Source organism: Centroberyx gerrardi, chromosome 7 (assembly GCF_048128805.1).
Source record: "Centroberyx gerrardi isolate f3 chromosome 7, fCenGer3.hap1.cur.20231027, whole genome shotgun sequence".
Classification (NCBI taxonomy): Eukaryota; Metazoa; Chordata; class Actinopteri; order Beryciformes; family Berycidae; genus Centroberyx; species Centroberyx gerrardi.
In genome coordinates this window covers 27819809-27891322 of record NC_136003.1, presented here as the reverse complement: position 1 = coordinate 27891322, position 71514 = coordinate 27819809, and the positions used below count along the sequence as shown (strand labels likewise).

Sequence of the window (71514 nt, the reverse complement as noted above, 5' to 3'; positions counted from 1 at the left end):
ATGATTACTGTTCATTTACCAGATTGGCTGACTTTTACCTGATTTTGAGTCTTGTATTCAGAGTCAACAGGGCTTTGATTACACCACATTAAGCAACCTCCTTGGTAGAATACAGTATTATGTACACACAAAGTCAACCAGACTAATAAAAGGAAATGTCCTGAAACCAAGCAGAAAGAAAAACACACGGTCAATTCCATTTTGGATTACAGATTTGAATGATTGATATCTTCTGGTTACTGCTTGTTTGGTTTGGTTGGTCTCACAAAAACGACTAAAAACAGTCAGTTGTTTGACATTGAAACGGCACGGTGGAAATTAAGGGTGTGGAGGTCGGGGGGGCGGATGGGCGCATACATTTACCTTTACCTTTAAGTTTTCTAGTGCGAGTGAAGTTTTCATTTCCAGCAAACATTTTTCTAAGATAATCATGACCAAAACTTTAGCCTAACTTTTAGTTGCCTAGACTTAATCGGTAGCTAAACTTTTCACGTGACAATCATGTGAAAATTGTGTGCAATTCATGCTGCTGTCACATCATCCAGTTTGTGGTGGTGAAATATAATCTTCACATTATCTCCACAACGTGTAATCTGCGTTTCAGAGGTCGCGCTCATTTCACAAAATCTTGTGTTGCATACATAAACTAAACAGCATCTACACATTATACAAGGGCCCATTTTCTTATTTACCACTGTTGAAGACACTGAATAACATGCCACTTCATCTCTGGTCAAGAGTCTTACCAAGTGCCAGAAAAGTGTCCGTATCTCTCAAGATTGAGTGAAGAAATATGCATGTGGAATTAAAGGGACTGATTTTCAAATCTAGGATACAACAAGCAACAATGAATGGGCCGATGTTATTACATTTCAAAAAAGACCTCTCCTCTCTGAACCGCCAACTACAGTCTACACACAAAAAAATGCACGTTTGCACAAGCAAAACTCATCCCGTGCCTCTCATTCAGAACGGTATTTGAGGGCCAACCGTATTCCTCTCAAAATATTTGTACAGTTCAGTCTGCTAGTGATTGTGTATACACCCTCACTTTGGAGAATCTGTGTGCTACTGACAGTGGGGAATAGCGTTGCAAAGCTAAAACAAACTGCAACATGTGGAATCATCCCACGTAAGAACCGTGGCACCAGACCCATCCAGACAGCTTGAATGGCAAGCTCTGTGAGAATCCAGTCTGAGGTTGAATTCCTTCCAGTATTTGTGAGACGGCTTAATAACTGTAGAATTAAACTAATTACAAACACAAAGTAATGGCGGCAGAGGAGATACATGCCAGGCTCAGAAACCCTGAGAGTCTGGACCTAGGCCTATCTCCTGATTCCAAAAACATGCTAGCAAAATAACTGTATTAAATTGAGTGTAGATTGAATAATTTATGTACACAAGTCTCATTTTGTTAACTCAGTCTTGTTTGTGGATGCAGTAGGCTCCGGTACATTGCTGAGCCAACGTTGTGAATACAATCCACCCCACGTCATTTGGCTATGACAGAATAATAACGTGGCGATACGATTCTTGTCTGTAACAGACACTAACACAAAAATGCCGATGTGCAGTGCAGTCGATTAAGATGTATTTTTCCAGGAAAAACTGAAAGAGACAGAATTTCTGTTGCCATGGCTGCAGCCATTAAACACTTTCAATTCCCCCGGTATGTGTGGATTCAAGGGCAAAGCCGTAATGAACAGTGGCATTAATGATACTGCAAGATGTGCTCTTGCCACAGCCCATATTACTGCAGTTAACTGGGTTTGTAATGGGGTAGTTTTTCAGGCACGTGTCTGAAAGAGGAGAGGCAGACGAAGAGCAGGATTCAATCATATCTAAGTGCATTACTGGAAAGCGGGGAGAGGATATGCAGTCATTACTGGTCATTACTGCTGTCATAAAGAGATCAGGTCAGGCAAGGTGGAGGGGAGCTTCATCTGTCATTCTTCAGATTGTTTTTTTTAAACCACAAAGTCGAGTTTAATGATCTTTGAATAGTTTAGAAACACAAATATGCAAGTCGCTTGAAATTGTGACGTTGCACTCTCGCTTTTCAACATAAAGAATCGTGAGCCCGCAATTGCTAAATTAAAAAGGGGGTTTCACCAACATTCTCAGAGCAGCATATAGTTATCCACATGAATTATATCTATTACCACTGACAGTGTGGAGTGAACAGCAGTGGAATGATAATAACAGTAATGCTGTCGCAGCCATTGTGTGTCCTCCCCCACTCTCAGTTTGTTTGTGAAACAAGAGGGTACGAGGGTGGCTGGCCTTTGATTCTGAGAATCAGTAAATCAGTCTGTAGGCTACAATGAGACATCTCATTTGAGCTATTTGTGTATTTTTGGTTTATTGGTCCCTAAATGCCCCCTATCCATCTCTGACCAGCACAGCATTTTTTTTTACTAGGGAATACACTGTTGAGAAGTTTATAGAATAGCACTTAAGTTCACAGACGGGTTTACTGCTGGCTCCGTGCGCTTGGTGTGAAATAACAAACATTTCTCTTAAAACTGTTTCACTGCTAAAAGAAAGTGAGGGGCTACTGAAAAACAAATAGTGATGGAGACACAGAGAATCTGATCTACAGACTTTAAAACACTTTTCCTTCTTAGGTGTCTCCACACTGCACAGTGTCAGTCTTGATTGATTGACTAACTTGATTTGATAATTACAATGCAACATGCAATATGTTTATCTCAAGCCAGAGACCAAAATAGCATGTAGGGACAAAATGTTAGAGGATTAAAAAAAGGCACAAAAACTGATGCAACAATACAGTGTGAAACAGTTACAGTCCATAAGCAGGTATACATGACGGCATAAGGACGACACTCCATTATACATCCATTTTGGATTGGAAACTAATTATGGGTGAGGGAAAATCAATCAATGCAAAAGAAAATTAATGATCATTGGTCAAACTGTCATAAAGATATGGCCAGTTTTGTGATAGGCCACATCCTTTGTCAAGATCATCGGTTAATGACGGGCCGGCTATACTGTCCAGTTGATTGGACATTTATGTCAAGATATGTAAAAAATTGAAAAATATATATATATATATATTGAGGGATCTTCATGGGGGAAATCCATCCTAGAGGATGTTAATGACAATATGTAAAGTTTCATAATTATGGGACTCTCTGTGTAGCACTTGCTCTTTTAATCTTTTCAAATGTGACCCTCAGTTACAGCGCCCTCTTCAGGCCAGCTGTGGTAAGGTAATGAATTCAGTCGAAATTAGACTAGATTGCTGCTAAATAAAACCTGTTCTAAAAACCCCAAATCGATTATCGCAATTCTACTCTTGTAAACACCAGAAACCCATTTCCAGATGGAAATGGGTGTATTTTACATCTTCTATCACCACTCAAGCACCAGTTCTCAGCTTGGTTTCCCTTTTTGTGTGTGTCAAAATTACACTCAGGATATTAGCAGACACTCTACCACCAGCACTACTCTCTTAGGAGTTGCTGCCATGACACATGCCTTTGTCATTTCAGTAATGAGAGTTAAATACCAGCCTAAGAAAACTCAATGCGTTTGTCACCATTCATCTACCTGCTTTGACATGTCGGCATCAATGGGCCAATTACATCATCAAGGTAATTCAGAGATTAAAGACAGAGGAATAAATGAGAATTTCCTCGACCCTCCTTGTGGCTACAGGAAAATAAGATTATCCTTTATTTAGTAAAGTCACGTCAGGTTCACAAGAAGTAAAAATGGTAAATCTTGCATTGTTTTAGTACAGGTCTAGTATGGTTTTACTATCATTTAGCTTAATCCAAACAATCATTGACAGTAAAACTGTGCTCCAACAAAAGCACTTGAATGGTGCCGGTGCAAATCATGCTATTTATCATTCCTTGGTAAACACATCTTTGCATTACATGCATTTTTAACAGACACCCTTATTTTCTGCGTGCTTTACACCCTCTGCCACTTATTCATGCACTTAGTGTATCGGCGCACTCCTGCATTTACGTGCTCTGCAGCTGTGGTTGAGTGAAAAAATAAAAAGAAAGAAAATCATCTCTTCTTCTGCTGGAGGGGTAATGACATAATATGAGGTATGGGATCCCAGAGGAGTTTCATTTAATGGAATTTATAGAAAGAGCCAGAGTGATAAATCAGCACAGCACCCAATCAGTAATCACACTAAATGCTTGCAATCAGACATTTAGCAACAGGTAAATATTTAGAGAAGATCATGGAGAAAATGAACTGACATTTCCAGGATAGTGGAAGCACAGTGCGGCACTCGCTCTGCTGCTCGGCTCCCATCCTGAGCAGGAGAGCGTGCATGCCCCCTTTTGGCTCGCTGGAAAAAGAAGAGCCGTCCTCCTGTGACAGAGAGCGCCAATCTGACAAAAGCCGAGAGAGAAAATACAGATTCTGCTTCTCGGTATCCAAAACGAAATGCTTCACCTACTTTATGTTCAGCCGTTCATGCTGCTTTGTTTCAAGTTGCTTGGCTGACTGCAGGTCTGGCCTGCTGATTACAGTGATAGACATGGAGGAATCTGGCGCTGGCTGCCAGAAACCACAGAAGGAAAGGAGAGGACCCTGAGTCTGCCGTCGGTCTGCGCCGGTAGGGAGAGGTAAACACAAGTAGTCCCTCCTTGGTATGCAGGGGCTTATGTTGGCCCGAAGAGGAGCTGGGATCCAGAGGAGGTGCCAGTCTGTGGGCCGCGCAGCAGAAAACACAATTATTTTTAATGAATGCAAAGAAACACCAAGGAAAACAAATACCTGGCATTAAGCTAGCGCCAAAGCCTTACAGTCTGTGTAATACAGCCTACGAGAACTACTCTTATGCAATCAAATCCATACTAGCACAGACAAGCAGCAGAGCTTAGCCTTTTAAATTTAGAAGTGCATTCACTGTAAGCTGAAAAAGTGGAGGTCTTAATTGCAGTGTATTTCTCTCTCTTTTTTTGGCAGCAACTCACAGTCCCACAGCGGTTTTTGCACTGCTCTCCCCCTTTCCTCTCAAGATAACATAAAGTTCAAGAGCCTTATATAGGCAGCTATATGAAGGCCAAAGCTTCAGAGGGTTCAGACTAGTAGGTAGTTCATAAAGTCAAAATAAAGATCACGTCTCCTCTGGCATCTGCACTGACCTTCACGCCTGACCCAGTTCTTAAAAATACCTTTCACAAAATACCTTTTTATTTTTAACATTCTACTGTTATATTTGCCAGGCCTCAAGTAACGCAAACACTTCTTTTTTGTTTTACTTTGTTAAAAAGAGCCACCGATTCACACATATATTTTCCCCCGCTGTGCTTGTTGAACGAGGAACTGCTTGCAGAAAGATTGATGGATGAAAATCAAACATTATCTTAAACGGCTTCCCCCCCGATCCAAAATGCAGAAATAGCCCCGGCCTGCCATCCCGGTGATTTCCGAGCTCCGTGGCGGGAGAGGAGAGCGGCTGAGACAATATTCTGTCTCCCTGTGTTTGTAAGGAGGCCATTCATTACCAGGAACAAAATACTGGCACTGTGAAAGAGACTGCGTTCACCAGGAATACACAGAGTTTATTTGCTATTCTCGACGAGCACACTTTTAAAAAAGAAAAAAGGCAAATAGCAAATGTTTGGAGGTTAAGCTCTCCCCACTCAGCTAAAATATCCTTTGAGGCGTTAGAGGATTAGGATGGCCACCATAAAAGAATTGTAAAGCACAGTTGGATTCCTGTGGTGATATACTACTGCATTCAATATTTCTCAAAAGGTACAAACTGAGTGAACACAGCAAGAAGCCCATAAGTGGAAATCCATAACGTTTAAATGCCAAACGTTTTAAAAAATCACTATAAAAACCACAAAATGACCCTGTTGTATTTTCAGAAATTGACTCATAGATCATCTTTAAGTTAAGACAACTTGCTCTTACATAGGAAACTGACAATTTGAGTAACTCCTGAAGCACAGTGCAGTTGTTTTGAGGAATTATCATTCATTAAGATTCGATTGCCTCGAAATGCTTAGGATTTGGTAGATTTACTAGGCTAAACTGAACACTGGCAAGAGAAATCCAGCTGCACTAATACTGCTGATGTTGACAAGAACCAGTACAACACTGGTTGACTGCAGTGAAAACCGCACCTTGTTTGATATTATATAACTTTAAGAGCCCTTGTAGGTGGAGATGTAGCTAGACAGATATCAGAACAACATTATCAACCGATATTGGTCTAAACTTTTCCATCAGCCTAAATTACTGTTTATCATCAATAGATATCATACTATATACTTATAGAATATGATAAATCCATTACAAAAAGTAGCCTATTATGGGAGATTTTAAGATGTAGACACCATGAAGCTTGTGGTTCAGATGTAAGAAAAAAAAATGTTTATTTTGAGCAACAAGAGGAAATGGCGAGGGCTTTTATTCATGCTGTGACACAAAAAAAAAAGGTCTGGCATGTAAATCAGTAATCTGTAATTTTGTTCTCCATATATTGATATGTGAAAAAAAACAACATATCAATCAGGTATCTGGGCTCAGGGTGAGCCTTCATGTGAGTCTGCATGCATAATAGGCTAGAAGGCCTTCCACCAACACACAGTTGATTTGCACAGCAGAGTGTAAAAAAATAAATGAAAAAGAAACACATAAAAAGCCTATTCAGGATCAAGGATTCCCCTGAGTGCACCGATATCTATAATTGTAATCTATTAAAAATCACTAAAAAAACGACGTTGAAAAATAGGCTTCCAAGCAGAGCCATTATTTTGTTACCTCTGGCAGACAGCAAGGCACCTGGGAAATCTGAGCTGACGTTTAGGGGGAGCAGGAGTCCAGCAGAAAAACTATATCACTTTCTTAAGCTAATTAGCCCTGTATATTACCAATCAAAAGAACCCCACTCTAAAATACAATGGCCAGCCAAGAAATATATTTGTCTTCCATTTGTGAAAGACTGGCAGTGGAAAGACTCCAGGACCGAATATTATTCACCCAAGACATTCCAGGGGATAAAATGTTGCATTAAAATAGGATCTAAGCGTCTGACTTTTGTCATTACTACCACTGCTATTCCCAAACAAACTGGATGAGGCCTTTTGTGAGACAGGATTTCACCATTTCTGATTAATTTAGTTAGTTAATGGTTTGATGAAGGTTTGAAATGATGTTGTGATATTGTTATTTGAGTGAGAGTTTGACTTTTTATACTGTGTCATTAATAACTTAATTGTGTTTTTTGCATACTAACCTAGATCAAGCCTGCGGACCACGATGTTATCCAAACAAAGTTTCGATTTCGAACAAACTTACAAAGTGAATTACTGAACGCCGCATGAATTGAGTGAGCAGATACGGGGTCATAGGGTTCCTGAACATCTCCCATTTCAAAATGTAATCTTTTTTCCAGATTTAAATTTCATGGTTGGATATAAAACTTTTGGTCAGAGTTCAATATGACACAAGTGGCTGGGCAGTATAATCACCGCCAAGCCATTTCGCTCTATAGCTGAACATTATTCTTCACAACAACAAATATCACAATATATAAAATAACAATAGGTCTGCAATTACATATAGTATGTAGGCCTAGTCGTCTGTGTATTGGAACTACACAACTATGTCTTTCTATACTTTTCCAGACTTTCTGTGCAATTCCCAAACTTTGTACAGTTTGTGTTTGGTGTTGTCCAAAATAGATATACTGCACTTACTAGTCAATAAGCTAGACAGTCAATGTACAACCTAGACCACCAGAGGGGGGAAAAGGATCAAGTAAAGGATCCGCCTTAGTCAGAGAGTGATGGTTTGGTGAAAATGCATACTTGTAGAGTAATACAGCAGTTAAAAATGCAAGGCCTTGATGCACAGAAAGATCAGGGGAAAGCCTTCCCTTGAGAAAATGGATATAAAAAAAAAACACAGAGGAGTTATCCATGAGAATTGCAGCCTGGAAAAAAGTTCATACTCTGACTCTAACTGGTTTCTTTTGGATTGCTTCCCCATTATTTGTGCTCTTAAAAAGGAAGTGGAAAGTACTGTTTATGGTCACAGGATTTGTTTTTGTTGTGCGTCTCCAAGGTCAAACCTGAATGAGGCAAAAGCGTCCTCATGTAGTCTACTTCTTCTTCATGGAATGCACTGCTAAATGATTTAAAGCTGGACAAGCTGTTCTCTCTTGCTGAGTGTAAACTGTTAATGAATGATCTTGTGACTGTCATTGCTTTTAGTCAACAATTTAATAGGTTTGGCCCATGAACTGCTTGCTGGTTTGATACTGGACTAATGCCTATTTGAGAACAGATAATTTTACTTTGTTCTCTCTTCTGTGTGACTTTGTATTTTTGCTTTTGCACAGTGTTTGCCACTTTGACATTTGTTTTGATGCTGCTTTCTTGGCCAGGTCTCCCTTGAAAAACAGATTATTGATCTCAATAGGACTCACCTGGTTAAATAAAGGTTGAATGACAAAATAAAACACTAGTTATAGTTCTTTTTTAGAGAGGTGCCATGATAAAGACGATTACAGGTGGACTACCCCAAATACTTTTGAATGTAAGGACGGACAGATAGATGACGCCTCGCTGATAAAGGAATGGAGTCAGTGCAAAGACCCAGTCAGTCCCTTAGAGTTCAGGGTTGGCTGTGAATAGATGGTGGTGGTGGTGGTGGGGTAAGATAGAAAACAGCCCACCAAATTATCACTATACCACCACTGAAGTGACCTCATAGGAAGCCACCACCATCTTCTTCCCTCAGGAAACATCTGGGCCCACGCTCCAGTTCCACAACTTGTCGGCAGAGATGGGGCAGGGGTGAAGGCACAGCCAGGCTGGGTGGGGGACAATGGTCCCCGGTCTGGTCTCACTCTGAACTATGTGGTAGAGTGGCAATAGAAAGGAGTATGGGGGCAACAAAGGAAATGACCCTCCAATTCATTGTTTCCACTGAGAGCTCCTCCGAGGCAGTGAGAATAGGGCTTATTTAAAGACATTGAATATTGGCACAAAACACTGGATATCGATATCAGTACTGGCATCACTGAGGTTCACCTGCTCAGAGAGAGACCTCAGCAGCTCAGCTCTCTGCTAACTGTAGCAGATGTAATTCATTTCTCTATCTGGATGCCATAGAAAAGAAGACATAACTGAGCCATTCCTCCTTCTAAAGTGATGAACTTATTTTGGTATGGCATACCTTAGCCTAAGTGAGTCCAAATTTAATCTTAGGCTAGTTTTTATGATTACAATAGAGAGCATTCAGGACCAATGTTCTTTCTAAGCTGATGGTTTGGTGAATTATTGACCATTATTATCATTGCTCCACTTTCCCCTAGAAACTTAGTGGCAGCTTTGAACGTTTTGGTGGTAAATGATATTAGCTAGCTAGACGCAGGGACGTTGCTAGCTTATGTAGCTAGCTCATGTTCTGTGTTTGGATTGGAAGAGCTCTTTACTCACCTCAGTCATTTCCCCGGGCCTTGCACGAACCACTGTGTTCATTGTTCTGCTATTGAAATTCTCCAAGTAAAATTTCCTTACTTTAGCTCAGTTGCTATCTGCTGACTTTAAAGAAAAGACGTGTGCGCATGAGAGGCGATTCCTACAGCAATTACGTTTCACGTCAGTTACCACCAGAGGGCGCTCGACTGGCGCCATGGCAACGTGCTAACTTGTCAACGCCCCCCAGATGCAAACTTGCCCGGATGTGTCCTTAGCTAGGCTAACACTCACTATAAAGCTAGCATATCCCGGTATAAAGGCAGTGTAATGTTTATGGCTTATAACGCATGTGATGTTTATGTTGTTATTTGATGGTGTTTTATTTTGTCCACGGGGTTGTTGTTGTTGTTGTTGTGGTATGGACGCTCTCTCTTGGTATTGTGTTTTGAGAAAAAGGACTGAGAGATTATCGGAGCCTCGTGATAGCTGCAACAGTGGGGAAAGCAACGCGTATTAAATCTACTAGAGTCGATTAAGTTCACTAAAGAAGTTATAACGTTACTACTCAGTTGTGTCAGTGTTTTATTCAGAAACTTTACAGGCAGCAGCCCAACGAAAACAAAATTCATATCTGCTAACCTATCTGTTGTCCAAAAAGTGAATCAAGCTGTAACCAAATAAACCTGTTTGCAGCCTATTTTTTTGTGTCTAACATTAGCATTGTCGTCCATTTTGCTTAATCAAGCTAACTCATGCTAACTCATAACCAACATCCTTTTGTCTTTCAGATGAGCTAACTTACTTAAAACCTGTGCCAGACAGCTCCACAACTAGCTGCCTATACACTCACACATGTCTTACAGAAAGCTACTCACTGCTTGCAAAAATGTAGTTGGCTATTTCCTAACAGTCTTACAGAACAAGTTTCTCTAGCTGTTTCCTAATCTGTTTTTATATCTTCCGGATGAGTTAGTCAAGTTCCTGCCAAAAAACTCTATGGGCAGCAGCCTACCACAAGCAAATATCCTCTAACTTTATCCTCGTCTTCCGGACAGGTTGCTAATGCTGCAGCCTAGCAAATATAAATATATATCATGATAGCCTATGTCTGTCTCATAGACAGATTAATCAAAATCAAAACCTAATACACCTGCCTTCCAGGTAAGTTAATAGGAAATACTCCTGCAAGACAACTCTATAACTATCAGCCGAGCAACAATATGCCTCATGTCATGTTAGTCTTCACACCTGATTTCCTCTACATGATACAAGGGGGTGTGTTTTATAGTTGGTGACATGAAATGGTAACATGATTCGGTTTTTTTTTCACTTCACAGTAAAAACTCCTGTCAATCAAATCTACAGCTAGCAGCCAAGTAAAACCAATTAACATATCCCACAACAAGGTGTACCTGAATGCACAGCAGCCAAGTGCTGGCTGGGAACATGTTTGGGTGCGCTCGTCTTTCTTTCTAATGATTTGGGGGAGGAGTTAGCAAGAAGACAACTCTGAAGGCTTATAAACTCTTTGACCCTGGGATACACTGACATTCACAAATGCCAGGATGTGTGGCTTTGAGTATCATTTTAATTATAGTGTATTATAGTATAAGTAGTGTAATAGTGTATTATTGCTTAACTGACCAGGTTGAATCGTACATTAGTAAATGCAAAATGAGATCCTTTATTGTGTGATGGCAAAAATGCAAAATACAACCATTTTCTTATAGAAAATACATGTGAATTACAGAGCTGATTCTCAAATGAAAATGTATTCAACTCTATTACACAGTAATAAAGACTTTTCATGACCAGAGTAAATCCATATTCACCTGAAACGACAGGAGCACAGACGTACTGAAGTTGGTTGTCAGAAAATACAGCCGAAATCCTACACATTTCTATCTCAAAATTTGATCATAAATGCATAATGGAGTATCCGTAATGAAACAGGATATTGTATCATAACATGACTCTTGCATAAGTAATTGACCCTTTCGAAAGGAATCATAGTTACAGCCATCCAGCAGATTGTATAGTGTGCGGTCAAGGATCCCCTCGAAAGCACTTGATTATAACAAATAAAGTATGAATTCCAGTGAATTTCAGTGGACAATGGAGAGATTTCAGTGTACAACCATACACATAATAAATCAAATTATATTCAATCCATTACATATTTAAAACATATTTAAGGGGGAAAAAAATCTATAATTTAATGTTCAGTCATTCTAGGAATTTGCAGGGTGTTCCAGCCAAATAAACAGGTCCTAGCAGGTTATTGCAAGAAGCTGCAATTTTGACCTATCACAGTTCTTTATTCACCACATAAAGCCCGTCTCTTCTTTAAAATAATAAAACACTGACAAACTGCCTCGCAATTTGTCAGGAGTCAGTGCAGACGGGAAAAAAAACACATTTACTCCAAATTATCTCCCCAAAACAAAAGACAATACAGTATTTGTTGATACAGCACAATGGAACAATATTGGTTTCATACCAGCCTGTTAATGAGGGCAGCCTGCCATGCACATGCCCCAGTCAGCAGCATGCTACAACAACAAGTAGCAGCCCACACCATGCCACTTCACCTACTAGCATCACAATCAGTCATATCAACATCCCAATGCCTCCCCAAAAAATAAAAAACTAGAACTTATTGAAGGAAGGGTCAATAGTAGCCCTTGTGCATATGAGGCGATGTCCCATCAGTCACATTCATTTCTTCTGGCAGAAGTTTTTGTAATTGCCGCAGGCCTTCTGCATGTCTGTTAAGAAACCTGGAACCCCGCTCTGTTGAGAACATGAGGAACGTCTGCATCAGTGAGCGTCACGGACAGATATGCAGAGAAGACACACCCAGGAGGGGCAACAACTACAACAACGACAAAGAGAGGAACTATTGACATCACCCTGCAACACATCTGCTAGCAATAACTGTGGAAAGCCGTAAAAAAAAAAAAAAAAGGCAGTGGATGTAGCGCTCTTAGGCCTGTGAGTGAACCCATTTAACACCCTCTTTTAAAGCCCTCATCAAGGATCTCTTTGAGAAGGTCAACTATGAACATGTGCGCATTTTTGAAGATTATGACCTGCTGGCGGGGGAATAGTTTCTTCACAACTTCCACATGCCACTGTAACTTAAAATATCTGTTTTGCTCCAATGTTTACACTGAATGCAAACCTAAATCATTTACAGCTTCGTGAAATATTAAAAACGCATGTTTAGATGTCGCGGTAAGCCTTTGTTTAAGAGCTTGGTCGAATGTACAGATTCCATTTAAAGGCCCATCCTGTAATTGGAATATACAGTAGTGCCACAATTTTTTAGCATGGGTGACCCCAGTGGGAATTGAACCCATAACCCTGGCAGTGTTAGTGCCATGCTCTACCCATTGAACTACAGAACCATGACAACACAAGGACTAACAGTATGTGGCAGCAAAACATGAACCTTACAAAGACGCTATGTGCAACATTGCTACATCAATAAATCATTACCAGATTCATTTTGAGACATTAGTATAATTGATTTAAACAAATTAGACTATTGCCGAGAAGGCAGCTTCAACACTGGCATTTTACATTATGTGCCACCAGGTCGGATTTTTCTCAAAATATGCTTTACGGCACAGAGATTGCTTTACATCAAGCAATCTAGCAATGGAAGATGCTGGAAGGAGTGAAATGCCGATAGAAAAATCACTTCAAACCAATCGTCTCCACCATGGTCTCATTAGTTGATGGTAATTAAGGTATCACAATGAATTTGACAGTGATGTTTAAAATGCTACATGTAGCACCTTTAAATTAATTTTCAAGCTGTAAATTATTCTTGTTTGCAGTGTTTGTGTATATTGGAGTAAAATGGAATTTGTACTTCAAGTCGCAGTAACAGATATGACTATATGATATTCTACAGAGTAACGCAGGTGCACACACCTTAGCTGCCCAGTTCACCAGCCAGGTAGGAATCATGCCACCGGGGTTGTCGAAGTAATTCATGAAAACTGAAATATGAAACAAAGCACACGTTTATTCTGGATTTAAATTCATAACAAGCGGCACAGGAACCATTTCATGTACCCTCCTGATCCCGTCGCGCTCTGATTCTGATCTGAATGAGCATAAACACGTCACCTTTAGTGCCGCCGGCGCCGTCGCTCTCCATGGCGACGCTCTGCTTGTAGTCCTTCACCCTCAGCACGCCGCTCTTCTCCGCACACGGGCTCTTTGGGGAGCTTTTGGCCAGGACCACCCAGATCTTCCTGTCCTCCACACTGAGGTCCCTCCGCTCCCTCAGGTACACATACTGAGGTTTGGGCTGTTAGGGAAGATAGGCCCCACCCTCTGTGAAAAGGATCAGTTACCTCTTGGGGAAAATATGCACTCCAATATTGTTTCGCCCTCAAGAGCAATTCTTGCCTCCTTTCAACTCTATAAACCATGGTCGGTCTCACTTTACGGACCAGTGTTTGCTGTTGTTAAAAAGGGAAAAATGTGTAAAATAATGGGTTTGTGTCCAGAGTTGTATCTCCAGAATAATCTTCTATGTGTTCCTGATGAGAATACATTTAGTTTATCGTCTGATATAAGGAGTGGATATTTGGACCAGAAGGATACATCTCTGTTCGACAGAGGAAACGGGTATTTCACTTCCCAGTAGATTGCTGCATGTCCGTCGAAGTCCTTCTCATACAGCTCTGTACAAAAGAAATTGGACAAAGTTGAATAAAAAAGCAGCTAAACATTAACTATATAGTGCTATGGATACTTTATATTATACACTATAAAACAGTTCTCATCCATGTGCCATTGAGGCCCGAGTCTGCAGGTTTTCATTCCAACCAAACACTACAGCAGCTCATTTCACTGATTATTTCCTCCTCCCTGGTTGAAAATATGTTAGGTGCTGCAGTGTTCGGTTGGAATTAAAGCACAGTCTTGGGCCTTGATGGCACAAGGTTGAGAACCAGTGGTATAAAGTATGTAAAATGCTGTTATCACCTTTTTTTTGTTTTGATGGGAGATGCTAAAACACTGAGCAAACACTGAGAATCCATATTTTTCTAATAAAAAAAGACCTAGGCATTGACTCAATCTGGATGTACTGCCCATAACTAATTGATTTAAGCAAGAATAATACAATTAGAAATAATAATATCACATGCAGAGTCTGGACCAGGCAAATATAAAGAGAATCCAAGACAGGCTTTTGACGTCACAATAAATAACGGGCCTCTGAGGAGAGGAAAGTGAGGCTGACTCCTCAGTCCTGGTGGTCCTCTCTGCGATAAAAAAAACACGTCTGGAAAACAACTGTGGGCTCCTAGGACGCCCCTGTGCAACACTTTAACAAGTTTCAGATGATCTCTGTCAAATGTTTCTGATGGACTGTACACAAGTGGAGGGAGAAGCCGTGTGGGGGCCTTCAAATGATCTCAGTCGTCACGAGCTGGAGCCAAGGATGTGCTTCTAATAAAACAGAATCCTCCCCCGCTCTCTCTCTCTCTCTCTCTCTCACACACACACAAGTCAAAGAGATTCAGATGTGTGGGGTTGAGTTTCTTTTTAAGTCAGTCGTCTCCATGCTGCTCAGATTAGAGAGCCTCAATCGAATTTATATTGTCTACTGTAGGCGTAGATTTGAGGGGAGACGGGGGGGGGGAACATCTCCAACTCAATATTGGGATTAGGATGAATTGTCCCTGTCAATTATTTCTTGCTTCAAACGCTTATAACTGTATTGTTATTCGCTCTGCGTTTTACCAAAGCACATTTTGTGGTTGGCTTCGGTCGCAAGAGCAAACAAACCTTCCTTCTCTTTAAAAAAAAAATGAAGCCTTTCTCTTTCTTTAAAGCTCTTTTTAATGACTTTTGACAGCAAATTAGACTGCCATGTTTCATATTCTGATCGTTTTCCCTTCAGATCAGAGGTTCACTTTAGCAATGTCTTCCTGTATTTCACACTGAACAATAATTCCCCTCACGCTCTCCCTCATACCTGCAGACTTTTCTCATGTACATTTCTATCTTTTGTTTCAGTCTTGCTGATGAAATGAGGGAAAACACAGTTGCATTTAGGCTGCTGCTACGCCTGTAGTATGTCAGCGTGATTTGCTGCTCCGAGTTTGATCCAGTGTGTGTTTGTGTGTGTGTGTGTGTGTGTGTCCCAAAGTTGAAATGACACCTACGCCATTGTTCTCTACATACTCCCTGAGGGACTCCACAGACAACCAGACTACCACTCTGTCAGAAGAAAACTCTACTTTAAAAAAACACATGTTACTCCTGTGATCTGAACTAGGAATAACAAATGTGGATTCTGTATTTTTAGACATCTACGTGACTACAGACTACGCCTAACTAGTCAAACACGTTACCTGTTGGTTACTGTAGAGGTGCATGAAGACAAGGATAAAACAAAAATGAAAAAGGTTATTCCAAACTATGACACAGAATGGGTGCATTTCTATTGGAAGTGCATTAGTTCAAGACACGAAGGCTTAAGAGGCCATAAAGAAGGCTACTATGGCAAACTGATTGGCAACATCTGATTGGCTACAAATAAGTATACTAATAATCAATGGTACAGGTCAGCAACTCACTACATGTAAGTAGTACTATAACACTGATGTGAATATGAAGGGTAATTCTGAGGAAGAGAGATGATCGTTCAATGAGGGAAAGCTGATCTGGTTGGCAAGGCCAATGAGAGTGTGATCCTTGCTTTATTGTTTTTTTTTTTACCTTTGACATATCCATCCCATTGTTTCCGATAGGCCAAGTCCATGTAGACATCTGCACACAGCTCTGGAGTGCAGGTGGTGAGCACACCAAAGACTTTGTACTCATAAAGTCCAGTTTCCTGAAAACAGCAGATGAAAGTTCTCTCTTCCAAACGCAGGCTATGCCACACCCACAGTATGTAACTAATCCCAAACCACACAACTCAGATTATAGCCAGTGTGCGCTCCACCCTTTTTCACTCAGTGCTAGGAAGTGTGTTGGATCTGATTCAAAACTGAGGATGCTTCTCACCCTCTTTCGTGAAATCAAATATGTCATGCAATAGGCTTAAAAACAGGCCTGTGCTATAAAGTTCCTATTCACTTAATCTGTGAAAAACAGGCAGATCAGGCAGAAATCTATCAGTTAAAATACACTTTACACTGTATAATGTATAATCTAGGACAAATGTATAGCCCAGTCTTCATCAAAGTGGGGTCCAAGGGTCCTCGAAGTGGTTCTAGGAGGTCCCCAGCAAAATTAGGAATAGTTTCTTTTCACTATCATTTATTTCACTAGAAATCCTCCCAAATAGAGAATGTATGAATGACTATTCTAATCACAGGCTTCACTATCACCAGGGTCATTACCTCCCTGTCATACAGTGTACAGAACAACAATCTTCCCATTATGGCGCGTGGGTGTGTGTAACATGGGTTGGGTTGGTCTGTGACATGAGAAAGTTACGCCGAACTCTATTCAGAAATATTGCAGTTTGATGTTTCCTCGTTAATCTGCAAACACTCATACCGGATTGAACATCACTTGAGACGTTCCACGAATCAACCGGAGCCACTGGAAATTTCGGCATACAAGTGATTCACCCAGCAGCGCTTGATTTCAATAAAATCTCAGGTTTTTTCATTTGTACGCTTTGCTCGCTTCCGCACTCCACGGTGTATTTTGGCGGAAGAAGGTTGTGGGAATAACATGCGAACCAATTATAAAAGTTGAAAATGTATTAAAACTAGGACTGCTTGGTGTATTGAATGTATGCCGAATTGAAGAGCGGACACTATCAATTAAAAAAAGATCTTAAATGATGTTCTGCAAGGAGTTTACCCCTGCCGAAAAGCGAGGCAACATTACCTAATACATTTCTAAATGGAGTTTGGCGTTCTGTCCAGGTAGGCTATAGCAAATTCTGATACATAAAGCAGAAGCCCTCGCACTTCCCAGTCATACTCCAAGCTTCCGCATATTCCCATATTGGCCACTAGGCCGCCATAATGTTTACACATGAATGCCGCAAATCAATGAATTGTACTGGAAATAGCACTGTCACAACGATTGAGGAAAGGGAGGGTGGAAGTCGCTCTAATACCGATGCTACTGCCTCTGCAGGGCAAACCCACACCGATCAAAACTCATTCATTCATTCAAACGTTAGCAGTCGAGCTCCTTCGTGTACCTTGTCGTAGAGGCGGTAGATTTTAACTCCCATAGTCTCAGTGAAGAGCTCCCATCCGCCCTCCAGCCGAGGCTCGTCCAGCTCCCTCCATGCATCCTGGAAGTCCTCCTCTGTGAAGTGCAGCGACATGTTTCCACTAACACCAGTGTCACACCAGTGTCATACCACTGTGTTATACCACTGTCACGACCAGTGAGAGCTACAGAGAAGTCTTCCGGTCAATCCTTTCAAAATAAAACCCATATTGATGTTGTTGTTGTTGTTGTTGTTGATGTTGTTTTTGTTGTTGTTTTTGTTATTTTTGTTGTTGTTGTTGTTGTTTTTGCTGCTATCATGGTTATGATTATGATGATGATGATGATGATGATTATTGTTGTTGTTGTTTTTGTTATATTTTGTTGTTGTTGTTGCTATTATTGCTGTTGTTGTTATGTTGAGTCTCATAGCGTCATACAAGAGCTGGAATCAAAATCAACTGATGGTCAATAGGGATGAGAAATACAAACGATTAAATTAAATCAAATCAAATAAAAAAATTGGCGCTAAAAGAAAAAAGAAAAACAAAAGACAAAGGAACACAAATCAGCTCTGCTCCATTGGCTCATAAGAATCTGGAAAACATAAAAAAACATCATTGTCTTAAAGACTTTCTTGTTCATACAAATGATATTGTTTAAGGTTGTGCTGTAGCTACAAGTCCACATTTAAAAACATTTTGTATGATGGCTTTTTTCTCTGAAAATTCATTTCATGTATATTACATATAGCTAAGACTTGAAATCACTGCCACCAAAATCTCCTGTGTGACAAAAACACACAAAGACTGAAACACAAAACGTTCAGCGTTTCCAATGCACAGACTGAGGGCCATGTGACCTTTGAGTCACATACACTGCAGGAGGCATTCCTGTGATATACTTAGCAGCAAAATCTTTGCTTAGAGGAACCATAGTGCAGCCGTGCAGTCCTGTTTGCATTGTACCAGTGCAGAACACACACACACACACACACACACACACACACACACACACACACACACACAACACAGTTACACTCCCATCCATCAGTCATTACAGTAACATCTGGGGTCAGTTGAGTTAAATCCCTTGAACATTAATGCAACAGCCCCAAGGTCCAAACACAGGTGCAGTTTTTTGTTTTTTTTATTATTTCAGGATTACCATAATTCTCCAAACCTCTGCTGATTTGTTATTAAATGAAAGGATGAACATTTCAGTTAGAGGACAAGCTGATGGTGTGCTTGTCATAAGAGCAGTTCAGATACATCACTGCATTTTGTTTAATTCTCCAATCGGACAGCTGGAGTTTGAATTGAAACGTGTCATTTTGGTGGAGAATGCTGCAGACAGTCCACATCTTTCTTTGCGTCAGATATTCAGTATTTCAGTCAGGTACACTGGTGGCTGTTGTGGGACCTTAAGGAAGCATGTCAACAACAGGGATCCTGGGGAGAGCCGGGGGTCTGCGAGCCTTACATACTGTGAATTTTGCCGGCGCTAGCTCAGCATATATATTCAGACACAAGCCGATATGAATCATGGGCCGTGCTTGACAGCAAGTATGGCATTCATCTTCTGGTCCCTTGTTCTGGTTAAAAATAACCATACATGACCAAGCATTACTGTGCACATTTGTGGGTGAGTGTGTGTGTGTGTGTGTGTGTGTGTGAGGGAGAGAGAGAGAGAGAGAGAGAGAGAGAGAGAGAGAGAGAGAAAGACAGAGACAGAGACAGAGAGAGTGAGAGGAAAGTGGATTTTAATGAACATGCACCCAAAAGCAGATGTTTTGGCCAGTGATTTTTTAATAATCCTGCACGGATCCCGTTGCCCAGAGCAACAGTCTTTCAATTTTCATATGAAAAAAAATCCTTCAAAAATTCTCCCCAGTTGACAATGTCTCATACCATGACACCAGCTCACTTGATTAAATTGTATCTACTTGATTTATTTCAGCGTTGTGAAGGTTTCAGGGGGCCGAGCCTCACTCTGTTCATTTAGATATTGAGAATGGAAGAACAAATCACTGTGTAAGCTTCATCCATCCATGTTTTGGTCATTTACTGATAGAATGAAGTCAGGATTTGAATTTCTGAATACGCACACACGGCCAAAATGGTCAAAGTTGACAGCTAAAATCTGCAGTTTCATAAATATATTTGAGATATAGGAACATGCTCTTAAATCTGTCTAAATGTGTAGCAGGCCTTTTGTCTCCATCCACTTCAAGGCTCCAAAAGCTACAACACAAGTTTTTTGGATTTTTTTTTTTTCTCAAATTCCATATTTGAATTGTCATTACGGAATTCTGTGGCCAGTTGCATAAAGCTAGTTTAAGACTAGTCTAAGCCTTAGACTGGTCTTAGATTCTCAGGTTGGACTAGACTAATTAAGACTGTCTGTTACTTAAATATTACGACAGACTTATTTTGAGGTAGGAAAGTTAGCCACTTTCACCCTGGCTAATCTTGAGTTAAGAACTTTGTTGTTATGGCAACGACTCAGCCTGTCAGAATGGGAAGTTAAAATGCTGAAGCTATTTCATAAAAGTTTTGGAACGAGCCTGAAGAAGAGAGTGTTTAAACAATTAGAGATCTTCAACAGTCAAGAAGTAGTAGGAACAGGTAAATATAAGTGTCTATAGCAAGTTTGACTTAAGGTCAGATTTAAGTCTAAGACTAGGACTGTTATGCAACTGGCCCCTGTACTGTTTAGTTTCATAATGAACATAATACATCATAATGAACATCATAATATTACACCTGGATAGAAAGTCACTTTTAGTTCGTCAAACATCAACATTCATGTTATCAGTGTTATTAGAGTTTCCTAAGGTTATGGTTCCCTCCCTAAAATGAGGATTAGTTCAATTTCACTCTTACTTCATCCAATAGAAGTTAGTCCAAGTTTTGATCTGAGTTCTCTCTCTGCTGTTACTCCCTACCTACAGTACAGCATGAGCCTGGGGTGATACAGCTCTCTCTGGGTGGAATGCAGTTCTCAGATACTAAGCATCAAAGATTTGACAAAAACTGTTATATACTTTCTATCATTTTAAATTTATATCCCCAAAAGGTTCTTTGGAAAAAAAAGAATAACATCATACAAGCATAAAGTAAAATTCAAAGATCATGAATATGTGGATAACTCAGTTTTGATTAAAAAAAAAAAAAAAGTCAGAGAGAACCTTATAATTCATATCAGACAGACAACAAGCCTTTATCAAATGGGGAGGGGGGGCATATGTACCTGAGGCTACTTGTAATTTAACATTTAAATTTCTAAGTTACAGTAATGCTTTTATCCAAACCAATTTACAATGAGTAAACAGGTAGGGGTTCAGTGTTTTGCCCAGGGAAACATGGGCAGGACAGTGTTGGCTGTGGCTGACTGGGGTTTGTGGGAATCGAACCTGTGATCTTCCAGCTAAGTGACCGCTGGGCCACTGTGCAGCCCCCCAGTGAAAAAGCTTGGGACTGTTTTTTTTTTGTTTTTTTTTAGCCTGGAGAGAGTGTGTTAAGAGTGTGTTTGGCACTTGCCATACTGTAATGTACCCTAAGAAAGTCCAAATTTGATCCTGTAAGTTTTATCATTATAGCCTAATGGAGTGTGAAGATCAAGCACAAAAAATCAGAAATTGATTTGGAAGCCATATCAAAAAACAAAAAATACAAAAAATAAATCACATCAGGGGAGCATTCAGGAGCAATGTTCTGTCTAAGGCAACAAGGGGTTAAACAAACTCCCACTCCCCTTGAAAATGAACATGGACAACAAAAGGTTGGACATCAGGAGCTGCGTCAAGCTCGCCACAGATAACCACACCAACGGAAATACACACGTCTGACTTCAAAATAAAAGGCACCGCTTTAACTAAAAAAAGAACCCTTTGCGATGCTTGTTAGTCAATATGGGTTTTATTTTGAAACCGGTGACAGGAAGTGGTACGTCTCTTATTGTGGCGAACTTCACACTGCTCTCCAGTCATCGATACTTCAACATGCTTGTTCTCAATGGGTATGGCAGTCCAACAGCCCCGATCTGAGGACCTACGGGGGGACATACATATCCGATGAATGGGAGTCAGATTCCAGCACGGAGAGAAGCTGCAGTCGGGCTCAGCCGAGAGGAAAGCGACATTCACTTCAAACCAGACCGGTCTGACTTCACACTTTATCCCCAGAAGGACGAGAAACCCGTCCACTTTGGATGAGGGAAAGTTGAGCAGCACTTTGAAAACAGTGCGGCATGGAAAACGCCTGCGAGGTAACGAACCTTTCTTCTTTCTTCAGACTATTGTCGAGCATGGCAAGTATATTCATCTGGCCACAGATAACAAGCAAAACTTCAGGTTGGCTTTATTAACTGTTCAGCTAATACCAGTTGAAGCCAGTCAGTTTATAGGTTATTCATAGTTTATATGGCAATGTTGCAAATTAATTAGCTTGAAAAATCTGAACACACCTCAAATTATAAGCTGAATAGTAGCCTAGTTGGTATAGTAAACAAACCTTTAACTTGCCCACACAACACATCTGTCAAAACTAGTTAAAAGCCTAATATTCATGGTATTGGAGACTTTTATAGCAAAAACAACAATTTAATACAATGCAACCATTTTCTGTTTCTGATTTTCTTGTTATATCTAAATGCTTTGGCCAGAGTTATTTCTCAGGATGCTACAATTTCTTCAAAGGTGCCCAGGCACATACTTAATTTTACTTTATATTATTACTATATACTTTATTTCTTCAGTCTGTTGAGATGCTTTTACTCTAAATCATGTAATAAAACACTGAATCGGTACACATCACAAACCGTAAGGGACATGTAGACTTAGAAAAGAAATAAGTTACTGATGTAAGGGAAGTTGTTTGTTGTTTGAAGTAATTGTTGGTTATTAAGGTTTCCAAACTGGTCCAAAATAATGTTTAGTTCAATTTGACTGAAAAGTTAGCACAAGCAGAGAATGTTTAAGAATGACTATTCTGATTAGAGGCTTCACTCTCCACTGTTTGGTTTCAATTTCCCCTCTTAAAGTAGAGACAGATGGGAGACACTGGGATAAAACTTTTTTTTTAGGAGTCTGGAGTCTGAAGCATGTCAGTCAGTCTGGGGGTTTCTTGACATGAAAGAGTTTGTGAACCCCTGTGATGAAATACAGTAGATCTCAATATGAACTCATGATAACAGTTAACTGCTGAAAGAACTGCTACTATAGGCTACTAATAAGAAAAACTAGCACCATTTTAAAACAATTGACAATTATGGAAAGTATAATTGACGTTGCTCTGTCCATTTATTGTCACTTTGGCAGGGCGTCTGAATCACTGCTTTCCACTTAGCAGACTTAAGGGGAAGAATGAGTGCTTGTGAAATTGCTGGTGATTTCGAGGCTCCTCGCATTTCACGGAGCAGTTTGTAATGTCATATCCTGCGCTCTCCAGGGAATGTCTCAGCTCGTGCTGGGCTGACTGCTCCTGCGTCATCCAGCCAACTTTCTGACTGGGTCAGGAGGCTTGAATTGTGCAAAGGGGTTACATGGATTTAAAGGACTGTGCGGTGGTTGAAAACTGGGGGTGAATTGTGAAATACAGTGTTTTAATTCTTACAGGGAGCATCTGAAGTCTCGCAGCGTCCGCGGACCTCTGTGGTTCTTCAAAGCCGTGTTCCAGTGTTGAGCAACAAGTGTGAGTCTGTGCCTTTTCCCTTGAGTATTACCTAACGAATGGCTTCTCTCTCCACATAGACCGGGAGACCCTGACAGAGGGGGAAAACAAGGTAAAAAGGCAACACCCAGGAGCCATCTGCGGTTGGTTAAGAGAAGGCGTTTGCCGCCGGGTCTTGCAATGCCAGAAGAAGTTAACAAGGACGCCATGAGAGTGCCAGCAACCCCGGAGAGAGTTTTATCGGAGAAGGCCAGCAACGGCGACCCGTCCGGTGCCGCGGCGACGGCGGTCAGCATCCCCCTGGTCAACGAGGTCCAGCTCACCGCGGCCACCGGCGGCGCGGAGCTCTCCTGCTACCGCTGCACGGTGCCGTTCGGCGTGGTGGTCCTCATCGCGGGCATCGTGGTCACCGCCGTGGCCTACAGCTTCAACTCGCACGGATCCACCATCTCCTATTTTGGCCTGGTGCTCCTGTCGGCCGGACTGGTGCTGCTGGCGGCCAGCGTGGTTTGCTGGAAGGTGAGACTGGAGAGGAAGAAGGAGAGGCGGAGGGAGAGCCAAACCGCCTTGGTCGCAAACCAGAGGAGTATCTTTACCTGAACCTGAACCAGTTTGAACGACACGCTCCAGATTTTTGGAGTCCGAAAAAAAAGGCCAGACTTTTTCGAGGTTTCGGTTTGGAGATGGAGACACAGCTGTAGGCGGACGTTCTGCTGACCTGAAAAGCCTCGACCGCAGACTCTCAAGGCTCGATGTGCCAGAACTTAAAGCTTTGAAGACGATGTAAGGGATTTATTTGTCAAACAGACGCAGTACATCTGGCGAGCTGGGAGCACAGCCAAAAGGAATGTATCACAATTAAGATGAATTACCACTGTGCAAAGCAATGGAAAGGAAGTCTCCCATTAATCCGCTGTTGCATCTGGTGGCTCTGATTGTAATGGGAGGGATTGTGGTTTGAAAGCCCAGGAAAGGAGAGGGAAATCGGAAAATCCAGGACAATGAATCATGCCTCATTTACCATGTTTCATCTCACACATATCTGTTATGAAGTCTCTTTGTACTCGTTCATCTCACTGGGAATGATCTTTGAATTGCCTGTCATGGAAGTATGGTACTTACAGTATGTTGATTTGTAGCTGACGCGTGAAGTATCACCGACACAAAGACGTTTTGTTTTTGTTTGAAGCCTACCAATGTATTCGACGCAGCAAAGTCCGATTAGCTGGCACATAATACTTACACAAATGCTACGATGTTATACATAGAGAGGGAATATGAAGTGTATCAGTCAAATTTAGCCTTGAATATGTATTCTTACTTTAAGCACTTTGATCCACACCTCCATATATCATTATATACAGTGTTAGCACAAAGCTATGTGGTGTCTTATAGCAATTTAAGGCAATGATACAAGCAACATTTTGAGGCAATGAGTCATTTTGCTACTAGTTATGTCAGACAAATCCAAATTAATTTTTCTCATCAGTTCCCATTGAGTCAAAATGTTGCTCCTGTATCGTGGCATTTATCACTTGTCATTGTCCGCAGTGTATTTCCATATTGTAAAAGATTTTTGAAGCGTAGAGGATTTTATTTTGTTTAAACATAATCATTTGCATGTATGTCTCCTCTGATAACAGTACATTAATTGTTAATAGGACGTCATGAGGTTTAATAAACTCATTAATATTTAAACGTGTAATTAGTGTCGGTTTCATCGCCGTTGGGAAGAGGGATGGTGAGTGTTGATGAAAACCCGACTCCAGTCGCACTCTTGATGACTGGACTCAGTTGTCTGTATTTGTTAAAGATGAAGACTTGTTAAAGACTCGGACTCTTGCTGAGAAGCATGCCGAGGTGTTACATTAACATTCAGTGCTTTACTTTCACTGCTGAATAGAAGGAAATGTCTCTTTCTCTCATGACGCACACCGGTGGGCCCGAGTCTTTGCTTTGCTTGTCCTATTGTGTATGCGGACGAACATCCTTACCATGCCTTTTGTTGATTGTTCAAACAAGAATTGAGGACACGTCTTTCTAAGGATCCATGCTGTGAATTCTGATGTCAGCAGGCGGTGAAAATGCAGTTTCAAGTGCAGATTTCTGCTTTTAATGCAGCTAAATCGAAAAGGTTTTCACAAAATATCATCAGTTACAGACTATCCCATCCCTAAAAGACGACTCCCTCTTACCACTTACTGAGTCACAAGCAGATTTTGATGTTATTTGAACACCTCATGGTTAAATTGTCTGTTTGGATTACCCAGACTCCTGGCACAACTTATTTCCCCGGTTTATATGCAGTCTAAATAATCATCAACCCAGAGTGCCATTGGAATCTTATCTATCAGATAACGCAACATTTCAGTCCATAAATTCCCAATGGTAAAAGGAAGTTGAACTCTCCTGTTTGACTCGGTTTAAAATAGCATGGACGTGGAAGTATATTTATAGGCAGCATTTGCGTTGCTATGCGTCCCCGTGACACCAGACACTACAACTAAATGGTTTGCTTGCGTCAGAGGAGCACCTACAACACACTTTGTCACTTTCGGGAGCGCACCGTGCCGCACGCTGCCAGCTACGGGCCTGTCCTGTGGTCAGAGAGTAATCAGTAAGACTTCCAAGACATTCAGGCGTCGGCTCCCTGCCTGTCAGGTGACCAGACGCCGGGGTGAAAAGGGAAAAGAAGCTGGGGAAAAAAGGAGTGACCTGATATGAGATTTGACAGGTGCTCTTTACAAACGCCTGGCACCTCATGCAGGCAGCGTGTGCGTCACTTTTTTGTGAAGCCTTTACGCACATGGTTGTCATTCCGTGCAATGCCGTGCTGCTGGTTTCGCTTATCAATAAAGCAAAAGCCAAACGCTGATTAAATTCAAGCTGAATTCCAGACTTCACCTCGAGTGATTGCACATTGTTCAAAGCCAAGATAGGAAAAGCGCAATTAAAAGTAATGAGCTCAGCGTTACAGGGATCCTAGTCAAGTCAGTTAAATCTAATCAAACGGTGGAAAGCTGTGCAGATGAAGCGTGAACGGCTTGAAGCAGACCCGGCCTGACAGGTATCTGGAGAGCTGCTTCTATTGCAAGTGACACGCAGACATTATCTGGATCGACCTGGAACATGGAGAAGCCAAATGTTTTCAGAAACATGTTTTATTTGACCCGTTTCAGGTCACCCGACTTTTAGCATCATTCTGGTACGCGCTGTAACTGGAGAGGGAACAAATACTGTGGAGATGCGTATCTGTTCCAGGAACAGGCAGAAACTGAGTTCATGCACTGTATTTTGAGAGTAAAAAAACACCAAGGAGAGGTTCAGCTGACAGATCAAAACTAAACTCAAGAATCTCAGGAGAGATGGACAGTTGTTTTCATCTTTGAGGTTTCATTGTAGCCAATCCATATAAAAAAAAATTCAATTTGCTTCAGCTAAAGTAGTAATCCACGGTATTCATGTTTTTTATTTTTTTATTTTGGTGCCATCTTTGCCAAGCGTTCATTGCTGTGGTGTTTCTGCACCGCACTTCCCAGAGATCACCTGTCAATCAAACAGTGTGGGCGGGACTGTGACGTCTCTCTCCTTGGATTTTCTGTCGATGAAGTTTGAGTTTCTGCTCTTTTCTTTGTCTGTTCAGCTGTGGTGGCTATCACTGCTCATGCTAACTACCCAGTTCTTCTTCTTCTTCTGTTTGTTCCAAACAAACCGAAAACGTAAAACGCATCACTTCCTGTGCAGCAGAGGATTTTTTCCCGAGGAAAGAGCTACCAGACACTGAGTGTTTAGAACAGACAATGGAAAAGCCTTCATGAATCACTGTTGTGTTACATCAATCAGAGATAGAGAGTATGAGGGGACAGTGAAGTTCCTCCAGTGTTCTGGTTGGTTTCAGACCTGGAGTGTGTGTTTGTCCGATTCCCCTTGGCGTGCCGGCCTGTTGCACCCCACCTGACACATGGACATGGGCCCAAGCCAAGCTGTGACCCTGCCTCACATGAGCAAAACACATTTTCAGTTTGGACAAAATAAATCTCACTGTCATCAGGAAGAATATTTTGACTTTTTTTTCCTTTTTTTTTTTTACCTCTAGGGATCTTTTCACAAGAATTCCAGACAGTAGGTTCATTATTTATAGAGACTTATTTGCTTGCAAGCCTCGAGTCTGCCATGTTTAGCTTTTACTTATCGGGTCTCAAAAGGCTCTTAACTTACTTACTTAGAAAACAGTGGGAACCGTGCCATCCAAGAGAAACAAAGCCCTCGTCATGATAAGAAAAGCTTTCTCTGTCCTCCAACACAGTCAGTCCATGGAGGCCTGCAGTGTTTGGTTCCCATTACATGAACTGAATAAATCATGAATGATAATGAGAACCAATTCTGTGAAGCACCTTGTTTGGTTTCAAAATATGAAATGTGCAAGACAGCAGTAGAAATTTTAGCAGAGAAAAACTGCTTTGCAAAAGGCTGAGATAAATGTGATGGGTGGCAGTTGAGCTATGCCTATTACATGTATCGCATACTTACTGATTCACCAAATTAAGAAGCTGTATTTTTAAAAGTTTTCAGCATCTTTTAACATCAATGTCATTTGATTTATGTTGACACCTAAAGTAATGTTAGTTTTCAAAGAGTAATAAAAGTACATTCACTTAAATTTACCAGTATACTGTTGGCAACTGCCAGAATTTTATAGTTTTACACTGAAAGTAAACAAAAAATGATCCAAAATCTTAGTTTAACCTTTTAATTGTAAAACGTAATGATTGTTCTGTTAAAAGTCTTGATTATCTGATGATGACTGCAAATGGCAGCTTGTAATAACCACAATATATTTATCAGATATCAATATCTAAGAAACTATCCAGTTTATCATCATTCTAAAGTTTTGATTTAATAAAGTATTTTTTGTCTGTCAGACCAAGAATTGTGGCCTCTATTTCAGAAGACAGGAATGCTTATTGGTGGGTAAGACTCACTCATTTCATTCATTTCTGATTTGTTGACCTCACATCTCAGTTACAGCCATCATTTGAGCAACTGGCTGGCTTGGTGTTTGATGTGTTGCACACAGAGGTCTGGTTGGACGGCGGCCAACCGGTGCCATGCGAAACTGCTGGGCCATGCAGCAGTAATCCCATTGGCTGTCTGGTCCTGAATCGAGCCATCTGGTTGACAAGCGTCCGTTTCCCTTCACTGGCTGCGCTCAATGACAGGCTGATGTTGCCCTGACTGATCTACTGGCTCAGTGAGGAGCCGCATCCTAAAGCTTGATTGGGTTGACTGGGTGGGTGAGCAGCTAAGTCCTGTAATCTGATACAATAATTGGCTCTGAGAAGAGACGGGGCAGCGGGGCACGGCCTCCGATTGGTTTGTTGACATGAAGTGGAGGTCGGCTTTGCCTCGCTGTCTAATCGTTCGACAGGTGATGGGAGGTGATCATTCTCCTGGTTATTGGGCTTTAAAACCTGAAATTTGTAGTGAAATTTCTCTGTCATAGTGCGCTGGGAAAATAGCTCCAGAATCCGGACATATAATTGTTTGGATATGCAATAATATGTCGTGTGATATGGAGAATTTGGAGATAATATTCCGATCACAAGAGTTTTTACATCTCTTCTAGGTTAGCATTAGTCTGTAGGATATGGTACAGATCAAGTGAAACAGGCAGTATGTTGACATGGAAACAGAGTGGAGGAAAGTAGAGACATGGAGGTTGTGGTGGTGGATGGGTGGATGCACTTGCCTGTCACCATGGCAACCATCAAATCCTGAATCATGTAAAAAGTTGAATAGGTGAGGTGAATGAAGTTTTAATGTTCAGTGAAAGTTTTTCTTATTTACCCCTAATCTTAACCAAAGTTGTTGTATTTGCCTAAACTGAACTGAAGTAGTTGTATTTGATTTTGGCTTATGCATATTATTTAGATGGGAATTTGGCGCATGTGCAGTGATAGGTATTACAGTTGGCCATGTGTAGGTTTAGTATGAATGAAACACTTAAGGGTGTGGATGCACAGAATGGTGAACTGTTACATTAAAAGATGATTTTTTATTTTATTTTCCAGTGGAGGGAGGGAGCCTAAAAGCTGCAAATATTAATTATTCCACAGGACAAAAAGCCTTCAGCACATAGAAATGGATGCATGAAAATATATTTAAACACCACAGTGCAAAAACACCACAGCAATGAGCGCTTAGCACCAAAGATGTCGCCAAAACAAATAAATTTATCAGTAACTTGGTAACTCTTGCTGTCCCTCTTTCATGTGCTGCCAGTGGCTCTTGGAGAGGAGAGGGGAGAGAGGAGAGAGAGGAGAGAGGTGTCTGAAGTGCCGCTGCCCGCGGTCCCAGAGGTGCTGCCTGCTCCGTCTGCCTCTGCCCTCATTCCCACACACAATGGAGGGAAAGCTCTTCCTGACCAGTTCAGCCCAGTCGTAGGTCAGAAAATCCCACTCCAACCAACAGGACCACACCGCTCAGTCTCACACAAGGTTACAAAAACACTCTTCTCTAAAGCTGCATGGCAACTTTTCTCAAGTGGCAATTTGCAAGATCTTTGCTTTTTTGTTGATGTTCTGCCGACATCTTTGGTGCCAAGCAGTCATAGAGAGGCAAAGTCTGAGGTCATTTTTAAGGCTGTGAAGTTAGGACTGCATGCCATTTGGTGTGTAGTCAAAAGTCCCTATTGAAAATATAATGTGATTTGCAGGAAATGCCAAAAATAAAGAGGTTTACTCACTACTTTTTGTTCTATTACATAAAATATATCAGCAAACATCACCTTTTTGTCCTTCAATTGCTTTTTATATCCATTGTTGCAGGCAAAATGCTAATCGTTTGGGAAAGGGGGCGACAACAGCCGTTAGCCTCCAGCTAGCTAACGGGAACACACTACAGTTGGAATTGAACTAACAACTAACAACTAACAACAACGAAAACAAGGCAACTGTAACTATATATGAACAAAAACATCTTTAATAGTTATTCAATGCAGTGCTACGAAAATCTTTTTAATTAGAATTTATAACAGACAGGACGAGGCAGAAGGAAGTCATATTGTCCGCTTCCCCCCATGATTAGTGTTTCATTAGCAAAATTTTATATTATAAGTAGCTAAAAGATCAAATTTACAATGATGCTAGTGGACGTATGTTAACACTTGGAACAAAAAACATAGTGTGTATCCGTTCAACACAACCCTTGTCTTTGGCATTTTTTTTTAAAAGCCCACGCATATTTTCCATAGGGATTTTGGACTACACACAAAATGGTGGAGATGCTGATTTATGGCATACAAAATGATGCAAAATTACAACTTTCATGGTTTTTCTGCACTGCACTTCCCAGTGATCACTTGTCAAACAGTGTGTCCAGTACTGTGACTGTGTCTTTTTTACTATAGGATTTTCTGCTGATGCAGTTTGAATAATGGAATCACTATTGTCTTGAAAATGTCATGGATTATTACTTTAAATTTCCACCAGGTTTGATCAAATGCTTGATTAGCAAAAATGTTGAGACGTAACTTAAAATAAAGTGCATGCTCAAGAATGGCCAACTGCTGAGTTAGCACAATCATTTTCTAATGAATTGCTTCAGCCTAATTGCTTTTATTTTCTTTTGCCCTGTGCTGCCACTAGTCCCCTTCCTATCTTTCTCTGCACTGACCTGTCACTTCCTAATTAAACCCAGGAGTGTAATAGCATCACAAATTGCCCTTTGTTACTCTTTCCTCATGAAGAGCAGGGATGTAGTGGAGGGCAAACCCACCTAAACTCACTTTATCCACCTTTTTACTTGTGGATTAGAGTTCAGTAGCAACTTCTTTCTGTCTCACTTTTTTAGGCAGATATAAATCTTTACCACCTAAATCTGTGGTACACATCTTGGTATCATAAGTTATTTTAAGATAGGGTCTTGTAAGGAAAAAACATGAATTACTGCAACACTTGAAGATATAATTGATTTTTGTTTATATTAGCGGCCGTTTGCCTAATGGTGATCACTGACCAGACATCATAGTTTAACCAACCTTTTTATTTCCCACATCACTGCTGATGTCTGTTTAAACGTTTTTTTAAGCTGTAATCAACAGCAGGAGAGAGAGGAAAAAAGGTTCCTTGAACGCAACAAGAGACGCAAGAGACAGATGACAAAACAAAAGGAGACCACAAGGTAACATCCCATTATCGCTGCATCGTCAACTCCGTCACACATGGAGACTGATTGATTCCATACGGCTGAAAAAAGAAAAAAAAAAATCCCAACCGACTGCATTCGTTTGTATCTGATTTGAATTTGAACTTGAGCTGTTTGTTTGACTCTCCCCCGGACTGTGGTTTGTGTCGTCTCTTTATGACGCACATGCATTGCAAAACCCGGGAAAAACTGCATGCATGGCCAATGTGTCAGCCTCTTGTTCATCTTGTACGAGTAGAGAGTGATAGGATAGAAGAGAGAGAGAGAGAGAGAGAGAGAGGGAGAGAGAGAGGGAGAGAGAGAGGACATCAGCTGAGCCAACCCATGGCTTTGTGAATACAGGGTGTTAGCGTTAGCCTGTTGATCCACTGGGACGCCCCACGACTGCTGTTTTTGGTTAGTACTGTCTGACAGAAAGCTACGTATCTGCACAGTGATTACTGAAGCAAACTCAGGAAAGCTGTTCCTAATCTGCAATGCCCACTTGGTGGAATTGGGAAACAGCGTTGCAGGAATGTTTGTTAATCAAAGAGTTGTTGCTGCTTTACTGTTTAAAATCCCTCTCTCGCTCATTGCATAATTGTCTGACGAGAGCACATCAAGCAACTGAAAACTGTGTCTCTGTAACATATGGTGCAGAGCAGACAGAGAGCAGTTGGAAATGAGTAGTTTCAAGCCCCAGAAAAAAACTAAAAAACAGGACACCGACTCCATTAGTGTGTCCCATTTTAGCGGAACAACCGGTGTTATATTTTAATCCTTATGATAATATGTAATAATCTTTATTTATATAGCAGAACACATTTTCAAAGTGCTTTACAAAGGATTAAAATTTAAATGTTCAAAAACAATAATAAAAGGTCATTACATAAAGGCAAATCTATAAAAGTGAGTTTTAAGAAGTGATTCAAAACTGCTACAGATTTAGCAGCAACCAATCACCTCTTGTTTTTAATCTAGACTGTGGACCGGCCAATAGGAAGATCTTGTTTTTAATCTAGACTGGGGAACAGCCAATAGGAATCTCTTGTTTTTAATCTAGACTGGGGAACAGCCAATAGGAACCTCTTGTTTTTAATCTAGACTGGGGAACAGCCAATAGGAAGATCTTGTTTTTAATCTAGACTGGGGAACAGCCAGTAGGAGGTCAATGGAGGCAATCCAGCTCATATGGGGTTAAAAAGCAAGGCAAGGCAAACTTTATAGCACATTTCATACACAAAGGAAATTCAATGTGTTTCACATAAAACACAAAAAATACATAATTTGTTCAGTAAAATGACATAAAGAAAGACAGAAAGAAAGAAAGAAAGAAAGAAGGAAAGCAAGAAAGAAAGAAAGATAGAAAGAAAGAAAGAAAGAAAATAGCTAAGTAAGGAATCAATACAGAAAATAAGAGGTAACTGATGTAAAGACGCTAAAATTGGGATGATGTGATCTTGTCTTTTTAGTCCAGCAACCTTTTTAGTACAGCAAAGCTGCTGTATTTTGTACAAGTTGGAGATGAGCGAGACTTTTGACTGAGGCAGGAACACAGAGAGTTGCAGAAGTCTAGAGAGATAAAAGCATGGATGACTTTGTACAAACCACTAATAAAAAACTTCTAAATTTGAGAGGCACAACCGTAGATCGGTTCATTCCCACTGCAGCGATACAAAAGAGAGTTTTCTGACTGTCCGGAATCAGTTTTTGTTCCTAGGACAGTCCTGGCAAGCATGAGCAGCCCTTTTCTCCCCCCTCCTCCTCTGTAAATTAAACTAAATAATTTGAAATGCTCAGGGAGGAAACGAGAAGGTGTGTCTGACACAGCTGCAGAGGTCATATAACAAACACAGTGATGTCATGGGAAGTAGCTTCTTCACAGCACTTGGTTTCCTTTCATCTGAACAGCTGAGCTACTTTGTGGAGTTGAATTTTCCTGCCTGAACCTCATAAACCTCGATCTCAGTCCCATTGTTCCACAGCGACACACGCAAGCTTTAGGTCCTGGATTGGTAACACGATATGTCTTCACTCTTTTTTACCAAAACTTTCCACTTAACAGGACGCCTAAAAGGGAATAATGAACTGAACTGAAACGTGTGGGAAGAAAAATGCTGCTTATATCTATTTTGTTTGGATGACTATTCTAGGATGCAACCCATATCTGATACCAATATGAACTGTAGAAAATACACACATATGAGTAACAATAACAAACACATTTCCGTTGCATTATGTGCCTTCAAGTTTCGACTGAACTGACCCAAATACCAGTCATCTATTGGGCTTTCTTTCCATTGTTGTGTCTCATTGTCCTCCATAACACTGACTCAGCCAAGCTGCAGTGCATGGGCACCAAAATTTTGACATTTGTCTCAGGTGAATGACATAAGATTTATTTATTGTCATGGTGACACTGACAAATTGCGATTTGAGTGTTTAAATGCAAGTCACATGTAGGCCTCATGCCTCAGGATCTGATTTTGTAGCACATGTCCATGTGGTCCTGATTTGATTTGGAAAAAATGCGACTTCATGCAGCGTTTTGTTGTTCACACTGATTAGGGCACAAGATCTGTGTCACATGTGAGGGACAAAACAAAATCAGATTTGGGACACGTTCAGCTTCAATGTGAACACAGCCGATGTGAAAAACCCCATTTCGTTCTGCTTTGTCAGGTAAGCTCTACATGTTGGAGCTATGGCCCCATAAAGCAGCAGGTCTCCACACAGTGGGTCCTAGTGGCCAAAACAAGGGAAAGAGTCCCGGCTGAGAGCAGCGGGACGCCAGCTGCCCCCTCTCTGTTTTACCCTCCTGAGCGAGTGTAAACAGGGTCACTGTGGGCCGCAGCGGGGGGGGGAGGCCTTTTCAACTGATGCTGTTGAGTGTTGCTTTTTATCAGCCGTGGACATTCTTCTTCTTCTGCTGCCTAGGGAAGAGCGCACAAGCACTTCTGATGACGTACGCAACACAATGGAGAGGGATCGGCCTCACAGCTCCCCACTGACTTCAAACTGGAAGCCTGCGTGTAAATTTGGGCTGCAACACAAAAAGCGTTATTAATTGCGAGTGTGATTTAAGACAAATTCAACAGCTCAAAGAAAACAAACCTATAGATTATGGACCCAGCAGCAGCTATGCCAGCAGTCTGTGGAATATATTGTTCTCCATGTTGCCAGAAAAAAGAAAAAAGCACTTTGTTGCTGTAAAAACCCTGTATCGCCAACTTTTTGTCAACACTTCAGGAAGAAAACCAGCCTTGTTTTAGCTTGATCACAATGCATTTTTGACTTTATCCTGTGGATTTTCTTTCGGTTTCATAAAGAGGTCGGAGAATTTTCTCAAGTGAAAACATGAAAATCACCAAAATTGGAGTTCAATGGTTTTCACAGGACAACAGTGACTTGCACCGAGAACCAGCACAAACTGTAGATTAATCTAAACCTTAGTTAAAAGGTTAATGTTTAAGATTAGTTTGGAAACCCCGATGGCATGTACTAGTCCTATAACATAGCAGGAGGATAGTTTCACAGCTCACTCAGTACATTTTCCAGTTTTAATAAGTGTTGATTTTTCAGTGGCAATTATTTTGAGTCGACAGTGTTGATTGGAGAGTTATTTGTCCACTAATAGAGGTAATATGGCTCTGGATCAGCTGTTTAAAAAGTATCAAAAGTGTTCAATGAACTCTGAAAGAAACACTGGCATAATGTTGGTTTTTACACTCTCGGAGTTAATTAACACTGATGATTTTGCTGTTCGCTGTCATTCTATATGCTCTGCGGACCCCCTCTCGGTACATTACCTATCACAGGTTTCACATCAGCAGGTTTTTCATAGCATTAAAAGCCTCTCCCCTGGTCTTCATGCTGTTTTTTTCCTATTAAATGTAGGCCAGATGACATGCAGGCTGGTTGTGGGTCCTTGACTAGAGGAAACCATGAGCTTTGGGAGGAGCAGGTTCCCACACCCAGAAGAAGAGACGGAGAACGGCCTAACACAAACAGTCCAGCGCTCAGGAAGGAAAGGGCTCTCTTTGGGCCTTTATCAGATCTGCGAGGTCCTCGGCCCGTCCGTCACCCGCTGCTGTCCGAGAGGCGCGGCCCCACCCGCCTCCAGCCCCGCTTCTTCTTCTTCTTCATGGAAGTGATCAGTCTGCTGATTGAGCGCGGCTCTGTCGGCCTCATGGGGCCTCGGACAGAGAAGGAAAGTTAAAGTGACGTGTGAGTAATGTTCAGGATCCATGCCAAGATCCATGCAGGCTAACAGTGACCTGATTAGACACAGCAAGACCACTAGGACAGGCTGTAACCCCGTATGTAACCTGTAGAGCGAGGACAGCAGTCCCACTGCTCCACATCCATCAGGGGGGGGGAAGAGTGCAAGAATGTCCTGCTCAAGTAGAAGTGCTGTCACTTTGCTGATATTTTACTTAAGTAGAAGTAAAAGTACTGGTGTAAAAATATACGTAAGTAAAAGTAAAAAGTAGCTCATTTAAAATGAACTCATAGTAAAAGTTTTTAGAAAAGAGAACATTTTAGATGTGATCTTTTCCATGCAATTCTAAAAGGAGAGAAGACAGAGTTCAAACTTGATTTTTTTTAATTGTAAAAATTTGAAATGACAAAATAAAGTGCACAAAGTAAAGCCAGATTCTCTTCTTTGCTGACTGACCGTTCACTGTGAATGGCTTCACAGTTGCCCAATTTACATTGATCCAGTTACTGTTGCTTATGAACAGCCACAAAATCTGTCCTCTGTAATGGATGTGATTTAAGATGTAGCTAAATACAATACTTCAGTAAAAACTTACTTGAGTAAAAGTAAAATTACAGAGTTTAAAAACCGAAACCACAGCAACGTGAGTAAATGTAATTAGTTACTTCCACCCTTGACATCCATGCAGGTGATTTTAGACTGAGAACATGGTACCAATTTATCAAAATCAAGGAACGTCTAGGATACATCTAGGATACAGGGTGCATATATTATTATTATTATTATTATTATTATTATCAGTAGTAGTAGTAGTAGTAATAGTATTAGGCTAGTAGAAATAGTAGTAGCAGTTGTCATAGTATTTCATACAAACAGAATAAAAAGCAAAGAACATTTGACTTTTTTTTGCAAATAAATTTGCAAATAATGCAGTGTAATCATAACAATGTTTGGTTTTCCCATCAACATTGTCACATTTAAATGTTTGTCCTAATTCAGGGTCATGTTTCTCAAATATTTTGATTTGTGACTTGATCTTAAAGTTCTAAGCTACCTGAACACTAAGTTTCAATTTGAAAAAAAAAAAAAACAAAAAAAAAAACCCAAAAGAACCATAAGGTAATGGTACAACTGTAAAAGCAGAAATACAAGTGTTTGTGGTTAAATGGAACAAATAAAATACATCAAATCTTATGTTGTTATTATTGTATTATTGGTTTCAATGGAGAGTTTTAGTGTCCCATGATGGTCTAAATGCTGATTCAGAGGCTTTTCCACCCTGACAAATATACAATTCTGGGGGAAACACTGAATACTTCTAATTTTGATATTTTTGGCATGAAAATGGTCAAATTTAAAGATATACAATATTGGCACAAAATATCGGCTAGTGGGCAGTTTCAGTCCAAAAATATCAGTATCAGTATCGGTCAAACCCTGGTGTTTTGACACTCTAGAATAATAACTCAGACGGGGGGACTGGAAGCTTTCAACTTTGTTTTCACCCTCTTTTGATTTGTTGTGAAAAAATGTCACATGCCTGTCAGTTTGTATACTGAACTCGATCTTCACTCCAGTCCACCTGGCTGCAGCTCTGAGTTTTTTCCAGACCTGGCCCTGGTTGGCAGTGCAGCCGAACAGCAGCGGCCCTCAGCTGTCTGCTGGTTGCATAACGCTGCCTCCTTGCTTACCTCATGGAACATCTCTGGAGTAACTCAGACGGTCTGAAGACACAAAGGAGGTCGGGGGTTACGCTCACGACCCCCCGCCGGCCTCTGGGTGCCTCTGGGTGCCTCTGGGTGCCTCTGGGTGCCTCTGGGTGCCACTGGGTGCCCTCTGCCACACCAGGCCCGGTCACACTGAGCAAAGGAGACTGGGTCGGTTCCCGTTTGAAAAGAATGGGGTCGCACTTGACAGCCAGGACCTGTTCAAGCTGTATTTATTCTAAGAGAGGGCAACATGTTTTCGGCACTCCGGCCTTCATCGCTGTCTGTGATTAGACAAGAGTGGATCGGACGAATTCCATTTACTCTTCTTACTGTAATTGAGTAATTGTACTTTTTTGAGTATTTTTTTGAAGTCAGTAATTGTACTTTTTCTTACTTACGTTTTGACTAAAGTATTTTACTTCACTACATTTTAATTCACATCCATTACAGACGGCAACTTTTGTGGCTCTCCATAAGTGTTGCATTAAAAACTGGACAATGGTAAATTGCATCAAACTTGTCTAAGCATGTGGGGGAAAAGTTAGCTAACTGTAATATTAGATGCTCAAATATATCCATGATTATAGTTAACATTAGAAAAAAGCCTTCAATCCACCTATTGGTTTTGCCTGCTGTTGGATGGACATTTTCATTTTCTTTATCACAGATCAAATAATTTCAGAATCCAATTTTAACACTCAACATGTAAAACTACAATGTCACATATTGAACTCTGTCCTCTCACTATTTTTGCCTTGCATGGGAAAGATCATATGTAACAATGTTTCCTTAAAGTAACTCAGTGACTTTTACTCTTACTTTTACTTGAGTAGATTTTTACACCAGTCATTTTACCAGTAATTTTACCAAAACGATTCAGTATAATCAAATCATATTCATATGAAGTAAGTCAACTTCATGAGACGTTGGAGTGATTTGCAGATTTGCAAATGAAATCATGGATATCGAATAACCTCAACTACAGTTTATGTTACACAACATTTCTCTCACAGAAGTAATTTTCTATGGTATTTATCCATCCATTGTCATAATGTGATACTGAGGGAAAGCCTTTAATAACAAATGGTCAAAAGTCAGAGTGCCAGTGTGCTGGAGAAGTATTCCCTGTGTGCTTAGCTTTTAAAGTTCATATGAAAAGGTCAAAGGAGAGGGAACCTGGTGTGTGTCTTGTTCCTCATTTGTTTTTCGGGTGGTGATGGTTCATGTGCAGAGAGGAGGAGGTCAGGATGTGTGTGATGAAGGGGAGGGTCGCCACGGGGAGTCAGCGCCACGCTGTGAGAATGAACAAACAACCTGCGAGAGGCAGAGGAGGAATAAAAAAGCAGAGACAAACTCCCCCGAACTCCCTGACACAGACTCTGGTCCCAACGAGCTGAAGCCCCGCCCCCCCACCCCCCCACCCCCCCAAAACCCCTCACCCCCTGCAGGATTTGTCAACACATCCTCTCCCTCCGGTCTCCCATCTTTCCCTGCTGTCTGTCTCCAGGTCCCATGGAGGCAGCCGGACTCCTTGGCACCAGCGTCTGGCGCTGGGAAAGATCGATCTCCGAGATACGAGCAGGAGAAACTCCACCCAAGAGGCCTGGTACACACACACACACACACACACACACACACACACACACTCAGACAAACCTATTACATCCTCTTCACTAATCATTCCCCAAGACCACGACAACACAAACATCCCCAGGGCAGAAACAGGGCTTTTCCTTTGACCTGAAGTGTGCTATACTGTTTTTGGAGCTCTCAATCTGTGATGTGAAGGTATAAAAATTATAGCAAAAGTCTCCTGAAACTGACAATGAATCCACATCCTTAGTAAACATGGCCTTTCCTCTGATTTGAAGCATATTACTGTTTTTGGAGCTCTTAGTCTATGGTGTGAAGGTATAAAAATTGCAGTAAAAGTATCCTGAAACTGACAATTAATCCACATCCATAGAAAACAGGGCTTGTCCTCTGACCTGAAGCATGTTATGTTTTAGAGCTGTTTTTGGAGCTCTTAATCTTTGATGTGAAGTTACGAAAATTGCAGCAAAATTAATCCGACTGATGCTGAAACTGACAATTAATCCACATCCATAGAAAACACGGCTTTTCCTTTGACCTGAAGTGTGTTTTTGGAGCTCTTAATCTTTGATGATAAATGCAGCAATTTTTTTATATCTTTGATTTAAATCATTGTGGCAACAGTATCCTGAAGCTGACAATTAATCCACATCCATACTAAACAGGGTGTTTCCTCTGACCTGAAGCATGTTTCTGTTTTTAGAACTTGTAATTTTTGATGTGAAGGTGTAACAATTGTTTGAAAAATGATGCTGAAACTGACAATTAATCCACATCCATGCATTATGTCTGTCACCAGAAAAGCGGGGATTCATTTCAAGCAAATTGTGACACGTATTATGAAAATATTCTGAATGAAAACGGAAAGACATGTTGATACAATCATGGCTGAGGTCCTCCCTGACTCCGGCACGGGTTAGTGCTCCTTGACTTTTCCAGATGCTGACTGTTGGAGTCGGACCAGGAGACGTGACGCACACGGAGACCATCATTTCTCAGTGACATACGATTGGTCAGTGGGGGCACCGGTCTCCGTTTGTTGGCTTGACAAACACGCTGTCACTTCTCACCCCGAGGCCAACGCGGCCCAGTGGAGGTCAGGCAGGATCGGGGTTAAGCCGCGACCTCTGACCTCAGTTTCCTGAACATAAAGAGGGATTTCAGGCCTGAACATCGGGGGCGGGAGCGAGGTAATACGTTGCTGGGCGGCCACTATGCGTACATCTGCTGCATACCCAGGAAACATGAAACATCCTTTTTTCATAGTATGATTTACAGCTTGCTCTGTGTTTGGCTCGTTCTGCCGGAGAGCTGGAGCACATTAGCAGATAAAAAGTTTCTGATTTCATGGTGTCTTTCTTTATGTTATGAATACTGTGTTGTATTTTGTTTTGGGAAAAAAACGACCTATTTGTGCTGCACTCCTCTGTGGCCTGCAGCGGCAATCTACAGGAATTGGCTTTATTTATTTAACCTTTATTTTACCAGGTTGTCTCATTGAGATCTCTTTTTCAAATGGCAGTGTCAGCAGCAATGTTACATGTCACAATACATACAAAAATACATACAAAATTAGATACAAATATACATAATCAGTCGTTACATCAGTCGTTACATGAGCAGTCGTTTAAACTCCTCCTCCTCTGGAAGAAATACTATGTTTTGCGCTTTTTGAATTGGCTTAATCAGTAGAGTTGCTAACTGTCATGGTGATAAGTGTTTGACATGAGTGAGAGACAAGCAACTGAAAGAAGCTATTATCCTTAGTGGCCTTAAATGACTCCTGTACCAAGAGTACAAAAAGCTTAGAGTTGGATTTGGATGTTGCAAAAGGTAGTGATGACAATAATAGTGTTTAATTTGACAGAGCAGAAAGGTGTTTACAATGTAAAAGAGTGAAAAAGTGAGGAAGGAAGTGAGGTAGGAAGCACTTCATCTATCAGTGGTACAGTCTTCAGTATTTTTCAGGTCGCCGTCTGCCTTGTTTTCTGTACTATCATTTTTTTTATTTTTTTTCACTTGAACTTTATAGTGTTGTGTTATTGCATGTCATGTGCATATTTCCCTCTCCTGTGAAGTGTTTGTGTGGGTCAAAGTTCAGCTTCCAGCTCTATGGATGATGCTATTCTCCCTGCTTACACTGCTTATCGCTGCCCTCTGCTGTCCGTCAGACTCACAAGGCTCTCAAATTAAATGCAAAACCGGTAGGAATGACTTATATTTGCTGAAATTAATAGATATAAATCAAACCAAAGATGAAAAAAAAAAGTGCAATAGTAATAACACACAGACATGCGCACATGGCCTGTATTGTCATGTGTCAGCAGAGATTATTAACCCGAGGAGTTTGCTGTCGACTGCCATAATCCCGTCTCTGATGCCTTGGTAGCCTACAAAGAGGAGTCACACACACACACACACACACACACACACCTCCCTCCACAGCAATGAAGAGGCCAAAGACAACTGCAGCCATAATCTGTTTGGATTTTATTGTTAAAAAAAAAAAGAGTGTATCAGCCAATAGATCAAAAAAGATTGTGTGGCGCTGTGTTATGTAGTTAAATCCTCTGTCTGCATGCTAACATTTTCTGAGTGGCTTTTTAGTCGGCCTCTCCGGTTCTCTATTTAGCCAGATGGCTTGCTCCCTCAATCCCCACTCACAATCAAGATTAAGATTACACCACACACATGCTCACACAAGCGTACACACACACACACACACACACACACATACATGCACTGAACGTTCAATACATCAATATATTCCACACTAATGACCGGATGAGCTTATTCTATACGTCCGCACTGACAGAAATTACTGAACAGATTCGGGTGATGATATAACACATGATGAACCCATATGGGCTCACAGCAATGAGAATCCTTTACCACCACAGTTACAACCGAGGCTTAAGTTATTAAACTGAGCCATTGATCGCAGAAATTCAAGGTTGGAGGAGTGGCACGGATTAAAGTATTTTTACCACAAAGCCATGTATCCACGCTTATCTGAGAGAAAGAGGTGGGAGAGAGAGAGAGAGAGAGAGAGAGAGAGAGATTGAGGAGGATAGAGAGAAAGCCCTGCTGTCACCGGCTTGTTGAGCGTTTCTCCCTCCGCAAGCAGCCGTCTCTAGCTTCACCTCTCTCTCTCTCTCCGGGCCGGCTCTTGGTTCTCGGCGGCCCGCGGGCCTCGCAGCATGAAGCGGGCGCCATGGGCTTTCTGGAGAACTACCAGGAGATCGACCCCGTCACTTTGAACCTCTGCATCCTCATCGCCAGCTACGTTATCTTGCTCCTGGTCTTCCTGATATCGTGTATTATGTACGACTGTCGGGGCAAGGATCCCACCAAGGAGTACGCCCCGGACCCGCAGCCGACCCATCAGTCTCCCATCAGACTGGTTGTCATGCAGAGTTCTCCGGCCCCGGTGGGACGGTGGGATACGGCCAACATGATCACCACCTACCACGAGCCGCCGCATTCAGACTTCAGAGAGAAGAAGAGCACTATGGTCTGAGACGACTGTAGGACTCCTTGGACTAAGCTTTGTACATACTGGACTTACTTTTTGTACATAAATGTCTTTTTACGTTCACTTTTTAAGATTTTTTCTTCCTCCCCGCTCTCTGCTGCCGGCTGGGACAATGCTAGGAATTGACCTACACAAGACCAGACTTAAACGGTAGGTAAGGGAGAGTGGCATGTGTCGACGTCTTTAAGCGCTGTGTGTATGCACGTAAAATCCCTCTTTATCTCGCCGCAGTCTGCTCCGAGGAAGAAGAAACGTCACAACTGATAAAGCACAAGGAATAAGGGGCATCTCTCCTGGAGTTGTGTTGGCAGACAAGAGAGACAGGGGGTGAGGATTAAGGTTAGGGTTAGGAAAACAGAAAGAGAAACCACATTAGTGTCTTAATACCTGTGGCTTTTATCTCTTTTTGCATTGCAAATTGTTGGTGAGCGTTTGAGAGAAATATGTGTTCCACCTTGAGGCCGCTGTACCTTGTTCTTCATCTCGAATAGTGCCTGAGCATCCTTTGCCTCTGGTTGATACCTACATTAATGACTCTACTGAAATCAACAGTGCATCGCTGTTGATTGGTTTCCATTAAGGGATTAGTGCTCAACATTTGGCTGGAGTCTGGAGGGACGGTAACCCATTACATAACTGGAGGGAGTGTTGTGCGTGGCTGTGGTTGTCAAAGCAGCACACAGATGCAGTTCAGGCCGGGGCGAGGTGCGCTCCGCTCAAGGTCTCGACCCGCGAGGCCCAGATTCTTATTTTGAGACGTGGTTTTAATCACTGCATCCACAAAACAGGAAGGGTATTTACAGCGGCCGATCAGATCCGTCGTTAACCCTTTGATTGATTTAATGCTGCACCGCTGTGGATGTACAACCGCTCTATGCTATCTCGACAGGCCAGCTGCATAAAGATAGGCCTAGTCTTCTAAAAGTAAAATCTGACTTTAAGCATATAAGGATGGTCACTCCACTACTTCTTGATTGTTGCAGATCTCTAAAAGGGTTGTTTCTGTCTCTAAAGACTCGCTCTCTTCTTCAGGCTCTTTCCAAAAAAACAAAGATTTGCCATCTTGTATGAAACAGCTACAGTATTTAAACTTCCCACTCTGACAGTCAGGCCGACTCGTCGCCATAGCAACAAAGTTCTTAACTCAAGGTTAGCCAGAGGGGAGTGGCTAACTTTCCTACCTCAGAATACATCAGGTTTAATATTTATGCAACAGACTTCTTAATTAGACTAGTCCAACCTGAGAATCTGAGACCGGTCTAAGGCTTAGACTAGTCTTAACTAAGTTTGTGCAGCTGGCCCTTGGACTTGGACTCTTAGCAGTGTCCGTTTTTAGGTCATGTTCTGCTCTTTTAGTCAGGGCTCAACAAAAATGAAAGTGATCACAAGGAAGTGACACATCAAAGACAAAGGAAATTATTGTTCATCTGTTATTGAGATGATAAACACCTTTTGATAAGGACGATGAACAGATAACCAAGGTACAGAATGGGCAAGAAGGGCTTGTACACAAAGGTGTTTACATTATCACTCATATCACTCGTATCACTCAAGTGCCGATACAGTATATCAAGTATAGAAATATGTAAACAAAGTTCTGTGTGAACAAGAATGGTACAATAATCAGCACACGATAGCTGTGTTTATATAGTAAACAGAGCAGTGTTCACCTGGAGCTGCAGTATTGTCAGTACACATGTCTGTTTCCTGCCTGCAGGCCGCTGACAGCCTGCCCAGGGCTCTGCCTGGCTGTACTGAGGGAATAAACTGCAGCAATAAACTCTCCATGACATAGATAATACAGCAGGAACATGGCACCAACAACATGCCGCGAGCCATCACTCTCTTAAGGCGCTCAATATTTGAATGAGAAATCTATTCTTACATCTGGCACTGTTTGTCTTAGATTACATTTGGCCTCTGTGTTTCAGTGTTTATCATGTTTGGTTTTTTTGTGGCAACTGATTAGTCAGAATACTCAAGCATGTTAGTCATGTTGGGGATAAATAAAGTATTTATCATAACAACGTGTTGTAGTTTAATAAACGCACACACTTGAAGAGTCTAAGCAAGAATGATTTAATCAATGATCTGTAAGGGAGAGTAGCAGTTTCAACAGACAGGAGCGTCCACTGAAAGGTATTCTGTCTTAACAAAGTAAAGAACGAGGAATGGACTGGAATCAAAGCAGATTGGAATTTTAGTTCTACAAACATTTTTTGGAGGCAGAAATAATCTCATTGGTTGAGTTAAACCTCAGTGGGCGGAGCCAAATACTTAATTTTTCTGGCTATGTAACACTAGACTGAAGTCCAATGAAAAAGGGATAAGAGAGGAGGAAGCTAATGTTATGAAGCCTAGCGCTTTTCCTACTAACTGAAAACAAATCAAGCCATACTAAGTTATCTAGGTTAGCTTGTTAACCTAGCTGACCTTCCAAGTTCACACTAGCCATACTAGCCTATAGCTATCGAGGTAAGCTAGTTAGCTAGCTGGTGACCTTCCAACATCATTAATACCATGGTCATGAATGAATGGAAAACAAAGTCATTGCCGTTTATATTTTTATTCATATTTTGACCAGAGTTCCTTCTTTGCCTTTCAAGTTTGCCAGTCTGCTAACTGGCTTTTTGGCTCCGCCCACTGAGGGTTAACTCGACCAGTGAGATTATTTCTGCCTCCACAGCAGCTCTGCCTCAGAGAAATGTTTGTGCGACTAAAACTCCAATCAGTTTAATCAAAGCAATTACACAAGAAGGAGAGGCTATACATTAAATCCTCCTTCCTCCGTCCTTTGCGTGGTGAACAGATAACAGATCCACCCTGATACCTGATTATTCAACAGAGTGTGATTAAGGCCTGTAGTTTGCACTGCCAACACTTCACAGAAATAGATCTTATACAGTGGCTCTGGGCGCCGAAATTGGATGGATACCTCAATGGTGTCTAAGCCTGATGCAATCCTACTGAGAACTGTGTCATACATGGATCTCATTCATCTGACAGGGATCTGATACAAGTTACTGATCTCTGACTGCATTTATAAATAGGTCATTGTGCTATGGATGTATGTAGAGTGTGACTGTTTGCTCCATCGCACCCAAGACTGAGAATATTGATATGTAAACAGACAGATTGAGTGAAAGAATATTCCACCAAATACATTACTCTCCATAAACGTTAAAAAAGATCAGCCAAAAATATGGTAATTCAAACAAGTACAAGTACTGTTCTTGCTTGAAATTATATTCTGTCATAAAATAAATTTCTATTCAACCATTTAAAAAGGTTCACATGCCCAATATATGATAACAATTAATCTAAAAATTATATTAGTGGCAGATTTTGTTGCAAAGTCCTCCTAAATTTGTTACAGATTACATTTTGATTGGATTTAATGTATCTGCTTCAAATACAGATCATCATTCCTTTAAGATGCTGTGGGAAATCTTTACTGCTGCCTCTTACTTTTGGATGGATCTTAATTGGTTTCTCATTTACATTTCTTAAATATATTTTGTTATCTTGGTGTAGCGTGACCAACATAGTTCACTATTTTCAAAGGATCGAGACTTGAAGGGAACAAAATCCCCATTAACTTTTTACCCTGCTCGCACTATGCCAAAAACAATATGTGGAGTACTTTACAAAATGTACCATATTCATCTTAATGAAAGATGGAAACTAAAGAATGACTTGGTTTCAAAGACAGCGATCTGTTTATGTAGCCATGAATAATGTTAAGGAACCATCTGGCTACTATCCCAAACTTTTAGCATGTGATTACACCAGGATAACTCCATAACAAAATGGTATGGAAACACTCGATTCGCTTTATTTTCCGCTAGAACATAATATAACACACTGCCTCTTTCATTATAACCTCTTTCATTATCACCTTCACACTCAATAAGACACAACATAACATACTTTTAGTAAAGCATCTGTCAGGAAAGGTTGAAACATCACTCAGCAACGCTTCTATCAGGTGCAGGAACTTTTTTTCTTTTTTACTTAGGCTTTATTTAGGTAAGTTAATAAACTGTCACTATTTGCATGTAAAAGTAAAACATTTATCTATTGAGTATTTATGTATGGGGCCGATATTGGCCTTTCATTAAAAATCAGATCAGCCAGTCAGTGTTGTCCACCCATGCTATGATAGATATGATGCAGGTTGTTTGATTATATATTCATTGCAGAATTTATCAATATTACACTGGTTGTCTAGGAAACACTTAACCTGAATTGATTCTAATGTGACATTTTGATTAGATTCTACACAAGTATGCATGAATTTGTTTTACTACTAGTAAATATTTGTATTGCTATTAGTACTGGTATTGGTGTTAGTATTAGTATAAGTATTAATAATATCATTATCATCCTGGGTTTCAATGGAATCATTTGACATCCTAGTTGGAAAAACTGTTATGTACTTTCTTTTTAAATATTTAACCCCCAAACAACAACAACAACAACAACACCACACAAGCATAAAGTAACATTCAAAGATCATAAATATGTGTATAACTCAATTTTGACAAATAAGTTCGAGGCTCATGAAGAAAGTTCTGGGGGAAACACAATACTCAATTTTCCAGAATTTTATGGCTTGAAAATGGTCAAATTTAAATATTGGCTATCGGCAGCTTCAACCCAAAAAATAGTATCTGCCTTCAAAAACGATTTTTGTCCGAGCCCTACTACAGTGTGCAAACCACAGACACAGACACTCTACTGTACAAACAAAACAGACAGGAAACAGCAGTCCTGGATCTGAGCGTTGCTGCTACAATGCGACCAAAAGGTCGAGCGGACTCCTGTGACACCAAGGTGTAAACTGAGCAGAGGAAGGCTGCCATGCCTCGATGCACACACCGTTTCTGTAATCCTCTGCCAAAACCACCAATGTGCTTTGCACAAGAACACGCTATGTTCAGCTTGTTAGCTACAAGACCCGTTAACCCTTGTATGGCAAAACGCCGGAGAAACAAAAACTCCTCAACTATTGTAATTCATAGTGTTCAGTTTGTGGATTTCAGTGGAAACGAAGGTATCAAAGCTGGGACTTTTGTACGGTGCAAGCATATGGAACATAAATCTAATCTAACCTAAATTTAATTGGCACAAGTATATTTGTAGAAATGTTGTTTTGTCCTTTACAAATCAGCCTGAATGTGCATATTGTACAGCATACATGCCTTGATTGTTTTGTTTTTTTTCTTCATTGTCTTGTCTTGTTTCTGTGTATTTCTGTGTGGCACTTTCAGAGTTTCAATCACTTTTAAAGTATTGATATTTTAATGCTGTGTGACGGGATTAGCCACAGTCTCACTTTGCCCTGCAATCGATGTGATGTCAGCAAGATTTCCTCCTTAATGGTTTCCTTGCCTGCCCTATCAGAGCTTCACTAGGAGCCACTGCATTCCAGGATGAAACAGTAAACCAATTACAGAGCTGTTTAACCCCGTGTCACGTGTGTACATAAAGCCTCTCTTATCCTAACCTATGTCTGTCCCACAGGACCAGTGGGAGTTGTCATACTGACATCAATAGCTCTGCTTCCGTCATCTTTTTAACAAGCCTTTACATAATTTGTCATATTAGACAGAGCAGGCTTGTGCTGTTTTTCAGGTTGTGTAATTTGACTTGACTGAGCACTGGGCAAGCTGAGAGGGAAGCAAGGCTTAAGACACCGGAACTGGGTCAGCAAACCCTACAGTAAGAGTCTGACTGACGCTGATGAGACACGGAGGCTGATCGTGTCAAACAACATGAATGTAAGACCTGTCTGACCTCTGACCCCTTGATTACCGGGCAGGTGAGATAATATTACATTTACGTCTCTCTTAATCAGTGGGCAAACGCTGAAACTTCAACCCCTCCATCCCAACATGATTATTACAATCAATGGCACAACATATGACAGGCATTTTTTTATTGATACTCAGTAAGTAAAGTACATTTAAGTTAATAAAATAGTGATGGACGGCACATCCTCTCACTAACTGTCAACGTTTGTTTTGGGAGTGAAAATGGCGGCGTCAACAGAACAGTGACGTCACTGCAAATCATGGATAAAGAGGAGCGTCCCATCCTCCTTTAACTGAGACGCCATAGATTTGCCCTGTTTGACCAAATTGAAACTTAAGTGCGAGATCCAAACTGTTTCCTGGTCTGGACTCACCAACGTCTCGTTTCTTTGGTATCTTTGGTACAAAGCATCAGAGATCAGTCGGTGAACATGAGCGTGTGCTGTGTGCAGTTTACTGATGTCACCTTGCAGGATTTCTGGGTATTAAAGTTCAAACAGTTTTCAAACGGATACTTCTCGCTGCCATTTGGAGCCAGCCACCATCACGTGAAAGTTGCCTAGTGCAGCTGTAAGGCTTGAGTACGATGTCATCACATGAAGAGGCACGCTGGGTGATGTTCTCAACAGTCAACTGGTACAGCTGTCTGTGTGATGTGACTCAGGAGGTCATCTTTGATTTGGTGCCAGACCCTCGCTGTCGCATTGTTTACGCACACGAGAGGAAGCCGCCCTGAGCCGCTGTGTGTTTAGTCTGAGACGCTGCCAACCTGCGGGTCTCGGGTCTGTGTCGCATTAGAGGTGTTGGTGTGGCACCGTGGGGAAACCGCAGCCCGCAGCCAGGAACAAGGAGACGCTAAACCCTGACATACGGCCTCTAGCATTCTCCTGTTGTCTGCGCTAATGTCACTTTTAAACCCCCCAACCCAACATCAGCTGCAGCTCGGGGACAATGAGCTCTTTCTCTTCCTCTGAATCACTCCCATTCTCTGCTCTTACTGGTAATTGTGCCACATACATAGACTGTCCGGATCAGATATGCTATGCTGGCTTACTAGGCTAAATGCAGTACACAGTCCCTTTATACATTTACAATACATACTAGACCTATTTTTGTAATCCCTCAGTTGTGCAACCTTTTAAAACCAAATGGGGTTATAGAGGCTATGGGTAGCTTATATGCCACCATTAGCAGTGATCCAGGAGTAAATATCTGTCTGTGTTGAGAGAAAATAAAAGACTTTCTCACAGGGTAAAAATAGGAATCATTCCTAAGAGAAAAACAGAAAAACGTATCAAACAAAAGTGAGACTAGCAGCTCGGGGTTGCTTTCTTATTGTAATAATTCTGATTGCAATGGCTTTTAATTTGAACAGGCAACGAATAAACTAGAACAACAATTACAGCGACATTGCGTATTGTGTGAAATTCATTAAGCCTGGGGATTGCGTTAAGGTCTTACATAAAGACTGTGTGTTATCTAATGCTCACTGATCAAGTTGCAGTGCTATTATGTAACTCGGCTGTTATACGGGTTCATCAGATACCGTATGTGCTGTTCAACATGGGCTCTGTTACAGCCTGAGTCTGACTGTGGCACTTTGTGTCCTGACATGTCACACTTTACATTTTTGTCCTAACTCCATTTCATGTGATGAATGTGACTGTCGCCAGAAGGAATCCTGTTCTCTCTCTGTTCATGTAATATAATGTAATGTAATGTAAAGCCTACAGGAGGTGATCTGCTGGCATCTTTATGTCTGCAGATAAATGAATCAAAGAGTTAGTATTTGCAAAGCATAAAAGTTCGAAACACATTCATTTTGAACCAAATTCATTCAGCTAGTTACATTACACTGTGAGTGCTGACAAGATGAGTGTGGGCAGTACTGCATCTTCCATCTGAGAAGCGCAATAACTTACATCCGTGTTAAAGTGTCAAATTTTGATGCATTTTCTTTGTGTGTAAGGAGCATATAAAAATGTACACAAAATTACAGGAATTGTGAGTACAACGGCCAAAAACCATCAAATATCATTGCGCTGATTAAAAATACATAAGAATAAAAAATAGACAAGTCACAGAAAAAATATTAAAAAAGCAGCAGTCAGGAGTTTGCAATAAGAACATAATCATCGTGTTTTAATATTACATCACTTTTCTTATTTCCAATCATCCTTAGCAAAGCAATGATTTTTTCTTAACAGTTTTACTTTCAGATCTTATTTGAAAAATGCAATGTATAACATTGAAGTTAAGGATGGAAACCTCATAAAACATTTAAAAACCAAATACTGGGTAAGTGAATATCATCATGACAACATAACTCACTTTATACATTCATGCAAGGAGAGGGCACAGAAAAGATAAAACAGATTAATTTACTTGATAAGCCCCTTGAAAACAATTAATAATTATAAAAAATGCACTTTATTTGTAAATCATATTGACAACTTATTATTATTATTATTATTATTATTATCATTATTATTATTATTATTATTATTAGTAGTAGTAGTAGTAGTGGTAGTAGTAGTAGTAGTAGTAGTAGTATAGAAATATAGAGCGTCCCACTCTCCCCACCCACTCGCCCCAGAAGACAACACCTGATCTATGATTGGTCCAATAGGGAGATGCGCTGCTCGTTCCGTCTGATGATTGGTTCAAATCGCTGTCATTGAAATCTTTACATTCGTTAGGGGGAAAAAAAATGATATTTTGTTCAGTAGGTTAGCTCAGTGGGGAGCAGCCAGTCATTGATCAGTGGGGTTGCTTGCTTGCAGGGTTTCCTTCGGTGTGGGTCGGCTACCGCTATCGCTAATGGATATTTCAAGCCAAAGCAGGGGAACTTAGTCAGTATTTTGTTACATAATGGTATTAAGAAAAAGACTAAAATGGTGCCTTTGTAGTAGTAGTGTTAATATTGCCGGCTAGTCGCTGATGTAGCGTCAACGAGTGAAAGTTAGCTTGGTTTATGAGTAGCATAACGTTAGCTAACTAGGCCTTCCTTTTCCTTTGGCTAGCCAGGCAGTTTATTGTTTTATTCTTGCCTTTTTTTTTTTTTTCTAAGAGGAATTTGTTGTAGCTCTTTGCTTAGTTAGCGTTAGCTGTGTTTTGTTCTTTGCTGAAATGAAGAGAGTGAACAGCCTCCAGAGGTGGGTGAAATCTGAAAGTGTGGCTGTCAAAATAATGTTTTGGGCTATCAGGCTAACATCACTAGCATTGTTTTGCTTCAGATTCACTGATTCTTTTAACGTTACTGTCAGAACATTGTCTCAATACAATGTTAGCTGTTACTGTTAAACTTCAGTCCGCTCCCAAAGCAGGGCTCAGATGGACTGAGATGCTAACAAAAGTCTTTATCTGCAACTTCTCCTTATCAGTAGGACATTGTTGCTGTGTTGATTTCAGGATGTTATGGTGTCAACTTCGCCACAGTAATAGCTAAGTTAAAGTTTAATGTCAATATTGGAAGTAGACTGTATTTCCCATAGTGTAGAGCTCCACTTCATTCATGACAAGTCAATGTATTGATCATTATCCAGCAAAAATAAACTTGTAAAGCAGTGATTAAGGTAGGCATGGTAGAGTTATGAATATACTATTTACACTATGTTGTAAATAACTGGCCATAACTTCCCAACTGTGTATTTGCAGTTTAAAATCAAAGCAAATAAAGTCACAAATGTAGTGACAGTATGTAGTGGATATACAGTAGGAATTATACTTACTGTTTTTGTGGCTGAGTTAACACTATATTGTCCTTGAATTAACATTTGCATCAGTTTGCTGTTGATAAGGAGCTGTTACAGACAGAAATTGCTGTTAGAGAGAAGCTATAGAGTGCTGATTCAGTCTGCCATTGTTGTTTTTTTTGTATTATTGTGTGTTTCAGGTTCATGAACAGGCGGGCCTCTGCTAACTGCCGCTATCAGCCCACCTGCTATGAGCATGCTGCAAACTGCTACACTCATGCGGTTAGAGGCTTATAACTGTATTGCATAGCCGCTCAACTTCATTTGCTCCCATTCTGATCTGAAAAAATACAAAATGTCACAGTAACTTTTACTAAGTGTAGTTGCACCCTGTTGATCTTTGTATCGGTGCTGTCGTTCTCTGTGCAGCTCCTCATTGTGCCGGCCTTCGTGGGCATGGCGTTGCTGCACCGTCTGTCAGACGACCGATGGGAGAGGATCACGGCATGGGTGTACGGCATGGGCCTGTGTGCCCTGTTCCTGGTCTCCACTGTGTTTCATATCATCACCTGGAAGAAGAGCCACATGAGGTGAGCAGAAGCGTGGTGCGATGAACCGTGTGGAGGAGAAACAACGTTGACATTTTTAACAACACACACAACACACGGGCTCTGATTGTGTGTGAGGAATAGTGATTTTCATTTTGCCAGATGTTTGCCAGAGAATGATTTGAGGTTCATGCTGATAATGTTGCTGCTTTGCTCGTCAGTGGCGCTGAGGAAACTAGAAGGTAAGAAGTGGAACAATATATAACCTGTGCACTTTATGCCTGTCAATTTCAGGTCTATGGAGCATTGTTTCCATATGTGTGACAGAGTCGTCATCTATTTCTTCATTGCTGCCTCCTACACACCTTGGTAAGTTACAGACAACGGGCGAGCTCTGAATGCTGTCCGGTGTGCTCATAAGGGCGTGTGTGGCCTCATACATGGAGACATAATGTGAGTGAATATGCTGTTGTTTTCTCTTATCTCTAATCAGGTTGAATCTACGTGAACTTGGCCCTCTAGCAGCACACATGCGCTGGTTTGTATGGCTGATGGCTACTGCTGGGACCATATACGTTTTCAACTATCATGAAAAGTAAGTTGATTTGACAGTCAAATTAGCTTGTGGCTCTGAGGTTGTGCGTGTGTAAGAGAGAGAGAGAGAGAGGCTGAGACATTCACGCTTGAACTGTGATTGGGAATTTAAGGGTTGGGAAACGTGCTCCAGTCGTGAATGAAGTGTTTAAACTAACTTTGTGACCATAGCTACCCCAAACTGTCGTAACAGCAGCCGTGCCCGGCCTTGTCAGTTTGCCGCACCTCCCTGTAAAATTTCCACTCAGGTAACCAGACACTTCAGCAGGAGTATCATTTGATATCGTCACCTGTGTCTCAGCGTGTCCTTTTGGCCACAAAACCCCGAGCAAACCTGCTACCGTCACTGTCAGAAGTGGGCAGTCTGAAAATATTTTAACTGCTGGAAAATCTATTAAATAGGTTGCTTTAGATTTAGAATATCACTCTGTTTCTCCTGCTTCTGCCTGTGCCTGTTGTTGGCTCTTCTGTTGGGTCTATAATAGATCTGTTGCATATGTCTCATCCCAACCACAGCAAGCTGAGTGCAGGTTTGGCAAGTTTTGACCTTGCTTTATCTCATTGTTCAGTGCTCAGTCATAATTATGGCCCATTACTGAGATGTTCACACCTTTTTCGCCCCCGAGTGGTGCCGTTTTTAAGAGGTTGCCGCAACACTCCCTTTTGGTTACCATTTTCCCATCAAACAGGAAAGACAGGGTATCGGTCCCTTTAAGAGTCTGAAAAAGTCTTAAAATGCATCTATATTTACGGCCTTTTTCAGCAATTTCATTAGCTATGGTTTGGTTTTGCCAGCTTTGTTTCTTTATTTTGTTTGTTTTAATTGGCCTTCAGTTCAATTTAAATCTTAAACTTTCTTAAGCTTTCTGAAACCTTCACTTCCCTGAAAAGACATTCTCCATTATAACTCTGCCATGTCAAGTTGCATGGACCTTGTAAGTGAATATATGCTTTCTGTTTGTTTCAGGTATAAACTTGTTGAGCTGGCCTTCTATTTGACGATGGGTTTCTTCCCTGCATCAGTCGTGACATCGATGGTAATACATTTACATTCAAATTCAGTGTATTTTATTTAGCTGTTGTGTCTCACCTACAGTTTTGCTCATCAACCCTAAAGGCAGGAGTATACTAACAACAAAGTCAAACTTTCTCGAAATAGAAACACAGTCGAATATGGCGCTGCATACAAATTTGTGTGTACTCACTGCGGCTTTATTTTGTTTGTTTATTTACAATCCATGCCAGTGGGATTGTATGAACATTAAAGAGGTAACTGTAACCTAGTCAAACCAGAAATCGCAATTGCAAAAACTATGAGGATTTAGAAACCGTATGATTGGTCACAAAGGTGCAGAAATCCTCCAACACTCAGCAAGATAAGCCAAGAGTTGACCACAAGATGTTGACACCAAGATGTAAACAAAGCCAATGAACTGGAAAAAGAAATGGAGACGCTTTTCCACAAAACAACACATCTAATCATGACATTTTAGACCAGTTGCAGGCGGACAAGCAGTGGGGGCGGAGTGTGTGAAGAATTTGATCAGTTCAGCCAGCAAACCTGTCCACACTGCAGAGTCCGAACCCAATGTGGCGCTTTGCTTTTTCTGTAAACATGTCCTTTTTGTTCTTACGAAACTGATGAAATTTGTTTGTGCAGCAGATATACTGCCAGCTGAACAGCCCCTGTCATAGTGAGATGCAGTATATGTGCTAGCAAGATGAGGAACAGATTAATTTCATTATAAATCATTATAAATCATCCCAATTAGGGAATGTATAAGAATGACTATTGTAATCATAAGTTTCACTCTCAGCATTATCATTTCCCCATGTGCAGTGTAGACAGTTCTGCAATTCAGTACTAAATTATTAACAACAAATACCTTATCAAACAGGGGTCTGTGGCCTTTTTGGGCGTCCTTGACTTGAAAACGTTTGAGAATCCCTGCATTAGAGTTTCCTAACAGCGCTTCTACTTATGTCTTCATTAGGAAGTTCTGGGTGTTTGTAATGTCATATGGATCCTGTCTTCACACATTTACACCTTTCTGAATGTGTTGAAAAGAAGTGTAAATATCATGCTTCTGAGGTTGTTTAGTTAATTATATTGCTTGGCAACATGCTGTTACAGTCAAGTGTCAACATGTTAAATCTCAGTTTTGCGGTCTTTGGTGCCCCCTTGTGGTTTTAGCGAATGGTGCATCCTTACATCCTATGATATTGAGTACTGTTTTGTTTATTTTCCGCTACTTTGTGTGTTTTGCAGAGCAACACGGAGGGGCTTCAGGAGCTGGCCTGCGGAGGACTCATCTACTGCCTCGGCGTGTTCTTCTTCAAGTCCGACGGCGTCATCCCCTTCGCCCACGCCATCTGGCACGTGTTTGTGGCGCTGGCCGCAGCCGTGCATTACTACGCCATCTGGAAATACCTCTACAAGAACCCCAGCGCCGACACCCTGCTCGACTCCTGACCGCCGCGGCCGGAAGCCGGTCGCCCCGGCCGACCTGGTGCTCGTCCTTCCCCCCCCCGCGCTTCCGAGCAGAGGCGCCCGCACACTAGACTCCCTCAACTGCCCACCGAGGCTGCAGCGACAGCCGTAAAGTTTACGAAAAATGACCATGCATTGTTTACTGTTTTCTAACGCGGCGGAGAACAGGTTTTTTTCGGTATCTCCGTAACGATGTACAAAAACCTCAGTCAAAAGCTACTTTTGCGATGCTGTTTTGTACAACTTTTGTTCAATCTGAACCAAAAAAAAAAAAATACTCTTGACAATGAATTTTGACTTTCCATTTTACAGTTATTGTTACCCTCGGCACGTTCATGAATATTTGTGAAGTATTTGATAGTAGAGTCTTTTTGTATCACTTGAAGCGAGTCACATTCCACAGTTGGGGGGTCATGTCATGTGTGGTGAGTTTGAGTGTCATCCCCTTGAGATTCTGTCATCCATTTTAGTCGGTGATTTGAACACCAGGGATGTCAGATGAAGTGCTAAATAGGCTCTTTTATTGGTTTGAAGCCTCTGAAGTCAGCCACTGCTCCGTGGTGCCGCTGGTGCATTTTCTTGGAAGTTCAGAAAGTCGGGCGGAAGGAGATGAGAAGAAAAGATTTTCATGTGACTTAGGCGGCTCGTTAAAACTTCCAAAGCACTGTGTTTGGCACTTTGGTGAGTTGAAAGGGTTGGATTGTTTTGAGTGGCCAGCTCAAACTCGGCATCCCTAATTTTCACCATGAAGTCATTTCGCTTTGTACTCATCTGATCCAGATTCACACGGTTTCTGTTTAATGTATTCTTTGTTTTTTTTGTTTTTTTTATCAGTATCCAGATCCAGCCGGAGGTGCTGGTAGGCTAAGAACCACAAACAATTTCTATTCACGTTTCTGTAAATAAACACGCTCCACTTGTGGGTTAGTGTAAGCTGAGCATGGGAGGTGATTTACAGAGCATTTCAGCGTATGTGTAGGTGGGACTGGTGAAGTTGGATTTATCAATATAGCCCTTGGTATATTGTGCCATCTTGACTGAGCCAAGTGATGTGAGCTGCAGATATTGGAAGCAAACGGTTGACAGTCAGTTCATGCAGTAAAACGGGGAAAAAGTACAGTATGTGAAACGGGAAGCAGACCACAGTGATCTCCAGTCGAAATAATCCTGATATTTTTCTATAATTTTCTTTTTTTTTTTCCATGTGAAGAATGAGCAGTAAAGTGTGTGTGTGTGTGGGCGCGCAAGACCTTTGTAGTTCTGTATTACATTTCCATTGATTCTTTTGAGTGTTTGAATTGCACCACTAGGATGACCAATAATTCCTCTACATTGTTGCTTGGGAAACGGATCTGATGGCTTAAGAAACCTCAAATCAAGTTAATACTATCTCACGGTGACGGGGCTTGTTGATTTGTTTTCCGATACAAACAACATATCTCTCGTGTGTGTGTGTGTGTGTGTGTGTTGCTTTCCCCTAACACTGTGCAGAGCTGCGTAAGTCTGAATGATGTATATTTTTTAAACCGTGGCTCTTCTGAAACGTGTCATTGATTCCTTAACCACTCTTGTTTTGTAACGTTTGTATATTCTGTTGTTTTAGATGATCATACTGTCCTGGCCTTTTGCAGGGGGAAAAAAAAACAACTGCTTCTTCTTTAATTCCATTGGCTGTTAACGGTGCTGCATATTCATGAATGCTCCTCCACCACACTGAATATTACCTTTCTAATGTGACAATAATAAAAAAAATAATGATAATGCCCCGAAATCTACTCTCTTTCTTTCTTTCAGCACATATCCTCATGGTTATAATTTACGGTGACCCCCCCTTAGAGGTTTTCTATTCAATTCTGTCAGTATTGGTTCTCTATTGTTCTCTATAGGAAACCAAGCCCCCATTAAAGAGACTCATATCCTGTATGGACACAATGGAGAGCAGAACCTTCCTTCAAGAGCCTCCTCTCGTCATGCACTTTGAGGAGTTCAATCATAAAATTGGACACAGGAAAATATTAAAGCTCTGACAAAATTTGATGGGGACTTTATTGTAAGAAGAAGAGGTAACACTGGTCTCATCAGTCTCCGTTTTGACTGAACGAGGGGCTAGCAGACCTCCAAAAGAGAAATAAGAAGAGACGCTGCAGAAAAGAATCGGTAAAGAGTTTATTAGACACTACAAATTACAGAGAGGGGGGGGGGGAGAGGCCGAGGGCTGAACAGCACAAATAAATGTTATGCATCCATTCCATCACATACAAGACAGAATACTCCTTTATGTTTTTTTTTTGTACACTCTTGAAACAGTCCGTTGGTGTTGCCATGAATACAATGGTTACAAGTCCATTGCAATGTCCAAAATAAGAAATGAAAATAGAGTTGTCATATATATATATATATATTTTTTTTTTTTTGATGCACTAAGAAGGCCTTCAGTGCAGATCTGAACCTATCCAAGTGGTGCTGTGATGAGACATTACATTGCTGAGAGACTGGGGAACAGTCAGTGTATTCAAGGCACTGGAATAGACTCAGAATTATGGTTTACTCTTTTCCATCTGTGGGTGAGGTAGTGAAATCACTTCTACAGTGAGGTAATTTTGGGATACATATATGGATTAATATTGGCTTTATCCTATGATTTCGTAAAAAGGAGGATGCTCCGGAGACGTGGTTCGCAAAGCATCGTTCCAGTCTTTACTCTGCGGACCCGGTTCGGGTCGAGCGATGCAGCGAGAACATTGACACTATGTTTGTGTTTAGAAAAGAATCACTACACATCGCATACAGCTTTGGATCGGATCAATAATGTGTAATCAAGTCTGGACTAGGGTTAGACCGAGATATCGATATGCCGACGTATTGGGCTGTTATCGGCCTTCTATTGAATATCGGCTACCGGCCAGTCATGTGCCGATATGATGGAGTTTGATTTTTATTCACTTAATTGTTCAGTTATGCTTTTTTGCCCAGAGTTTCGTCTATCATTGAACAGGTGAAGTGGAGAGTTTTAGTCTCCCATGATGATCTAAATGCCATTTCAGAGGTTTTTCCACCCTGACTAAAGAATACAATTCTGGGGGGAAAACACTCAATACTTTCATTTTTTTTGGCATGAAAATGGTCAAACTTAAAGATGTCGAACATAAACATCGGCGACTTCAGTCTAAAACGATCAGTATCGGCCTTCAAAAACCCATATCGGTCGCACCCTGGTCCGGACTGTGATCAGCAAAAGCTCGCAGCACTACTACACTAACAAAACAACCACATTTAGGGAGACTCCACTGTAAGCCTTAAAAAAAAAAAGGCTGTGTGCATCACTCAGGTACAGGGACACGCTACAACTGCATTGGCCGAAAGGAACCAATCACACACAGAGCAGCAGTAGTAACCAGCTATAGAATTTCCCTTCCTTCATAGTAACTTTGTCCCATCGATCAATCAATCAATCAACCAAACAAAGAGACACAGACTCAATTCACAAGCACGTGTGTCCGACAAACTAAAAAAAACACTAGACTGAAATAAAAGCATGCTGGATGATTCCTCTGAATGTAGCGAACGTGTTCAGATCATGTGAAGAGGAAACTAAAATGCGACGCTGTGAACAAAAGTGTATTTCTAGCCAGATCTGAGTCTCTGGAGTCGACTGTTAAAAAGGAGCGTTCTGTACATTCTCTCTCTTCTTCTGGACTTTTTGATTTTTTTTACGTCATCGTATCTGTCGCCTCGAGTTAAACGCGCTACGATTAACGTGAGAGCCTAAAGGTGGCACCTACATAAGCAGGAGTGTCTTCATAATAATAATAATATTCATGATAATAATAATAATAATAATAATGCCCAGGAGGTTTGGGTGTTGCTGAATATCCATGAATCTCTGTAAAACTACCACATCCTAGCTAATATAGAATATCAAAATACCACTATATGCATTTATCTTTGAGTAATATACTTGCATTCTTTAATAATATTCTGGATCTGTTGTGCCTTTAAAATACAGTCAGTAATGTATAGGAAAAATACTGTACAAAAAGAACAACTTATAGAATAGTTTCATATAAACATATCTCTTGTAACCAATATATCATCTCTGCTCTGAATCGTTTGGTCTGTAGTAAACAAATTGATTGGGTTAACCACAGTATTGGACAACACCATCCAACTTTTTTTTTTTTTTTTCAACATCTTTTACATTCATACAGCCATCTGAAAAGAAGGCAAACATATAGCTACAAAGAGAGACTACAGACATCTGTACTGACTTACTAAAATAAAACACTCATGTTAATCATGCTAAGAAAAAAAAAAAAAAAAGCAAAAAAAAAAAAAAGTATAATCAACAAGTTTGCAAAAATGATTTGCAAATAGCTTAATGTTTGCGTTCCGTGAAATAAATCATGCTCGACATAAACAAGGGGGGGGGGGGGGGATGATAAATGATAACCGATAACAAGAGTAGTATTAATAATAACAACAATCATAACAATTGAATATTAAAAAAAAAACAACAACAACAACAATCTTCCATCTGAGAAATAAAAAGGTAGATAAATATCAGGCGGGTGGAAATTTTTGAGTGAGCGAGTGGAAACATTGCACCGGATCAGATTGTGAGACACGCATTAGTGCAGACAGGTTAACTAAGCTTTGATCTTAGTTAACTGAGGTTAACTAAGATGCTAAGATGGGTTGAAGGAGGGGGGGGGGGGGGGTAGACTAGTCACAACAGCTACCGCCATGCTGGCACATCCGCCAGCAGGGAGCGGGGGGAGGGGGTTAGAGGAGGGTGAGAAACACCTAGGTAGTAGAAGTTGGTTTATTTCTGGACGAGAATTATTGCTCAAGTGTCGGCGGGTTGATGAAGACAGAAGAAGGAACGCTGGTTTTCCCACGGCGACGCAACTCTACACCGCTACGCCACAGAGTCACAGAGGAACAAGGGATGTAAGTGCTATCTGAACGACAAAATATCAACGATGGCTCTCGGGGGGGGGGAAAAAAGTTGGAGGACTTTGCAGTGATGAACCGAGTGTTAGAGCGCTGCGTTAAGGAAGAAAACGGAGACGTAACAACTAAAATACAACATGAACCATCGGCAGAAAGAGTTTCACGCGAGTTTCAAAACTGTCCAAAAATCAAATAAAATAAGACGCTGCATACCTCTGTTGAGAGAAGAGGCGGAAAAAGACACATCACAGGACGACAGGGAATCATTAGACGGACTAACCTTTTTACAGGGCGTTAAAAACACAGGAGGATTCTGGGTAGCAGGATCACTCAGCACATGGTTAGAACGTAGACGGGGGGGGGGGGGACCGGGGGAACAAAGTACAACAGTTCTCAGTCCTGATCTTGTGTAGAAAATGGGTACGAAAAGTGAACAACAAACAGCATGGCATGGTTTTTCAAAACCAACAGTGGAAGGAGGGGGGAGTGGGCTGGTAGGCTGGCTCATAACTCCTCATAGTAAGTCAGTGGGAAGTATGTATGTGTGTATATATATATATATATCTATCTATATGTATATATATACACTGTATATATATATTTGAATGATGTGTACAGAAATAAAAAGGAGAAGGAACAGACGAATAGAAGCTTATGATAGAATTCAAATTCAAAATGACAATTATAATACCAGAATCATACAGGATCGTGTTTGGGAGGAGGGGAAGGGGGAAGGAAGGTGGGATGGGAGGTGTGGGGGCAAAGAGGGGGGAGCAGTGCCACCAAAAGAGACACACTGTCCTTCAAACTCGTGGGAGGGCAGGTAGAGTGGGATAAGAATAAGGTGGGTGCGGGCGGGAGGTGGGTTGGGATGTCGGGGGGGAGGCGGGCGAGGGGCTCACAGCGGCCCGTGCCGGGCCTCGTATTTCGCCACAACGTTCTTGCAGCGGCCCAGCTCCTTCCGCAAGTCCGCTACCTCCATGCGAAGCGCGGCGTTCTCCTTCTCCAGGAAGCCGGCCCGGATGGCGATCTGGTTCTCCTTCAGCCGCCGGGCGTCCCGCGACCGCTTGGCCGCCACGTTGTTCTTTCTGCGCCGGGCCCAGTACTTGTCGTCCTGCAACAAGGACAGATGGGGTTGGGACGGGTGAGACGTGAGCACCAAAAGCACCAAAAAAAAAAACACGCACACATGCCAGAAGCCTAGTCTCTCCGCTGTGGCCTCGGTCACATTTTACAACATTAAGACGACAGAGGAACCTGCACACCCATTTGCTAGGGTGTAAACGCCCCCCCCCCCCCCCGCCCCCCCCAAACACTTGCATGCTGCACTTCTTCAAATTTCAAGTCCAGAGCGGTGTAAAGTGATCATACTGGCATTTTTGGATTGAATCTGCTGGTTTCTCAGGCCCAAAAATTCCAAAAGAAAATTAGTTTCACCCTCAGAGTTTTATTCCTGGTAAGGTGAAAAAGCCTCGGAAACACCATCTAAAACTGTCCATCGAAACCCAGGTTAATAACAACAGGTGAGCAGAACCCACTGCTATTTTTAAAAATAAGTTAATGACCCATTTTTATACTCTTTGGCTTTTTCAGTGTGACTGCTCTGTGCTTGGTCTCTTTTTTGTCTGTTTAAGTTTTATGTTGTCTGTTTCTTCAAACCTCGTCTATGGGAAGCCCTTGACCTGGATGGATTCTAATGCAAAAAAACAAAATAAAAAATTCAGATTAAGGACTTCAATATTGGCCCAATATATCCGTCTACGGCTTAACAGCTATACTCTTCTGTTTCAAACTTTTAGCAATTGTAAATTAATGTTCAGAGACTTTATTTTTTCCTCTTTTGTTTATTGTTTACAAGTCTGCCTCCACATTTTAGCATGTATCTGTGTTTGGCTTACTGCCAGCGGTCGTCCTATACACTGGGTTAAAGATGCCTTTTGTTCTTTAGCTGAATAAAAGCCCCCCACCTGCTTACATAACACGGGAAAACTTGGGGCCCCAAACGTCTCGGATCAAAAACAGGAGATCTAATCTTGCGTCGTCAACAAACAATCCCAACTCGGTTGAACTGACAACAACAGACGGATCCGGGTACCTTGAGGTCCTCGGGAATGAAGACCTTGCGTGCTTTTTTGATCATGGGCTGTGGCTTCAGCTCCTCGGCTGAGAATTTGCGTTTCCTGGGGTCGAACATTTCCTGGCCGGGCACGCTGGACAGAGCCAGGTCCGCCGGGTCGGGCTCGTAGCCCACGGACACCTGGATGGACTCTGGGTCGATGGGGCTCGGGCTGTCCCGAGCTGCGGGCAGTGCTGCTGGAAGGGGAGGACAAAACAAAATACCACAATTACAAACTGCCATACAGCAAATACCCGAATTCAGGCATCCAATTAGGCTATTTTCTTGCATGTGGGTGGAGAGAGTGCAGACACCGGGGGGAGAGAGCCACCCCTGATTAGTCAGCGAAGGCAGAAGTCAGCAGGACCCCGGCGATAACGCACCTCTAATTTAAACTATAATGACGATGGAACTATAAAACGGCCAGAAATGGCACCGTTAAAGTTCAATGTGACAATTCTGTTTAAGGTAACTGGTTACGCAATGTCATGAGCAAGTCCTCATCAGCAAATCTTTTCTCTGTTAATGGTGGACAGAGGATACAGGAGAGCAGTGGTAAACTCTGCAGAGAGCCTCTTGTAATGGCAGGAGGAGGAGGAGGAGGAGGAGGAGGAAGAGGAGGAGGAGGAGGAGGAGGCCGCTTAGGGGGAGCGGACTGCTTTAAAACACAGGAGCCTGCCGTTCTTCCGTCTGAGCCTACATGTTTGTGTGTTTGGGAGCCGATCCCTGAGGATAAATATCAGTCTTTAACATTGCCCTGCACCATATATTATAAACCTAACTGTTGATTACAGCTATAAAATGAGGGACTCCTTTCCTGAAACACTAGATTAGAAGTAGCTGCATGATCCAGCCACCAGGTGGTGACATCACACAAGCACTGGAAACAAAACACAGGCAAAAAGCACACTGAGAAATAATTAAAAAAAAAACCCATCTTATCTTGAAACTATGTGGTTATCAGTTGCTCTCGTCAGCTGATCTCAGACAACCAGATTTTGTCTTTAAATTGACTTAAGGCAATCTACTCTGCAGCAGGCCTCAGCGTGCTTCTGCAATCTATTTGGCTGTTGTGCAAGGCTCCTCTAATTGATTTGAATTGAAGTGTATGGTGTAGGCCAAGAGTGGAAGATGATTCAGTTTTTGCCCTTCACTGGGAGTTCATTAGCTTGCTTAAATGGAGTAATTACACAGTGATTCATTACATTAGTAGTAATTTGTTTGTGATGCAAGAAACCTGACAAGCAATACAACATCTGGGAATACTACTACAAATACTGAGAGCACAAAAGTTCAACAGACGTTTTCAAAGGCTGCTGATCTGCTGGCAACTCCTACGTCATGACCCACATTTTTGTGCTCTAAGCTCGCCATGACAGCCAGTCGATGCCGCTGACCTTCGGTCAGAGTGAGTACGGTCAAACGGCATTCTGCTTTTGGCTCTGGTGGAGATTCGAGAAGGGGCTGCCAGCTTCAGCTGCGACTGCTCTGCCACAAATCAGAAACAATCAGGCAGGCCTATTCAGTTTCTGCCAGCCTTCGCATCAGGAGACGCCAACCTATCCAAAGTAACTGATGGGCTTCTTCAACACAAGCGAGTGCCACAGCTCTTCAGACCTCTCGGTTAAGCATGAGTGTGTTTCTGCCAATGCTGGACACACAGGTTGTTTGATAGGCTCTCAAAAGGTAAGCAAACCCCCAAAAAAAGGTGCAAATTATCACTGAATGCCTTCTCTAAAACATGCCAAAAACATTTATTTTCTCAGCAATATGTTTCAGATGTACACCTTCACCAGGGGGTCATGATGCTGCACGCAGGACCACCATCACTGCATGCAAGCATTCTTCAAATACATTTACTGTATTGCCACTGGCACCTAAAATGTCTGACCATTTGATGAAACATACGCTCATGCAGGATCTAAGCACCTCAAGCCCTGCACCATGTCCAGGGATCTATCAGATTGTCATTGTAAAAGATGTAATACATAGGCTATGCCACATATAGCCCAACCTAAGCCACCCGGCATTTATAAACCGAGTCGAAGCGCCACCATAGACAGCAAGCTACTTACTAAAGAGGCTAAATCAGACGCTGTCTTAGACAATCGGTCAAGCGTGGATCACCTGTACACATAACAAGCAGAGCGGCCCAAACCCTCCCTCTGGAAATAGCAGGCTTGGCCTAATCACCTTTGTCATTCATCGTGACCTTCTGATTACTGTAGTAAAAATACAGCGCCATGCTGCACTGTCTACAAATGGTCACAGACTAAAAGTGGCGAGCAGAGAGAGTTCATTGACTCGTAATGTCCTCAACCTCTCTACTACGCATTCCAGGCGAGAGGAAGCGGTGGTTAAAATGTGTGTTCAATGTTTGCAGAATAGCCCCCCAGCAGGAAATCCACATTTAACAGGCCAGGAAAGGCAGCCCAGGCCCAGACCTACAGAGAGCTGAGGAGGGGTCTGGGCTGTGCACAGGCTGAAATAAACAGGCCATTATCCCAGAGAATAAACCACCCAGGTCCTTGCAAATGCATAGACACCAAGATATTTTTATTTTAAACCAGGAAGTAAAAGGATATTGAGGTATCTTTGATAGATTTGGAGTGATTAACATTTAAACTCTTAAAAAAAAACACATGATGGTTTTTTTTTTCATTTGTCAGCTACTGCCATAGGAACACATCACAAAATCAAGTGCTGAAACTGCCAGAATCTTGTAGTCTACCTACAAGTCTCTCTGTAAAAGAAAAATAGTGGAGCTGCTACCTTTCTCGGTGTCGCTTTTAGACCCCTAAACTTGCTCCAAAATCATAGGCGAAAATTATCGTTTTGACCCTCACTCTACAAAATTGGGGGAAACTCAGTAAATAATGATCAGTGAGCTTTAATATTTGGGCTTTCTTCATCATTTACGTATATCTTCCACCAGGAGAAAAATGATCAAAATCAAAAGTTCGAGCCACCGACCTCTGGTTGAGTTGACACGGAATGACCCCAACGTCTACAGGACCCTAACCTGTCCTGATGATGTCCTAATTTATCAGCCGCACACTGCACATTTCCATAAGGGTCTTTTTAGTTTCCATGGCACTCGAGCCAAGACGACTTCATTTCACTAAGTCAGTCAGGCAGGACATACTGATCCTGCCCACAGGACACATGACAACACATTTGAGAGGAGCTTGAGAAGGCTCCTCGGTTCATAAGAGCCCGGGCGTGAAGCTCATTCAGAAAAAAACATCTATGAGTACGACATACAACAAGATAACGCTAAAACAACAATGGGAGCAATAAAATAAGGACAGCCTATCCATTCAGGAATGATAAACAACTGTTTACTGATAACTGCCTAAAGACCCTTCCCTGAGCAACTAAATTGTGTCTATTCTAGACCTAAATATGTCCCACATTTGTGGCCCTCAACTTTCCTGATTTATGTCTCTCGCTAAGCCGCCTTTCCTTGACTAACGTACTGGAATGCATCACAACACGCCCTTTGACCTCGCCTACGTTCGCCTTCCCCTTTGGCCCCTGACAACAGTACACTGTGATCCATATATTGAACCGGCGTTGGGATAGACCCTCAACAAACTCCAACGTCCACGGGTCGTTTCGACTGAGCAGCGAGCAGATCGGCTATCCGTTGCGATAACAGTGTTATCAGCCTCCTGCTGTATTGCTTACAAGCAGAGCATGGGACGGGGTTTGCGGTTGTTGTGGGTGGTGGCGGTGGCAGAGTGGCTGACAGGGGCTGGTTAGACTAGACTAGACTCGGTTAGCTGGAACAACATTGCGCGCACGTGACAGGAGCACATCGAGGGCCATGTGATCTCTGCAGGGTACAGCCTGTGCCTTGGCTCCAAATCCAGGCTCTGGCGGTGTAGAGTCGAGCAAGGGAGGGAGAGGAAGAGTCAACGGGAAATGGAGAGTGTTAAAGGGAGAGGGAGGGCGAGTGAAAGCGAGAGTGAGCATGGGAGGGAGGGAGAGAGGGAGGGACGTAGGGAGGAGAAGGGGAGGTCGATGCCGTGACAAGCTCCTGTTTGCAGCGCAGCGTTGCACACGGTGCCTGCATGTGTCCGTCACATGGCCCAGCACGCTGCAGGAAACCCCAGCCGCTTTCACGTGAGAGGTAAATGTGAAAAAGGAGACAGAGAGAGAGAGACCAAAGAGACCCGGAGCTGTTGTACCAAACAGAAGGCGCGCACGGTCTCAAAATTAAGCCGACACACAGACACACAGACGGGTACATGTGCGCTCAATCGCACGCTGGAATAGTCTGTTCCGTACCAGACGCACCTCCTCTGGATTCGTCTCAGGCGGGGGCGTTACTTATTGCAGGACAGAGCGGGGCAGATGTGAGGCAAGCAGGGACGTAGTGGAACTCAGTTTACCCGCCTTTTTAATGGCAGGGATTGAGCTGACCCCTCTTTTTTTAGGCTGGTATAAATCTTTATGAGGCGAATTTGTTGTTTACATCACAGTAAGTAGTATCAAACTGGAGTAAGCTATGTGAGGATGAGGGCTTTTGAGAGGAAAAGGCGTACATTAATGCTTTTCTGATTTTTGTTTATACTGGTGTTTTTGTTTATACTGGTGGTTTTCATTATGATGACCACCGACTGCAGGTCATAGTTCACCCATCTTTTTCACTGGCGGCAGCATGAGGTTTACAACACCGCATCAAGGTTTCTTCCTTCCTAATCTTGAGACTAGGAGACACAACGTACTGAGGAGGAGTCTTGTGTGGCCATGGCACACCAGCTGTGCAGATCTACGGACAACACGCCCTCCATTTGCCATAGATAATCACAGCATTATTAACCGTTATTATCGGATTGCCCGTGCTTGTGCGCGTCAAATTGGCTTGACCGTATGGTATCGGCTGTTTTTTGGGTGAAGTCATAGATGATTTCACTCAAACACCGGCTTACAAGACTGGAGGCAACTCATGCAATTACACTGACAAATCTATGGTCAATCAATCCACTGTTACTCAGGTTACTCTGAAAAGTTGAGCGCACGGAGATCAATCACCATTGTGATCTGAAATGTCAAGTCATTAATCATCAGTAGGCTTAAATAAGCAATTTGCTGGAAGGTCTGTCTCCATCTTACTGATTGACAGTTGTGTGATTCAGTTGTTTGGAATGTTTGTTGAACTTAAGAGTTTTTGTGTATTTGGCTTTGCTGGATGTTCTGTAAATGTGTTTTTCTTGTAACTGGATTTCTTCTGCAAATCGGATTTGACTTAACATGCAGTAGTGTTTTAATTCAGTTTGTCATATACACACTCCGTTATGCTATGTGCAAGGAGTTGTTGAAGCCAGGGAGTTTATGAGCTATGTCAGTTGTAAGTATAGCCTACTTTGATTCTTCAGTACAACAATATGGAGGCTTTTCATCAAGACTTATTTTCTTCAGTTTACAAGTAGGACATAGCCTACAAAAACAGAGCATTTACAGCATAAAACTGTATATGTGCCACATATTGTCAGTCAAGAGAGTTTGTTTTGCTGCATTTGAGAATGAAAAACAACCAGTGACATGGTTTGGTTTTGACCATTGGAAATATAGGCTACTTTTGTTTATGTGTGTACTGAAGGTTGGCCCTTTAAATTATTAAAATCATTCTGGTGTCTAGTGTTTTGAAAACCCAAATACTGTCTGGCAGCAGCTTTACTGACTCAGTTACACAGCTTTATGCTGCAGTCTAAATACTACTTGACCACTCAACACTCGCTCATTACAATGATAAGCTTTTCAAAAATGTCAATTTAATCACCAAATTGAACTGTTCTTCAAAAACTATTTCTGGTGCAATAATGCATGACTTAAAATATGTCAGGCTCTGTCTGAAATGTATGGGTCTGTATATGCTTTTAGTTACAGTAAAACCATTCTAATATATACCTATTTTTTAAAAATTCACATCAAAATATATCACAGTGATGAAAACATTTCTTAGAATTTAAAGCTCTGGTGTAAAAAATATATATTTTGGGTAACATAATCTCTTCAGATCTTATTGTATCCATCTAGGAAACATCAAAAACTTGGAATAAAACCCGAGCTTTCGTTTTTCTCCTTTTAAAATGTGTTGAAGTAATTTCGTTTACGAACCATCTCCAAAAAAATTCTTAAAATCCATCAAATAATGAATAGCTTTAGTGATACATTTCACATAAACAAGTAAATTTAGCTCACAGAGCCCAGAATGCAGAGCAAAGGATAAATATTGTCCCTCTGCACGCTGATGTTCAGCCAAATGTAGCGCCGAATTTGTATGAATCACCCGTGTGAAGCGCATTCTGACTAATGCAAGTGGCTTTAATCAGGGAGCACCAAACCTTGCAGGAATGCCTCGAAATTAAAAAAGGAAACGAAACAAACCGAGGAAAAACAACAAAACCCGCAACACACCTTCGTCACCACTGAACGAAAGAACACAATTCACAGCAGAGGAAATATGCAGCGAGTTGCCTATCAAAGCTTAATGAATGAGACAGTGCTGCGTCCTTGGACTTGAGCCTGTGCCCTTTGACTCCAAAGTCCAGTTCAGGGCTACAATTAAATCAGAGTAAAAAGTATGTCGGGTGTGTGTATCTAACCTGTGGTCGAAAAGCTCTAAATAGGAAGCGGCTGAGCAGAGCAGCGGGGGTTTCTGGGACAGGAGTGAAATGAGAAGCAGTGCAGAAATAGTCGAGCTTGGGGGAGAGAGACAAGGGAGCGACACACAAACAGCACCAACCCGTTCTCTCTCTCAGCGTCTCAGGGCCCCCAGGGTTGACAATTAACCTGTTGGTGGAGGGTGATAACCTGTGTGTGTGTGTGTGTGTGTGTGTGTGTGTCGTGTGTGCAGGTGAGCAAACAGCAGCTTAGCCTTGACTCGCCCATACAAATCTCCCAACAGTGTTTTCTCCTCTTATTAGAGAGACGCAGAGGAGCCTGAATGTGCATGTGAATCCATGTGCGCTTGTGTGTGTGTGTGTGTGTGTGTGTGTGTGTGTTTGAGTGACAGAGCACAACTGCACATCAGGGCTCGCTGCATGTGTTTTGTACCTGCTCTGCTGGGGCTCTGGAGGCAGTTCTGCGGCACCATGCCTGTGTGAACGGAGGTGGTGGCTCGACTGCTGAGGTCCACCACCGAGGGGGTCGGGGGGGCCGCCGGGGCGGGCTGCAGGGGGGCGGGCGGCGGCTGCTGCTGCTGCTGCTGCTGCGGCACCACCGCCACCGCCGCCGCCGCCTGGGGGGCCTGGTTGCTCTGGGCCGTGTTGGCGGGGATGCCGTTCTCCGACAGGAACTCCTCCAGGTCCATGTACTCCAGCTGGAAGTTGTCCCCGTCGTACGGCAGCGTCTTGTCCCACAGGGTCGGCCCCAGGAAGGCCGACTGCGGGTGGCTGGCCGCGCTGCTCTCATCGTCCAGGTTCTTCTCCTTCTCCTTGTCTTTTCCGAACCCTGCGAATGTTTGCACACAATCACAATCATTGTTTCGCAGCAGAAGACATCCGCTCGGTGCATCGGTATAAACACAACGCAAGCCTGGGCTGTCATGTTTAGGGATGGTTACTAGGACTTCAGTCATGTGCAGGTGTAACGGAGTGGAACGGCAGACAACACAAACACAAAACAAGTAGGTGGGCTGCTGTGAGCAATAATAGCTGCCCTCCCCTGGTGTGTTGCCTGGGGAAGGCGCCCTCTAGGGACAGCTCCTGGAATGACTCATGGAAAACCCATTCAAAGCGAGAGGATGAAGGCAAGCTCCGAGCAGAAAAAAAATGCACGCAGAAGTGACAGAAATTCTGCCGCTGTCACAATAATACATGCAAATAGGCTTAGATTATATTCATTCTCACAAGTCGAGCTTGAGTTTACTTAAGTTCACGTCTATTAAACGCCTGTCAGTCAAGCAACAGCCAGTCGAGACCTTAATCGGCATTCTGTTTTATTTATAACAGCTGCACGTGAACTAACATCGTTACATTACATTACACTGTTTCTTTTTAAACACATTTCCAAGAATATTAGCAGGTGTCTTACGGGGGTTTTAAGTTAAGACCGAGCCATTCACTGCGTTTACACTGATCTGTCAAAGCCATGGACGTCTACAGAAAACAACCAGCAGAAGAAACAACAAGCAGCGGGCTCGCAAACCCGAGCCACTCCGCGTGCACGTCAAGTTTTTTTGTTTACCTTCATCGTGATGGAAAGGCAGCTTGAGCGGATTTTCCAGGAGGGATTTCAGTACACCGTGGGTCGGCGGCAGGAAAGTTGGGTTTAGAGGAAGAGGTCTGGCCATTTTCTCCATATGTCTCGACGGGCAATAGGAGAATAAAGCTCGCGAAGACTTAAAATCCCCTCCAAAAAACACAAACCGCGACCGAGTGTGTTTCAGCCGGTCGTCAAAAAAAAACCAACAACAATCCTCGCACGAACCGCTCCGGGTGCAGGGAGAAGACGGGTGTCCGCGCAGCAGACGGTGCGGCTGTCTGTCGTCGAGGCTTGCTGGCAAATAGCTGGAGGAGGAGGGCGGAGGGACGGGAGCTTTGGCGGAGCTTGTAGACTCTCCATGTGCGGAGACGGACGCTCGTGACGTCAAACTACCGAGGGGCGGGGTGGGGTGGGGGGTGGGGGGTGGGGGGTGGGATGGGATGGGATGGGATGGGATTGGGGGGGTACGCCTCTCATGCTGCGTTCAGGACACGTGGGAGTAACCGAATTCACAGCGC

At 41.9% G+C, this 71514-nt stretch overlaps 4 protein-coding genes and 1 pseudogene across 5 annotated transcripts; 3 read left to right on the top strand and 2 right to left on the bottom strand.

The window, feature by feature from the left end:
• Positions 1 to 11125: 11125 nt before the first annotated feature.
• On the bottom strand, positions 11126 to 17833 carry pctp (phosphatidylcholine transfer protein). The gene is made up of 6 exons (XM_071896143.2): positions 17641 to 17833; positions 16191 to 16308; positions 14064 to 14143; positions 13581 to 13752; positions 13383 to 13450; positions 11126 to 12233 (listed from the first exon to the last, which is right to left on the bottom strand). The coding sequence occupies exons 1-6, from the start codon at positions 17767 to 17769 to the stop codon at positions 12159 to 12161; spliced, it is 642 nt and encodes a 213-aa protein (XP_071752244.1). The 5' UTR covers positions 17770 to 17833; the 3' UTR covers positions 11126 to 12158.
• A 3898-nt stretch (positions 17834 to 21731) lies between these two features.
• tmem100a (transmembrane protein 100a) lies at positions 21732 to 25031 on the top strand. Its single transcript, XM_071896146.2, has 2 exons — positions 21732 to 21923; positions 23407 to 25031. The coding sequence occupies exon 2, from the start codon at positions 23507 to 23509 to the stop codon at positions 23924 to 23926; it is 420 nt and encodes a 139-aa protein (XP_071752247.1). The 5' UTR covers positions 21732 to 21923; positions 23407 to 23506; the 3' UTR covers positions 23927 to 25031.
• A 17217-nt stretch (positions 25032 to 42248) lies between these two features.
• On the top strand, positions 42249 to 42554 carry LOC139909140 (small integral membrane protein 36 pseudogene; annotated as a pseudogene).
• An 8579-nt stretch (positions 42555 to 51133) lies between these two features.
• mmd (monocyte to macrophage differentiation-associated) lies at positions 51134 to 57474 on the top strand. The gene is made up of 7 exons (XM_071896122.2): positions 51134 to 51540; positions 52281 to 52362; positions 52510 to 52670; positions 52923 to 52997; positions 53122 to 53223; positions 54190 to 54259; positions 55492 to 57474. Exons 1-7 carry the CDS (start codon positions 51515 to 51517, stop codon positions 55693 to 55695), a joined length of 720 nt encoding a protein of 239 aa, XP_071752223.1. The 5' UTR covers positions 51134 to 51514; the 3' UTR covers positions 55696 to 57474.
• Positions 57475 to 57866: 392 nt separating this feature from the next.
• On the bottom strand, positions 57867 to 71257 carry hlfa (HLF transcription factor, PAR bZIP family member a). 2 transcript variants are annotated; one of them, XM_071896139.2, is made up of 4 exons: positions 70979 to 71257; positions 69848 to 70243; positions 62762 to 62979; positions 57867 to 61780 (listed from the first exon to the last, which is right to left on the bottom strand). In XM_071896139.2, the coding sequence occupies exons 1-4, from the start codon at positions 71091 to 71093 to the stop codon at positions 61565 to 61567; spliced, it is 945 nt and encodes a 314-aa protein (XP_071752240.1). In that variant the 5' UTR covers positions 71094 to 71257; the 3' UTR covers positions 57867 to 61564. The 2 variants fall into 2 exon arrangements, with proteins under 2 accessions (XP_071752240.1, XP_071752241.1); XM_071896140.2 differs by having other exon boundaries at positions 62762 to 62976.
• Between the last annotated feature and the right edge of the window lie 257 nt (positions 71258 to 71514).

Bases quoted from the DNA above. Each gene is read 5' to 3' on its own strand.
- pctp (XM_071896143.2), bottom strand. From the start codon at position 17,769: ATGTCGCTGCACTTCACAGAGGAGGACTTCCAGGATGCATGGAGGGAG. The intron at 13,753-14,063 runs GTATCCTTCTGG...CCCAAACCTCAG, and splicing joins TTCCTCTGTCGAACAGAGAT to TATGTGTACCTGAGGGAGCG. The intron at 13,451-13,580 runs GTGACGTGTTTA...TTCATATTTCAG, and splicing joins CGGCGCCGGCGGCACTAAAG to TTTTCATGAATTACTTCGAC.
- tmem100a (XM_071896146.2), top strand. From the start codon at position 23,507: ATGCCAGAAGAAGTTAACAAGGACGCCATGAGAGTGCCAGCAACCCCG.
- mmd (XM_071896122.2), top strand. From the start codon at position 51,515: ATGAAGAGAGTGAACAGCCTCCAGAG. The intron at 52,998-53,121 runs GTAAGTTACAGA...ATCTCTAATCAG, and splicing joins GCTGCCTCCTACACACCTTG to GTTGAATCTACGTGAACTTG. The intron at 54,260-55,491 runs GTAATACATTTA...TGTGTTTTGCAG, and splicing joins CATCAGTCGTGACATCGATG to AGCAACACGGAGGGGCTTCA.
- hlfa (XM_071896139.2), bottom strand. From the start codon at position 71,093: ATGGAGAAAATGGCCAGACCTCTTCCTCTAAACCCAACTTTCCTGCCG. The intron at 70,244-70,978 runs GTAAACAAAAAA...AAACATTCGCAG, and splicing joins GCCTTTCCATCACGATGAAG to GGTTCGGAAAAGACAAGGAG. The intron at 61,781-62,761 runs GTACCCGGATCC...TCCTTGTTGCAG, and splicing joins TCATTCCCGAGGACCTCAAG to GACGACAAGTACTGGGCCCG.